We start from the raw sequence: 72089 nt of genomic DNA, 5'->3' as shown, positions 1-72089 counted from the left end.
TCCAAACCGCCAATCCGTAATATAAGTGGGAAAACTAGTAGCAAAAATCACGACGCGAGGAGATTTGGATGGAACAAGGATATTATATCAGAAAAACTTCAATCCAGTCTGTCTCGGGGACACCTCCTGTAGTTTCGAGATCGTCACTTGTGGCTCACTATTATCATCCTCTGCAAACCCTGCCACCCAGTCTACCCAACCAAAAGAAGGCTAACTCCTCCCACAAGAATGCTGATCATCCAAGCTCGTCCGCCATTCTCCGTGGAATTGTAACACCTAGTTTTGTCTTCAGTATAGCTAGTGGTATTGACACGACAGTCATGTTCAGAGATGCAACTGGTTTTCTTGATCTGTTATGGTTTGTCACTCATGGACACTTTATCCCCACAATTGAAGACTCGGAGCAGCATCCTATCGGGGTCTTGCCTATCAACTATGTTTTTTCTGTGTTAACTTATGCAGGTGCATTTATCAAGATATCTATCAGAACATTTGCCCTCAAAATAGCACAATCTGCTTTTTTTCCTCAGCTATCCCAGGTTATATTTATTGACAGAATTATTTGGGAGGAGTTTGTTAGCCCTGTGAATATGGGAATGTTCGGTATTATACTGAATGTTAACACTACCTTGATCTCTGAAACTTCACAACCTGCTGTTACTGTTCCAGACCCCTTGTCCCACACTCATATCAACACACATGCTGAATTCTCTGAATACACTTCTATTAGTGCTCCTGGTCTTCTTCAAAAATGGGTGCAATCTGAAAAACACATGTGGATACTGCAGGGCTGAGGCATAGCACCAGCTCCACCAAATATGATGGTTTCAGGGTCTGACAGATAACTGATGCTAAGAAAGTTGCCTCCAAGGTTAAACCGAGGGCAGTGCCAAGAGTGCCTGCAAAGAACACTTCTAGTGTTTTAACTACTATTCAAAAGAACGGCATGGGAATGGACTTGTCCATTCCACCTCCTACACCTATTTCCATCATCCAGAACATTGGCGCCAACATGTGTGATATTCCCCCTCAGGAGCTCAGCCCGAAGAAGTTGCTTGCTAGTCTTCAGGAAGGTTCTCCCTCTCCAAAACAGAAGCCATGACATGTGGTAGGCCATGGAAGATTCTCTGCTAGAACATATGTGGAATAAACTCGGGAGAAAAACCGTTGGCTCTTTGCAATGCCATTGAAAGCAGTGGATGTTCAGTGGTTTGCATTCATGAAACAAAAGCAATTGACTTTTGATCTAGCTTTTATTAAATCCTTCTGTCCAATTTTTTTGATAAGTTTGTTTTTGTGCCATCTTGTGGACTATCTGGAGGCATCATCACTATCTGGAGCAGTGATGTGTTCACTGTAACTACATTATTTACTGAATCCTTTACTTCTGAGCATTCAACTTCTCTTGGAATTTGATAAATTTGTATGGTCCTTGCTCTGGCCCTGAGAGGCAGGTTTACACGGATTGGTTCTTCAATCTAAATATTGATGATAATAATGACTGGCTAATCATCAGTGACTTTAATTACATCCATGCGCCAGATAATAGGAACAAGCCAGGTGGAGATGTGAATGGCATGCTTACCTTCAACAACATGATCCGTGCACAATCACTTGTCGAGCTGCCAATAAAAGGTCGATCGTATACATGGAGTAATATGTAGCAATCCCCACTGTTAGAACAACTTGATTGGTACTTCACATCCGTCAGCTGGACGTCGAAATACCCTAACACGATGGTCGTGCTGTTAGGCAAGCCGGTGTGTGACCATGTGCCATGTGTGGTTGACATAGAATCAACTGTGCCCAAATCTAACATCTTCCGCTATGAGAATTTCTGGGTTAAACACTCAGGTTTCTTTCAGACAGTCCAATCCTCTTGGCAGAAACCATGTCACGCAAAAAATTCAGCAGCCAAAATATGCAAAAAGATGAAAAACATGAGATATACTCTCAAAAACTGGAGTAAGAGAATTTCTCGGTTGCCAGTTCTGATCGACAAATCCAACTGGGCCCTGTTGCAGCTTGACGGACTTGAAGAAAGAAGAACACTTACTATTCCACAGAGGAACTTCAGATGCATCATAAAACTCATATAATTAATTTGCTTGAATATAAGGAGTACTGGAAGAAGAGATGTACGATTCGATACTTTCAGGTGGGTGATGGTAACACCAAGTTTTTCCATTTCATTGCCACTGAGTGACTTAGACATAACTCGATTGCAACTCTTCGGTTGGATGATGGCACGATTGTGAATGACCATATCGGAAAAGAGGCTACTCTGTTTCATGCATACAAGAGTAGGCTGGGCCATTCAAACGAGGTGAATATGATCTTCGACCTACCATCTATCATAAAAAATAGATGGATTAGATGAGCTCACGGCCCCGTTCATGCATGAGGATATTGACCAAGTGGTTAAAGAAATGCCACCAGATAGGGCTCTAGGCCCGGATAGTTTTAATGGTTGCTTCCTCAAGAACTGCTGGCACATCGTCAAAAAGGACTTCTATCAGTTGTGTTTTGATTTTTATGATGGAAAACTCAACCTAGAAAGTCTTACCACTGGTTATATCACCCTCATTCCAAAAATCCAATCACCCAAGGCAGCTAATGACTATAAACCCATCACGATGCTGAATTGCTGTGTCCGACTCATCACCAAAATCCTAGCAAACAGACTGAGCGAGTCATTCTGAGGATAATCCATCGAAACCAATATGGTTTTCTTAAAAATCGCTGCATCTAGGACTGCTTGGCCTTTTCGTTTGAATACATCCACCAATGTCAAGATTGTGGAAGAGAGGCCTTCGCTCTTAAACTGGACTTTGCCAAAGCGTTCAACACAATAGAACATGCACCCATGATGGAAACCATGAAGCATATAGGGTTTGATGACAGATGGTTGCGCTGGATCTCGTGCATCTTTGGCTCTGCTAAATCGACAGTGCTACTAAACGGAGTCCCGGGTCGTATGTTTTATTGCACAAAGGGTGTCTATTAGGGTGACCCTCTTTCGCCGCTGATTTTTGTAGTTGCGGCTGACCTGCTACAAGCAGCTATAAATGATGCATTTGTTAAAGGGCACATGTTATCGCCGATTCCAACTCCCTCAAACGAATACTCGGTCATACAGTATGCCGACGACATGATCGTCATGATGCCAGCCTCCCCTGAACAGGCAAGATGCATGAAGAGGATTCTGATGGACTATGCTACTTCCGTTGGCTTGAGCATTAACTTTCAGAAATCGACATTGATCCCCATTAATATGTGCTACCTCTTGAGCATTGCGTTGGTTTTCCCTTGAAGAGGAAAGGGTGATTGAGGGAGTCCTGGATTAGGGGGTGTCCGGACAGCCAGACTATAACCTTTGTCCGGACTGTTGGACTACGAAGATACAAGATTGAAGACTTCGTCCTGTGTCCGGATGGGACTTTCCTTGGCGTGGAAGGCAAGCTTGGCAATACGAATATGTAGATCTCCTCCCATTGTAACCGACTCTATGTAACCCTAGCCCCCTCCGGTGTCTATATAAACTGGAGGGTTTAGTCCATAGGATAACATACAATCATACCATAGGCTAGCTTCTAGGGTTTAGCCTCTCCGATCTCGTGGTAGATCAACTCTTGTAATACCCATATCATCAAGAATAAATCAAGCAGGACGTAGGGTTTTACCTCCATCAAGAGGGCCCGAACCTGGGTAAAACATCGTGTCCCCTGCCTCCTGTTACCATCTGCCTTAGACACACAGTTCGGGACCCCCTACCCGAGATCCGCCAGTTTTGACACTGACATTGGTGCTTTCGTTGAGAGTTCCTCTGTGTCGTCATCATCAGGCTTGATGGCTCCTTCGATCATCGTTAGTGATGCAGTCCAGGGTGAGACTTTTCTCCCCGGACAGATTTTTGTATTCGGCGGCTTTGCACTGCGGGCCAATTCGCTTGGCCATCTGGAGCAAATTGAAAGCTATGCCCCTGGCCATCAGGTCAGGTTTGGAAGCCTAAACTACACAGCCGATATCCGCGGAGACTTGATCTTCGACGGATTCGAGCCCCTACCGAGTGCGTCGCGCTGTCACGATGGGCATGATTTAGCTCTGCCATCGAACAGTATCCTGGAGGCCGCACCCGCATCCGCTCCGACCTTCAATTCAGAGCCACCTGCGCCGACCGAGGGCGGGTGGTTAGACCCCGCCACGGAGGCAGCAGCCTCAACGGAGATCGAACCGAACACCATCCTTATCCTTCGCGAGGCCTGTGACTCCGCATTGTCGGACTCTCCACCGAACTCTGAACCATCCGCGCCCCTGCCAATAGAATCCGATTGGGTGCCGATCATGGAGTTCACTGCCGCGGATATCTTTCAGCACTCGCCCTTCAGTGACATACTGAATTCACTAAGGTCTCTCTCTTTGTCAGGAGAGTCCTGGCCGGATTATGACCAGCAGGATTGGGATGCGAACGACGAAGAAATTCGACGCCCACCCACCACCCACTTCATAGCCACTGCCGATGACTTGACCGACATGCTCGACTTCGACTCCGAAGACATCGACGATATGGACGACGATGCAGGAGACGAACAGGAACCAGCGCCTATAGGGCACCGGAAAGCCACCTCGTCATATGATATATATATGGTGGACACACCCAAAGAGGGCAATGACGACAGAACAGCGGGGGATGACCCCTCCAAGAAGCAACCTAAGCGCCGGCGTCAGCGGCGCCGCTCTAAGTCCCGCCAAAGCAAAAACGGTGATACCGGCACAGGAGATAATAACACCCCGGATAGTGCCGAAGACAACTCCCTCCAGCAAGATTCAGCGCAGGAGGATGGAGAAGCCAGCCCCCCTGAGAGAGCGGCAGATAGAGAGGTAGAGGATGATAATTACATGCCTCCCTCCGAAGACGAGGCAAGCCTCAACGATGATGAATTTGTCGTGCCTGAGGATCCCGTCAAGCAAGAGCGCTTCCAGCACAGGCTCATGGCTACGACAAGTAGCCTTAAGAAAAAGCAGCAGCAGCTTAGAGCTGATCAAGACTTGCTAGCCGACAGATGGACTGAAGTCCTTGCGGCCGAGGAATACGAACTCGAACGCCCCTCCAAGAGCTACCCAAAGCACATGTTGCTACCCCGATTAGAGGAGGAAGCATCTAAATCCACATCCCCAACGACTGATCGGCCACCTCGTGGCCGCGACAGAGAGGCTTCTCGGCCCACAGTTCAAGCCACACCCCGGCGTCACTCAAAAAACTCCAAGGCACGGAGAAATGCGTTAGACCTGTGAGATATATTGGAGGACAAAGCAAGGCAAACAAGATCGATCTATGGATCGCGTGGGCGCCCCACGACACGAGACGATAACCGTCACGCCGGATACAGTAAAAGTAAATCCGGCTGGGCCGAACACAATAGACAAAACTCATTTGAGCTATGTCGTGATATAGCCCAGTACAGAGGCGCCGCACACCCTCTATGCTTCACAGATGAAGTAATGGATCATCAAATCCCAGAGGGTTTCAAACCCGTGAATATTGAATCATACGATGGTACGGCAGATCCCGCAGTATGTATTGAGGACTATCTCCTTCATATCCACATGGCCCGTGGCGACGATTTACACGCCATCAAATACCTCCCACTCAAGCTCAAAGGACCAGCTTGGCATTGGCTCAACAGCTTGCCAGCAGAATCCATTGGGTGTTGGGAAGACCTGGAAGCCCCATTCCTCGACAACTTCCAGGGCACCTATGTGCGACCACCAGACGACGATGACCTGAGCCACATAATTCAGCAGCCAGAGGAATCGGCCAGACAATTCTGGACACGGTTCCTAATCAAGAAAAATCAAATCTTCGACTGTCTGGATGCAGAGGCCCTAGCGGCTTTCAAGGATAACATCCGCGACGAGTGGCTTTCCCGGCACCTTGGACAGGAAAAGCCGAAATCCATGGCAGCCCTCACGACACTCATGACCCGCTTTTGCGCGGGAGAAGACAGCTGGCTAGCTCGCAGCAATAACATGTCAAAAAGCCCTGGTAATTCGGATACCAAGGACAGCAATGGCAGGTCACGTCGCAACAAGCACAAGCGCCGCATTAACAGCGACAATACAGAGGACACCGCAGTTAATGCCGGATTCAGAGGCTCTAAGCCCGGTCAGCGAAAAAAGCCATTCAAAAGAAGCACTCCGGGCCCATCCAGTTTGGACCATATACTCAATCGCTCGTGTCAGATACATGGCACCCCCGACAAGCCAGCCAACCACACCAATAGGGATTGTTGGGTGTTCAAGTAGGCCGGCAAATTAAATGCCGAAAACAAGGACAAGGGGCTACAGAGCGACGACGAGGAGGAGCCCCGGCCGCCGAACAACAGAGGACAGAAGGGTTTCCCCCCGCAAGTGCGGACGGTGAACATGATATATGCAACCCACATCCCCAAGAGGGAGCGGAAGCGTGCGATAAAGGATGTATACGCGTTGGAGCCAGTCGCCCCAAAGTTCAACCCATGGTCCTCCTGCCCGATCACTTTCGATCGCAGGGACCACCCCACTAGTCTCCGCCATGGCAGATTTGCCGCATTGGTTCTAGACCCAATCATTGACAGATTTCACCTCACTCGAGTCCTTATGGACGGCGGTAGCAGCCTGAACCTGCTTTATCAGGACACAATGCGCAAAATGGGCATAGATCCCTCAAGGATTAAACCCACAAAGACGACCTTTAAGGGCGTCATACCAGGTGTAGAGGCTCATTGCACAGGCTCAGTCACACTTGAAGTGGTCTTCGGATCCCCGGATAATTTCCGACGTGAGGAGTTAATCTTTGATATAGCCCCGTTCCGCAGTGGCTACCATGCACTGCTCGGGCGAACCGCGTTTGCAAAGTTCAATGCGGTGCCGCACTATGCATACCTCAAGCTCAAGATGCCAGGACCTCGAGGAGTCATTACAGTCAATGGAAACACCGAGCGCTCTCTCCGAACGGAGGAGCACACGGCGGCCCTCGCAGCGGAAGTCCAAAGTAGCCTCTCAAGGCAATTCTCCAGTCCGGCGATAAAACGTCCGAACACCGTCAAACGCGCCTGGAGTAACCTACAACAAGACCGCCTGGCACATTCCGAGCGAGCGTAGCAATACGGCCCCAACCCCAGCCCTCGTGAAACGGCGAAATCCGTGCTACGCGTACATAATTACGCTCTGAAAATACCATGGGCACAAGGGGAGGGGCACGAGCACGGCACGCCCGAAAAACGCGGCTCAACCGCACTAGGGGCTGCAGATTTTACCATTTTTTCTTACTTTCAGGACTTTACTCTTCAGAAGACCTGTACGGCAGTACAATTGCTGCACACACGATACAACAACCATGGAGGCAGAAAGCTACGTCACACTGTGGAAATCCCAGGTGGTCTCTATAACAAGCAATATACCTGTCTTAAATACTATCCCGCAGCTCGCCCCTGGAGGGGACATGTCAAATAGTCCCACCTCTTGCTTATCGCACTATTTGTATCGTTCTGCTTTAATGCACCTTTTTCGAATAAATAATGCTTAGCTTCAGTATATTATTGCATTCTCCATTCATTCCTTTTTATGTATATATGTTCAGTCATGACATTTAGCACCCGTACACTTTGGTACGACCAATACGCCAGGGGCTCAAGCACCCCATAACACGGCGTGAGAAGTCCGAACACTTCCACAAGTGCGGCACTCCGAACTTATAGCATTATATGCATCAGCTCTGAATCATGTCTTTGGTCAATAGTTGGGTTTGCCCGGCTCCCATGTTTTGGTACCTTATGTTCCGCTATATCGGCTAAGGTAGCACTGGGAGAACTACTGCGATTGTGCCCCATTTCAGCTGGGCTAAGCACCTCAGTAGAGAAAGCTAAAACTGACTGTGATGATAGGGCGAGAGCTGGTCACTGTTCGAGAGGTTTCGAGTCCCTAAAGACTTATGCCGCTTAGGGCGAGGAGTCGGCTTTGTCCGGCCTAGGCGTGTATAGCGCCGCGAATTAGGTCTTCCGGACACTAGGGGCTTCGCTGAAATTTAAAATTATAGAATTCTCTCGCTAAGTGAGAGTGATAATGCATTATAGTCCGATTGCCTTGTTCGTTGTGCCGAGCACCTCCCTCGAAGGACCCAAGAATGGGAAAAAGAGTGCTTAGGTTTATCCCGAACATCCCAGCACTCGTGGCACAGGGGCAGAAGCCGACGACTCGCCATCTCTCAGATCTAATAAACGGCCGCATAGAAGGTAATATTTTAAATTCAAACAAGCGTTGCATAGCGCATATGAAAAAGTTTTCAGTGTACAGGATCACAAATGCGAGTTCACTCAAAAATTACATCCTTGGAACATTCATCCGCCACAAGGCAGGCACCCTTCAGGATGCCCTCATAGTACATCTCGGGGTTGCGATGCTCCTTGCCCTGCAGTGGCCCATCCTTCACCAGCTTCTCAGCATCCATATTGCCCCAGTGTACTTTAACATGGGCAAGCACCCTGCGGGCGCCCTCGATGCAGATGGAGCGCTTGATGACTTCAAGCCACGGACAGGCATCCACCAGCCGCCTCACCAGCCCAAAGTAGCTCCCAGGCATGGCCTCTCCAGGCCACAGCCGGACTATAAGACCCTTCATGGCCTATTCGGCCACCTTATGGAGCTCGACCAACTGCTTCAGCTGGTCGCTCAAGGGCACCGGGTGTCCGGCCTCAGCATACTGAGACCAGAACACCTTCTCCGTCGAGCTCCCTTCCTCGGCCCGGTAGTAGGTGGCGGCATCTGACACACTGCGGGGCAAATCTGCGAACGCTCTTGGAGAGCTCCAGACTCGGGTAAGTAACAAGTAATTCACTTTCACGTGCTTGCTTTGCATCATGAATGCCTTACCCGCCGCTATCTTCTTCATCGCCTCAATTTCCTGGAGGGCTTTTTGGGCTTCGGCTTTGGCAGACTTGGCGCCTTTAAGGCTCGCCGCGAGCTCGGACTCTCGCGTCTTCGAGTCAAGCTCCAAACTCTCATGTTTTTTCACGAGAGCCTGGAGCTCTTGCTGCACCTCCTCCACCCGCGCTTCCTATTTCCCTCGCTTGGTGCGCTCCGTGGCCGCTTTGTTTTCGGCCTCGGATAGCACTTGCTTCAGGGCCGCCACCTCGTTCGTGGCCCCTGCCATAGCCACAATGATCCTATCATTTTTTGCAACTGCATCTTTTTTACATACTCATATAGACAAGGCATTACTTACCTTGGCTCTCCTCGAGCTGCTTCTTGGCAAGGCCGAGCTCTTCCTCGGACCGCTCGAGGTTCTGCTTCAGCGCCATCAACCTCCGCAGTCAGTGCTGCAGAGGCCAGCAGCGAAGCCTGCATACGCATATCGACATAATTATGTTAGACTCCTGCGAATATTATTAGATCCTCTATTCGGCTTTTCTTTCTGAACACCAAACAGAGCATCAGGGGCTACTGTCTATGCGGTAATATTTCCATATATTTTTTACATACCTCAAAGCCTGTTAGAAGGCTGGCACAGGCTTCAGTCAGCCCGCTTTTGGCAAACTGAACTTTCTGGATCACCACACTCATAATAGTGCGGTGCTCCTCGTCGATGGAGGCGCCGTTAAGCACCTCCAGCAAGTTATCCGGTGCCTCCGGTTGGACGGAGGTCACCGGCGCGGTAGGCTTGCCCTTCTTAGTGGGGGGCCGCATGCCGGAGTCCGGAACCACTGAAGGTTCCGGTGCGGTGTTCGGCCCAGGGCCGGACTTGGAGCCCTTGGGAGCCTTGCTCCCTTTTCACCTGCAGTCCGGAAGGTTGCCTTGCGGCGCCTCCAGGACCACCTCCCCTTGGCTTGGAACCTTTTGGGACAACACCTCGGCGTTGTCCGTAGGGCGAGGGGTGGAAGCAGTCGGAAGTGAAAAGCTATTCACATCCGACGAATCCAAGAAACCACTCGACGATATGTCGACTTGGGCTCGGGGCGGACTGCATGATTATATTTGGCATTAGGAGAAGCTGTGCAATAAAGGAACGCTACGAGTCACCCTGGTGTCCGAATACTTACGACTTTGCCAGGGGCTTGGCCCTGGGCAGCCACTCCTCTTTGCTGTTGGCGGCGTTGGTGGAGTAGTTCGGAGGAAGGGTCCTTCCCTTCTTGGACCCTCCGGCCTCCGCAGTTGGGGTGGCCTTCCTTTTATTTTCTCCCCCTGCTGGAGGGGAAGAAGCCTCTTTTTCCTCCTCCTCATCTTCGTGGGAGGAGTGCGCCTCGGAGTCATCGGATGATGAGTCCGACACCACCGGGCGTCGGGAGCTCTTTCGGGTTCCCGTGGCCTTCTTCTTGGCCTTCTTCTCCGGCACCACATAAGGTGCCGGAACCAGCAGCGCCGCCAAGCGGGCACCTGCTGGGCCTTCGGGCAAAGGAGCCGGACAGTCGATCTGTCCGGCCGTCTCCTGCCAGTCCTGTCAAAGGTACGTGAGCGTAGATCCTGCATAGAGTCAAACTATGAAAAACAAGTATCCTGTAAGAGGTAAAACAGCTTACCGCACTGGCTTGGCGCTTCGCCCAGAATCCGCGATCCTCGGTAGTGGGAGGGGGAACCTCGGCACCCTTGAATAGCACCTTTCAGGCATCCTCGTGTGTTGTGTCGAAGAGCCTGTTCAGAGTTTGGTGCTGGGCCGGGTCGAACTCCCACAAGTTGAAAGCCCGTTGTTGACACGGGAGGATCCGGCGGATGAGCATGACCTGGACTACGTTGACGAGTTTGAGCTTCTTGCTCACCATGTTTTGGATACATGTTTGGAGTCTGGTCAGCTCTCCCGAACTACCCCAGGACAGGCCCTTCTCTTTCTAGGAGGTGAGCCGCGTGGGGATGCCAGATCGGAGCTCGAGGCCGCTGCCAATTCAGGGTCACGCGGCTCGGTGATGTAGAACTACCCCGATTGCCACCCCTTTATGGTCTCCACGAAGGAGCCCTCGAGCCATGTGACGTTGGGCATCTTGCCCACCATGGTGCCTCCGCACTCCGCCTGGCGGCCGCTCACTACCTTCGGCTTGACATTGAAGGTCTTCAGCCATAAGCTGAAGTGGGGCTTGATGCGGAGGAAGGCCTCGCACACGACGATAAACGCCGAGATGTTGAGGATGAAGTTCGGGGCCAGATCGTGGAAATCTAGGCCGTAGTAGAACATGAGCCCCCGGACGAATGGGTGGAGAGGGAATCCCAGTCCGCGGAGGAAATGGGTAAGGAACACTACCCTCTCGTGGGGCCTGGGGGTGGGGATGAGATGCCCCTCATCTGGGAGCCGGTGCGCGATGTCGTCGGGAAGGTATCCGGCTCTCCTCAGCTTCTTGATGTGTCCCTCCGTGACGGAGGAGACCATCCACCTGCCTCCCGCTTCGGACATGGTTGGAGAAGGTTGAGGTGGGAAATGCGGACTTGGGCGCTGGAGCTCGAGTGTGCGAAAATGGATGAGCAAAGGAGGAAGAAGGCGTGGATGAAAAGGTGAATCCTTGTCCCTTTATATGGGCAGACGAAACTATGCGTCCCCACCAGCCTGGTAAAACTTGCTTATCCCCCAAGCGCCGTAATCAATGGCACGGTTGGGTTACCCACGTCCGTATTGATGAGAATCCCGTGATAAGGGGACACGATCTCTGCTTCGACAAGACGTGCCAAGGAAACCGCCTCGCAAAACGCGCTGAGGTGGGACAGTAAAAAACGATTCGAATGAAGGCTTGGCGGTGGTGTGATGCCACGCTATAGAATACGTCAGCAGATTAGATTTGTGAAAATGTTACTCTCTCTACAATGGTATGTGGAACTTGTTTTGCAGAGCCGGACACGATCCTCGTGTTCAAAATCTTCTATGAAGTATTCGGAGGAGGAACCCGCCTTGCAATGCCGAAGACAATCTGCGCGTCGGACTCGTCGTCATTGAAGCCTGGTTCAGGGGCTACTGAGGGAGTCCTGGATTAGGGGGCGTCCGAACAGCCGGACTATAACCTTTGTCCGGACTATTGGACTATGAAGATACAAGATTGAAGACTTCGTCCTGTGTCCGGATGGGACTTTACTTGGCGTGGAAGGCAAGCTTGGCAATACGGATATATAGATCTCCTCCCATTGTAACCGACTCTATGTAACCCTAGCCCCCTCCGGTGTCTATATAAACCGGAGGGTTTAGTCCGTAGGATAACATACAACCATACCATAGGCTAGCTTCTAGGGTTTAGCCTCTCCGATCTCGTGGTAGATCAACTCTTGTAATACCCATATCATCAAGAATAAATCAAGCAGGACGTAGGGTTTTACCTCCATCAAGAGGGCCCGAACCTGGGTAAAACATCATGTCCCCTGCCTCCTGTTACCATCCGCCTTAGACGCACAGTTCGGGACCCCCTACCCGAGATCCGCCGGTTTTGACACCGACAGTGATGCAGCAAAGCAGCATAAGTTTTTCGCTCAGTTTTTGAGAACCAAGGTATCAATCCAGTAGGAGACCACACGCAAGTCGCCTCGTACCTACACAAACAAATAAGAACCTCGCAACCAACACGATAAAGGGGTTGTCAATACCTTCATGACCACTTGCAAGAGTGAGATCTGATAGAGATAATAATAATAAGATACATATTTTTAGTATTTTTATAATATAGATTGAAAGTAAAGATTGCAAAATAAAATAGATTGGAAACTTATATGATGGAAAATAGACCCAGGGGCCATAGGTTTCACTAGTGGCTTCTCTCAAGATAGCATAAGTATTATGGTGGGTGAACAAATTACTGTCGAGCAATTGATAGAAAAGCAAATAATTATGAGAATATCTAGGTATGATCATGTATATAGGCATCACGCCCATGACAAGTAGACCGACTCCTGCCTGCATCTACTACTATTACTCCACACATCGACCGCTATCCAGCATGCATCTAGAGTATTAAGTTCATAAGAACAGAGTGACGCCTTAAGCAAGATGACATGATGTAGAGGGATAAACTCATGCAATATGATATAAACCCCATCTTTTTATCCTCGATGGCAACAATACAATACGTGTCGTTTCCCTTTCTGTCACTGGGATCGAGCACCGCAAGATTGAACCCAAAGCTAAGCACTCCTCCCATTGCAAGAAAGATCAATCTAGTAGGCCAAACCAAACTGATAATTCAAAGAGACTTGCAAAGATAAACCAATCATACATAAAAGAATTCAGAGAAGATCCAAATATTGTTCATAGATAAACTTGATCATAAACCAACAATTCATCGGATCTCGACAAACACACCGCAAAAGAAGATTACATCGAATAGATCTCCAAGAGAATCGAGGAGAACTTTGTATTGAGATCTAAAGAGAGAGAAGAAGCCATCTAGCTAATAACTATGGACCCGAAGGTTTGAGGTAAACTACTCACACATCATCAGAGGGGCCATGGAGTTGATGTAGAGGCCCTCTGTGGTCAATGCCCCCTTCGGCGGAGCTCCGGAAAGGCCCCAAGATGGGATCTCTTGGGTACAGAAGGTTGCGGCGGTGGAAATAGGGTTTCGTGATGCTACTAGATGCTTTCGGGGTATATGAATATATATAGGAGGAAGAAGTAGGTCGGTGGAGCAACAAGGGGCCCACGAGGGTGGAGGGCACGCCCAGGGGGTAGGCGCCCCCCTGCCTCGTGGCCTCCTCGATTGTTTCTTAACGTCCACTCCAAGTCCCCTGGATCACGTTTGTTCCAAAAATCACGCTCCCGAAGGTTTCATTCTGTTTGGACTCCGTTTGATATTCCTTTTCTGCGAAACACTAAAATAGGCAAAAAAGCAGCAATTTGGGCTGGGCCTCCGTTTAATAGGTTAGTCCCCAAAATAATATAAATGTATAAAATAAAGCCCATTAACATCCAAGACAGATAATATAATAGCATGGAACAATAAAAAATTATAGATACGTTGGAGACGTATCAAGAATCCCCAAGCTTAATTCTTGCTCGTCCTCGAGTAGGTAAATGATAAAAACATAATTTTTGATGTGAATGCTTCCTAACATATTTCTGAATGTAATTTTTCTTTATTGTGGCATGAGTGTTCAGATCCGAAAGATTCAAGATAAAAGTTTAATACTTCAAGCATACTAACTAAGCAATCATGTCTTCTCCAAATAACATGGCAAAAGAAAGTTATCCCTACAAAATCATATAGTCTGTCTATGCTCTATATTCATCACACAAAATATTAAATCATGCACAACCCCGATGACAAGCCAAGCAATTGTTTCATACTTTTCATGTTCTCAATTTTTTTCAATTTTCACGCAATACATGAGTGTGAGCCATGGACATAGCACTATAGGTGGAATAGAATGGTGGTTGTGGAGAAGACAAAAAGGAGAAGATAGTCTCACATCAACTAGGCGTATCAATGGGCTATGGAGATGCCCATCAATAGATATCAATGTGACTGAGTAGGGATTTCCATGCAACGGATGCACTAGAGCTATAAGTGTATGAAAGCTCAACAAAAGAAAATAAGTGGGTGTGCATCCAACTTGCTTGCTCATGAAGACCTTGGGCAATTTGAGGAGGCCCATCATTGGAATATACAAGCCAAGTTCTATAATGTAAAGTTCCCACTAGTTTAAGAAAGTTACAACATAGGAGACTCTCTATCATGAAGATCATGGTGCTACTGTGAAGCACAAGTGTGGAAAAAGGATAGTAACATTGTCCCTTCTCTCTTTTTCTCTCATTTTTTTATTTGGGCCTTCTCTCATTTTGTTCTTTTGGCCTCTTTTCTCCCCTTCTTTTTATTTTTTGTCCGGAGTCTCATCCCGACTTGTGGGGGAATCATAGTCTCCATCATCCTTTCCTCACTGGGACAATGCTCTAATAATGATGATCGTCACACTTCTTTTTACTTACAACTCAAGAATTACAACTCAATACTTAGAACAAAATATGACTCTATGTGAATGCCTCCGACGGTGTACCGGGACATGCAATGAATCAAGAGTGACATGTATGAAGAAGTTATGAATGGTGGCTTTGCCACAAATATGATGTCAACTACATGATCATGCATGGCAATATGACAATGATGAAGCATGTCATAACAAATGGAATGGTGGAAAGTTGCATGGCAATATATCTCGGAATGGCTATGGAAATGCCATAATAGGTAGGTATGGTGGCTGTTTTGAGGAAGGTATATGGTGGGTGTATGATACCGACGAAAGGTGCACGGTAATAGAGAGGCTAGCAAATGTGGAAGGGTGAGGGTGCATATAATCCATGGACTCAACATTAGTCATAAAGAACTCACATACTTATTGCAAAAATCTATTAGTTATCAGACAAAGTACTACGCGCATGCTCCTAGGGGGATAAATTGGTAGGAAAAGACCATCGCTCGTCCCCGACCGCCACTCATAAGGAAGGCAATCAATAAATAAATCATGCTCCGACTTCATCACATAACGGTTCACCATACATGCATGCTACGGGAATCACAAACTTCAACACAAGTATTTCTCAAATTCACAACTACTCAACTAGCATGACTCTAATATCACCATCTCCATATCTCAAAACAATTATCAAGTATCAAACTTCTTGTTGTATTCAATGCACTTATATGAAAATTTTTATTATTCCTAAAAGGAAATTACCGTGCTGTTTTAAAGGACTCTCAATAATATAAGTGAAGCATGAGTGATCAATTATTTATATAAAATAAAACCATCACTGTTCTCTAAAAGATATAAGTGAAGCACTAGAGCAAAAACTATATAGCTCAAAAGATATAAGTGAAGCACATAGAGTATTCTAATAAATTCCGATTCATGTGTGTCTCTCTCAAAAGGTGTGTACAGCAAGGATGATTGTGGTAAACTAAAAAGCAAAGTCTCAAATCATATAAGACGCTCCAAGCAAAACACATATCATGTGGTGAATAAAAATATAGCTCCAAGTAAAGTTACCGATGAACGAAGGTAAAAGAGGGGATGCCTTCCGGGGCATCCCCAAGCTTAGGATTTTTGGTGTCCTTGGATTTACCTTGGGCTTCCTTGGGCATCCTCAAGCTTAGGCTCGTGCCACTCCTTGTTCCATAATCCATCAAATCTTTACCCAAAACTTGAAAACTTCACAACACAAAACTTAACAGAAAATCTCGTGAGCTCCGTTAGCGAAAGAAAACAAAACACCACTTCAAGGTACTGTAATGAACTCATTATTTATTTATATTGGTGTTAAACCTACCGTATTCCAACTTCTCTATGGTTTATAAACTCCATTACTAGCCATAGGTTCATCAAAATAAGCAAACAACACACGAAAAACAGAATCTGTCAAAAACAGAACAGTCTGTAGTAATATGTAACTAATGCAAACTTATGGAACCCCAAAAATTCTAAAATAAATTGCTGGACGTGAGGAATTTATATATTAATCATATGAAAAAATAATTATCTAAATATCACTCTCCAATAAAAAGTGGAAGCAATTCTCGTGAGGGCTAAAGTTTCTGTTTTTTACAGCAAGATCAAAAAGACTTTCCCCAAGTCTTCCCAACGGTTCTACTTTGCACAAACACTAATTAAACACAAAAAGCACAAAAAAAATAGGCTAGTTAAATTATTTATTACTAAACAGGAGCAAAAAGAAAGGAATAAAAATAAAATCGGGTTGCCTCCCAACAAGCGCTATCGTTTAACGCCCCTAGCTAGGCAGGAAAGCAAGGATAGATCTAGGTATTGCCATCTTTGGTAGGCAATCCATAGGTGGATCTCATAATAGAATCATATGGTAATTTAATTTTCTTTCTAGGGAAGTGTTCCATGCCTTTCCTTACCGGAAATTGGAATCTAATATTCCCTTCCTTCATATCAATAATTGCACCAAACGTTCTAAGGAAAGGTCTACCAAGAATAATAGGACATGAATGATTGCAATCTATATCAAGAAAAATGAAATCTACGGGCACATAATTCCTATTTGCAACAATAAGAACATCATTAATTTTTCCCATAGGTTCTTAATAGTGGAATCCGCAAGGTGCAAGTTTAAAGAACAATCATCAAATTCACGGAAACCTAGCAAATTACACAAAGTTTTTGGGATCGTGGAAACACTAGCACCCAAATCACGCAAAGCATAGCATTCACGATCTTTAATTTTAATTTTAATTGTAGGTTTCCACTCATCATAAAGTTTTCTAGGGGATATAAACTTCCAACTCAAGTTTTTCTTCATAAGATTGCATCAAAGCATCAACGATATGTTTAGTAAAAGCTTTATTTTGACTATAAGCATGAGGAGAATTTAGCACGGATTGCAACAAGGAAATAAAATCTATCAAATAGCAATTATCATAATTAAATTCCTTGAAATCCAAGAAAGTGGGTTCGTTGCTATCTAAAGTTTTAATCTCTTCAATCCCACTTTTATCAATTTTTGCATCAAGATCTAAAAACTCCAAATTTTTGGGACGCCTTCTAACTAAAGTTGACTCATCTCTAGTCCCATCATTATCAAGATTCATATTGCAAAACAAGGATTTAATAGGGGACACATCAATCACTTTTAGATCTGCATCCTTATTATCATGAAAACTAGAAGAACACACTTTTATGAAGCAATCCTTTTTAGCACGCATCCTAGCGGTTCTTTCTTTGCACTCATCAATGGAAATTCTAATGGCTTTGAGAGACTCATTGATATAATGCTTAGGTGGAATGGATCTAAGTTTCAAAGAATCAACATCAAGGGAAATTCTATCCACGTTCCTAGCCAACTCATCAATCTTAAGCAATTTTTCTTCAATAAAAGCATTGAAACTCTTTTGCGAACTAATAAATTCTTTAATACTAGAATAAAAATCAGAGGGCATATTATTATAATTTCCATAAGAATTGTTGTAGGAATTACTAGGAAATGGCCTAGAATTAAAATTACCTCTATACGCGTTGTTACCAAAATTGTTCCTACCAACAAAATTCACATCCATAGATTCATTATTACTAGTTGACCCATTGCGCCAAATGGCGCAGAGACCCGCTAAAGACATGTTGTCGATGAAAAGAGTTTCATGCTGCAAGAATCTTGAACTGAACCATAGTTTGGGAAAAGGGAAATCTTGCATAATATGAACATGTTTAATCTGAAAAAATGGCCACTATGATGAGGTAGTAAAGTTGGCGCCTTTGTAAATTTTTAGCAAGTTCGAAATGATGGTTATCATGATGAAAATTTTGTGCATGCATATATTTTTTGGGATGATGGGAGAGTAAAGTTGGCTTGGCTGCATTTTTTCAGCAAGTTTGAAAACATGCAGTATGATGAGAAAGCAAAGTTGGCTTGGTTGTTTTTTTAGCAAGTTTGAAAACATGGTTATCATGATGAAAAAGTTGGGCATGCATATATTTCTTGGAAAGAAAAGAGGTGAAAAGATAAGAAACCTAAGGGAAGAAGATATAATATAGTCGGTTTATCTTAAAATAGTTGATTTATTTTAATAGCATAGAGTGAAAGCCGAAATAAAAAAATATTCGTTGGTATGAAAAATGAAGATAGAAGTGTTTTGAAATGTTGTCTCTCTTGATAAAAATCGGCTATACCAATTACTGAGGCATATATGAATATAATTGGTTTATTTTAATATACTTGGTTTACTTTAATAGCATAGAGTCAGAGTTGAAACAAAAAAACAGCCATTGCTATGAAAATTAAATTAGAAGTGTTTTGAAAAGGTTGTGTCTCTCAATAAAAAACGGTTGTACCAATTAGTGAGGCATATGCATGTATTATGTGGACTAAAAGTTATGTGCATGTTTCTCCTAAAAAAAGAGCTATGTGTCTGTTTTCTTTTAGAAGCACATCTAATATTATTTACAGAGTATTTAAGGTTTACTGGGCTGGCCTGCTTGTTGTTTGGCCCACGGGCAATTTTTCTGCCTGGCCCACTCACCGTAGAATATCAAGTGGCAGGCATCGGTCCCCTGCTATTCCTCTTCATCGGCATCTCTGTCTGGTGGTCGAACCCTTCCTTGAGAGACGAACCCTAGCGTTTGCGTGCTCGTGAGATTTCTTCCCCTTTTTGACTGGCTGGGGCTTATTTGAAACATGGATCTGGTCCGCATTCATTTGGATTTGGCAACTCCTTTCGTTTTCAGCTGACTCCTACTCCATTGCTATCTTTTTTCAGCATGATGTTTTCTGCCTGTTTCCACATAGTTTGTGCCGATTGAAAATCTTTGCTATTTTGGTTTGAAGGCATGAGGGGAGACCGCATCAACAATCTTGTGAACATTAGCTCTGATGAGAGCGCGGACAGCAGCTCTGATGAAGCTGTGGACACGAGCTTTGATGAACTCGCGTACACCAGCTTTGATGAAGGTGTGGACATGAGCTCTGATGAACGGGCGTATAGCAGCTCTGATGATGGCGTGGACACAAGCTCTGATGAAGGTATTTTTAGTAATGGTAAACATCAGACATTTAACCTAATGAAATGTTGTCATGATTTGTACTTTAGTCATTTGTGCTTATGGGCTATTTGTTTGTTGAATTATTGAGGCATGTGCTACCGTATGAAGAAAAAGAAGCTTCAGAAGACATGCAAGGATGTGTGTGACTGCCCTAGAGAGTACTCAGTTGGTAAGGACTAATGCTAGATAATCCAGAGTGTTTCTTTCTGTAGATAGGAAATTAATTATTTTACTTTTATTGTTAGGATATGATCCTAATTCTGAAGCCGACTGGATGTATTCAAAGAAATTTAGGATGTCAAAGTGTGCTCGAAAGCGTCTTAGCTGCTATGTTCGTTCTGTTAAGCCTGCTATTAGGCACTATGTGTGTGAGATGAACACGACTTTTACCAAAGCTGGGCAGAGAATGGTGAGAAGCGAATTTATTTGCCTATATGTGTATTTTGCCTACTGTCGGCGTTCTGGGAACGGGGGTCCCCAGACTTGCCTGCCTGCGGCCTGCAGCGTGGCTCGAGGAGGGGCCCAACACGGCCCATCTTCATCAACACAGACCCAAGGCCCTCGCGAGGGGTCAAGCCTCGCGGGGCGGACGGCACGGAGCTTCCTCAGGCACGGCCTCATCAGGCTGGCTCGCGAGGAGGCGGAGAGATCAAGGCGGGGTACCTCACGAGGTGCCCGTGACGCAAGCCATGACGACCAAGGGTGCCAGGCGGGCGCCAGCCCGCGCAGTGTCCTCCTTTCCTCTTTGGTGCAAAGGGAGCAAGCACAGGTGAGAGCATGAAGCAAAGGCACTCGTTTCGGTGCAACGAGACCAAGACCAGTCCAACGGCATGGAGGAAGTCATTGTGGAGCCCAAGCCAGCGTCACCACCAGAGCCTTTGGCAGGCGAGGACCAACTTTAGTCAGGATAAGTGTACCAGATGTTCCCCTTCAAAATGGCCAATTGTTGGCGCCCTTCCCGCTCAATATTTGGGAAGAGGCCCAGGGCCTTTGCCTATAAATAGGACTAGCCACCCACAGGGTAGAGGGATCGAAATGGGAGAGAGAATCGAGAAGAGAGAGAGAGAGAAGGGTGACTGAACTCCTCCTAGCAGTTCATCCCCTCAGCCAAGAACAGACCCTCGCGAGGCTGTTCTTCCTTGTATTGCTCATCATCATCAGCCCAAGAGGCAATCCACCACACCACACACTGGAGTAGGGTATTACACCACAACGGTGGCCCGAACCAGTATAAACCCTGTGTCTCTCATGCTGTTCTTTCCATAGCTTAGATCTTAGCGAGGCGGAGGGGTGCAGGTAGGTAGAAGGCGAAATCTCTGCGCGCACCCCAGTGTTCAAACCTCAAGGGTCTGCCGGAACCCGAAATCCGACATTTGGCGCTCCAGGTTGGGGTGCGCCGGAATTCGTCTTCCACCACCCCGTTCTCCTCCGACCATCGCGTCCATGTCTGACGCTCGTCAGGCCCGCGCCGAGCGCCAGGCCGCTCTCGCTTCCCGCGTCGCCCAGACGGCTCCTGTCGGCGGGCGTCCTCGCCGTTCCCCGTCACCTGCCGTCAACGCCGCCACCGGCCCGGCGGGGAACGAGCAAAAAGCGTCGTCTCAGCATCCGTCCGTGCGGCAAGACGGCCGCACCGCTACTCCCTCGCTCACCCCAGCTGGTTCTTCGTCCCGCGCGCTCCGCGCACCCATGGAGGCTCGAGCTGCGCTCATCGCAGCAAACGAGCTCCTGCGCTACCGTCCTGTCGACGACATCTACGAAGAATGGCTCGACCGTGTCGCCGAGCTCGTCCGCGCCGCAGGGGGCTCTCCTGCGCCGTCCGTTCCGCTGCACCGCACCCCGCCCCGCGCGGGTGACGAAGCTCCGGGGGCGCCCCAGCCGCCTCCTCCTCAAGAAGGCGCCATGGCTCCAAGGCGCGTGGCCCCTGGGCGGAACCCGCTCCGTCAGGTGCCAGCGCGGCAAGAGCAGAGCTGCCAAGAAGTCCCTCTCCCGCAAGAAGCTACCCGGGCGCTCCCTGCTCCAGCACGTCGCGACCATGCTCCTGCTCCCGCACGTCAAGACCCCGCGCTGCTCCCAGCTGCCCCGCGTGGGGACATGCAAGACCAAGCTCTCCGTCACCCAAGGCCTCCCGTGGCCATGGCAGGCTGCCGTGCCTTCACCACCGAGCTACGCAGCGTCGCGTGGCCCGGCAAGTTCAAGCCAGACCTGCCTCCTCGTTACGACGGCACGACCGACCCTGCGGAGTTCCTCCAGCTCTATGAGCTGGGCATCGAAGCTGCCAACAGAGGCGAGAAGGTCATGGCGAACTGGTTTCCCATGGCGCTCAAGGACGGGGCTCGCACCTGGCTCCTGAACCTGGCTCCAGGCACGATTTCCTCCTGGGACGAGATGCGCACCCGCTTCATCGCCAACTTCCAAGGTACTCGCGACCGGCCACCCGCCGTGAGCGACATGCGCCGCATCAAGCAACAACCCGGAGCGACCCTGCAGAAGTACATCCAGCGCTTCAACAACGCACGCCTCAAGATTCCCAAGGTGACCGAGGAGGCCATCATCTCAGCCTTCTCCGACGGCGTGCGTGATGTCAAGATGAAGGAGGAGCTGGCGATACATGAAGACCTGTGCACTTCCTTGGAGTTGTTCAACTTGGCAACCAAGTGCGCCAGGGCTGAGGAAGGGCGTTTCTCCCTCCTCGAGCTGCCTGCAGCAGACCCAGAAGAGAAGAAGCCCAAGGCCAAGGATGTGAAGCGCAAGGGGGCTTCCATGCTCGCGGCAGAACCAGACACCAAGAGGGGCAGAGATCAGCCTGAATCTTCCAAGGGCAGTCGGTACTGTGTGTACCACGACCTCCACACCCACAACACCAACGAATGTCAAGAGCTCCGAGCCGTGCGAGAAGGAAGGATCGACCGTCGCCCCGACCACGGTGACCGAGGCTACGGTCGAGGAGGAGAAAGGAACGCAGGATGCTGGGAAGACCGCTGCCCGCGCCAAGGGTGGCGTGATCGACCTCGCGAGGATCGCTGGCAAGACCCGCCTCATGAGGGAGACTGGAGGGATCAGCCTCGCGAGGATCGCCCGCAAGGCAACGCAGGCCTCCCTCCGCTGCCGCCGCAGCCAAGGAGAAACGAGGACCGCCATCAGGACGAGGGGGCTGGGGGCTTCCAGGAGCCGTGCGCGATCGCCTGCATCCTGGGCGGGGCTCAAGCCCCAGCCTCTCAGCGCATCTTCAAGCAGTTCGCCCGCGAAGTGAATGCAGTCCTCCCCAAGCTCGAAGCCACGCGCCCTCTCAGGTGGTCGGCGTGCGCCATCACGTTCAGCTCAGCAGATCAGCTCAAGTGTGCGGCCACAGCCGGAGTCCTCCCGATGCTTTGTTCCCCAATCATCAGCAATGTGGTGGTCACCAGGACCCTCATCGATGGCAGGGCAGGACTCAACGTCCTGTCCGTGGAAACATTCAACAATCTCCAAGTGCCCTACAGCCAGCTTCAGCCAACCAAGCCTTTCTCCGGAGTCACCGATGGCTCCACGGTCCCGATTGGGCAGGTCCGCCTCCCTGTCACCTTCGGGGCACGCGACAACTACCGCACCGAGCTCATCGACTTCGACGTCGCTCACATTCGCCTGCCGTACAACGCCATCCTTGGGTACCCAGCGCTGGCCAAGTTCATGGCCGTAACTCACCACGGCTACAACGTCCTCAAGATTCCAGGAAGTGGCGGAGTCATCACGGTGCCCTGTGAAGAGAAGGACGCGGTGTGTTCCCTGGAGCGAGCCTTTCAGGCCGCACTGGAAGACCCGGATCGCGGAAGCAGGAGGCTTCCCGAGACCGCCCCCAAGAAGAAGAAGACATCGTCTGGCCCAGCCCCTCAGGGCCCGCGCCTGCCCAGGGGGAACCTCCTTCCATCGCATGGGAAAGCGCGCCCGGCGCCCTCCTCAGGCAGGGCTGGGGGGCTCTCTCCTGGAGGGCCACCGACCTGGCTAAGGTCACGAGGGAGGCGCTTGGGCACCACATGGAGGCGTGTTTCGAAGCACGTTTCCCTCAAGAAGGAGTAATGCAAGGAGGGCCAGACCCTCAGGAGTTCGTCAGCAAGGCCATTCAGGAGCTACAGGAGTCAAGAGTCATGAAAGGCGGCCGCCGCCTACCAGCTGTGGCTCCCCATCCAGGCGAGGATGGTGGGCTGCGCGTCTGCATCGACATACCAGGGCTCAATCGAGTCGCCTCTCTGGAGCGCCTCTGGCCCTCGCGAGTGGGGCGCTGCGAACGTCCACCCCACAGCTACGTTCGCATGCCTTACGGCTTGCCGAACGTGGCTGCCGCGTACCAGCGCCTCATGAGGGGCATCATGGAGGCTCAAGAGGCCAGGCGTTCCGCAGCCCTGGCGGAGATGGAGATGGTCCGCGAGGAGCCACCAGCGCCTCCGAAGCCTCCCGAGGCCCCTGGGCCTGGGGGCTCGTGAGGATCGGCTTCCGCAGCCCACCGAGTCTGCTACACCAACACTCCTTCGTCCTCAACATCATCAGGTGACATCTTTCAAGTTTCATTTCCAGCTGGGAGTGCCCCCCAGGGCTGCATTATTCCCAGGCCGCGTGGGTCCGTCCCTGCGGCATGTATCCCTTTTATTTCATGTTGTTAGCTTACTTTGTTGGGGGCGCCCCACGGGCTGCATCATCCCCAAGTCGCTCGGGCCTGACCCAGTGATGTCCGCCTTCCCAGCATCTATTTGAATGAATCCACTCCTTCGCGGCTAATGTGTTTGACCTAGTTGCCCGCTCAACTGACGCCAACTGACGGGGCTGCTCCCAAACAGCACGACGCTGGCGCATGGGTCTGTCCCTGCAACGCCGACAAACCTGAATGGCTGAGCTCTGGCCGCGGCAGCCCCGCATGGCGCCACCTCGTCAAGCCTTCAGTGCCTCATCCCCCCTCAAAAGCAACCAACGGCCGACTGTGAAGATTATTTTGGAAAAGGCCCAGAGCCTGTGAAGAAGGCGAATGCCTGTGAAGATTATCCTTTTTGGAAAAGGCCCAGAGCCTGTGAAGAAGGCGAATGCCTGTGAAGCTGTCGCATTTTGGAAAAGGCCCAGAGCCTGTGAAGAAGGCGAATGCCTGTGAAGCTGTCGCGTTTTGGAAAGGGCCCGGAGCCCGTGAAGAGGGCAAATGCCCGTGAAGCCTGCTTCCCCCAAGAAAGGCCCGGAGCCTGTGAAGAAGGCCAACGCCTGTGAAGCTCGCCGCCCGTGACACTCTCACGTAATACTGAGTTGGGGCTGTACACGCCCCGGAGTCTCAGGAGCGCCGGCCTTAGGCCCTGGGGCTCCCTCCCACGCCCAGTGGCAGCACTTAGCTCCGCGTTGGTGAGAAGACGTCGAAGACTAGATTAGGTGTCGGACGCGGCTTTTTCATTTGCTTTCCGCAGTTGGCTTGTTCATTCTCATTTGAAGTTTTGTTGAAGTTGTTGCCGTCTTTGGCTTGTGGTTCTTCGACTTTTCACTCTCCTGCCTTGATTTCTCTTATGCAAGTCCTCGCGAGGGGGGCAGCCGAGCGCCCTCACGAGTGTTCCTGTCCTAGTCGTTCAAAGGTTTCGCGACCTGGGTCCATTACAGGAGCACCCCTCCAGTCCGTGCCCCACGGGCACCGCGACACGAACACATGGCCTGGGTCGGTCGCCCCCCACGGCTGGGGCCGGGAACTATCCACGCGCGGGCACGTAGCCGGAAGGCACGATAACGGAAGCAAAGCGATGATTAACAGCAATAACCCAAACACGCCCCCGCGGGGCTCCACGCTACTGTCTTTTTACTCAGGAAAAAGGAAAAGAAAGAACAAATAAGGCACAACTCGCCTCACACTGGCCTGTAGGGAAGACTCGAGCTGCCTCCGGGGCTCAGGAAGACTCCCTCTCGCGCTTCACCGAGGCGCGACGGTGGGCAGACACGCTACCACCTCCCAAGCAGGTATGACGGCATGGAGGCTGACCGTGGACACCGCTAGAAGAGTCGCCGCCTGAAGAAGAACCGGTGAAGCTTGGGGAACCCTGAGCGCCGCCAATCACGCGAGCTCTGTCCTCTCCATCATCGCCGGGGCTGGGTTCCCGGCCGCGGTCGTCGTCCTCAGGGCAGCACCCTACGCGGTGACCATCTTCCCCAAACACCCTCACGTAGAGGGTGGCATCACCGTCAAACTTGAAGTGCAGGGTGCACTGACGGCTCAGGCCACGCGCGCGGGCAAACGTCTGCCAACCGCGGGTCAAGGCCAGGCTCCCGGCTGCAGAGACCTCCAGTGAAGCCCATGAGGCCCAGCTGCAGCAGCCGTCTGCCTGAAGCCAGAGGCCACCCGGGGCGCCGGCCGGGAGCTCGCCGAGGAGGAAGCAAGGAAGTTGAAGCCGGGTGCTAGCCGGCTCCGCCGACCACACAACGAACTCCGGCAGCACCTCTGCAGTGTGAAAGCGCGGCCTAGGGGAACGCGCGACCGAAGCGCGCCCCCCGGCCGCAGTAGTCCGCCCGTCACCGTGCTGGAAATCGTCTCCACGGCCGCGGGGAGCTGCCGTGGTGGCCACAGGATGTTTGCGGGGGCGCCCTCGGCCGCGCTTGGGCGGGGGAGAGGCAGGCTCAACCTGGCGAGCCTTCCCCTTCTCTGCGGCCGAGAACCTCCTCGACGGGGCCATGAAGAAGAAGGAGAAGCAAGGGGGGATGAACTGGAAGGGCGCGCGCCGATCTGTACTTATAGCCGGCGAGGGCCAACCGTCGGCCCCCACGATCGCAGGTAATCATGACCCGCTTTGCATGCAGGGACTTGTCCAATCCGTGCAGTTGCCGAGGCACCGTGGGGAAGTGGAGATGCCCACGTCCAATCAACCGCCACACGGCGCCCAAGGCCGCAGGCTGTTAGGGCCCGCGGTGCTTCGCTCTTGCCCTTTCGCCTCCCTGCACGGCCAAGTCCGGGCGTGCCTTGAGCCCAGGGGCTACTGTCGGCGTTCTGGGAACGGGGGTCCCCAGACTTGCCTGCCTGCGGCATGGCTCGAGGAGGGGCCCAGCATGGCCCATCTTCATCAACACAGACCCAAGACCCTCGCGAGGGGTCAAGCCTCGTGGGGCGGACGACACGGAGCTTCCTCAGGCACGACCCCATCAGGCTGGCTCGCGAGGAGGCGGAGAGATCAAGGCGGAGTACCTCACGAGGTGCCCGTGACGCAAGCCATGACGACCAAGGGTGCCACGCGGGTGCCAGGCGGGCGCCAGCCCGCGCAGTGTCCTCCTTTCCTCTTTGGTGCAAAGGGAGCAAGCGCAGGCGAGAGCATCAAGCAAAGGCACCCGTTTCGGTGCAACGAGACCAAGACCAGTCCAACGGCAGGGAGGAAGTCATTATGGAGCCCAAGCCAGCGTCACCACCCGAGCCTTTGGCAGGCGAGGACCAACTTTAGTCAGGATAAGTGTACCAGATGTTCCCCTTCAAAATGGCCAATTGTTGGCGCCCTTCCCGCTCAATATTTGGGAAGAGGCCCAGGGCCTTTGCCTATAAATAGGACTAGCCACCCACAGGGTAGAGGGATCGAAATGGGAGAGAGAATCGAGAAGAGAGAGAGAGAGAAGGGTGACTGAACTCCTCCTAGCAGTTCATCCCCTCAGCCAAGAACAGACCCTCGCGAGGCTGTTCTTCCTTGTATTGCTCATCATCATCAGCCCAAGAGGCAATCCACCACACCACACACTGGAGTAGGGTATTACACCACAACGGTGGCCCGAACCAGTATAAACCCTGTGTCTCTCATGCTGTTCTTTCCATAGCTTAGATCTTAGCGAGGCGGAGGGGTGCAGGTAGGTAGAAGGCGAAATCTCCGCGCGCACCCCAGTGTTCAAACCTCAAGGGTCTGCCGGAACCCGAAATCCGACACCTACTCTATCAATCATAGTGTATAACTATAAGTCTGTAGAATGCTTGTAGTACTTCTCTAATTTGTTCACTGAGAAGCACCTCATGAAGTTTCTCTCCAGTCCGGTTGATCGAATGCGGATTAAGCTTTCATTGGGCGTTGTTTAACCTATGTTCGACTGATGAAAGGGGTTGACAAGAGGGCTGCTATAACACATAACTAGAGCCGCTTCGTGGAAAGAGCGAAGCTGAAAGAACGGGAAATCTGTGTCTTTTCTCTCCGACATTGCAAGGGGATGCCAGTGTTCACTGTGCACAAAATCTGAAGAGGTTGGTGTATGAAACATAATTTTATTTCTGAAAGAAATATTTAGTTTATTTCCTGGTCTAAGTAAGTATGGGTTTTTGTAGGTTTCTATGATGCAGTTTGGAAGTAGGAAGATGGGAAGGTGTTCTGCAAGGACATGTAGGTATGTTCTCTAGTATGATGGTATGCCTATGTTTAGTAATGTTCAGTCATTTGATAGACTATGGTCGGGTTTGTTGGGCCAAGGGAGCCAGGATGCTTTTCTTTTGGCAATAATGTATCCTCTATGCTATCTATGTAATGCAATGATGATGAAGACTCAAACTATTAGTGAGCTATATGCTTTTGCCTAACATTGTAATTCCATTTGCCTGAAGTAATTAAGCGTACGCACATAGATATAGCATAGTCAGTACATGGGATTTCATAAGATAGGATTAAAGTTTCGGCTGCATGAAAAATACTCCGCACGAAGGATAATAAGTTTTGGTAATGCCTTTGAGCTAGCTTTCAAAAGTATCCTGGTCGACGTTGTTGCTTGGGTTTACAGCTCATTGCCATGGTCGAACAACGCTCTTTTTGCACTTCTTTTTGCAGCCACCCTGCACACAGTGCTTTGTTGGTTGGTCAAAGAGGAAGATAGTTGATTTAGTAGTTTTTTCTTGTGAGTGTTTTACCTAGTGGTTCCGTTGCCTGCGATTTCTGGGTCCAGCTTGCTGGTGGCAGGAAAGAGGTTAGAGATCACTTCAGCTGGCGGTATGTTCGTTGCACTGCCATTGAACTGTGGTTCTGCTTCAGGTGTTGGAACCAATTCATCATCGGGTTCCTGAAACTTGTTATGCGATATAAATGGTCTATTTTTTGTATGTGTAAAACTGGTACACAAACTAAGACAAAAGTATATCTAATATACCTCAAGAAGCGATGTATTTGGACTATCGTCATCGGATGAAAGCAGCAATGTTAATGGTCGCACCCTATCTCTTTCCATGGCTTCGACTTGTTTTTTAAGCTGCATAGTAGATTGCTCAAAACCCCATGACTAGGATGTTGCTTGTAGAAGTTCTCTTCTGCATTTCTTTAGGGGTTGTAGGTTTGCATCATCAAATACTACTATGTTGTTTTCTTGTAGATAGCTTATTGCAGCTACATTAGTTGATTCAGCATCTTCGAGGGATGTAGTTTTGAAATCCCATAATTTTTTTGGTTATGTGGCTGCCCAGCCTCTATGAGGTGGTAAATTGATTGAAAGAGAGGCAATTAGGCCATGCTCTCCCATGTCAAGTATGTCATGGTCAGTTATTTGCAGCTTAAGAGTGTTCGTGGCTTGTTGAAGAATGTAACGTTTGCTTATGATGACATGGGTTGGCGACATCTGCAAGTTGTAAATCAGGCATGCATCACGCAAATGGACAAAGATGTCATTGCATAAATGCTTTAATCGACTATATAAACAGGAAGTAAATAACCCAATTGTCTTGAGGCACGTATCTGTGGAAGGCCCCTGACCATGAGTTCTTCGTCCAATGGAGAATCCGGATTCTCGCCCACCATATCCTTGCACTGGATGCGTGGTTTATAGAGTTGGAAGATAGAGGCGGCTCGGGGGGTGGTAGATCGAACTGGAAATGGATGCGGCTGATAGAAACCCTAGAATCTGTGAGTTGGAGCCAGTGTGCTTGTTGTATATGGACTGTTGTGGGCTTGGCAAGTGTTTTCAGTGCGGCCTGATATGGACACCAGGCCCAAGGCTTTATTCATTTTTTAGCGCATGTATTTTAGAATATGAGCCCACTCTCACAGCCGTGCGATCGGATTTTCACAGGCAGATAGAAACGAGCTATTTTGCACTGCATTAGCGAATTTAGTTTTGCTATCTATAGAAACAAGAATTGTATACGCAATAGGAATCCTGTAGTATATTGATGGCCTTGGCTATGCCAGTTATAGAGACATAAATGGCACTAAAAATTAAATAAAAAGTCACACAGACATAAACGGTACAAGCAACAGAGTCTTAACAGGGCCATCATTACTTCTTACACAGTCTTCGCAAGTCTTACACAAAGAGAGAAATATAATTATACATTACGGTTAATCTATGCGGTTAAACAAAAGGATCAAAATAGACTACAATTCTAAAAGGTCTGGTTTAGGATCCATTCTTGTAGAAGAGAACTCTAGAAACCTCTCCTGATGCTTTTTAGTTGCTTTTTTGATTTGAGCACCCTGCACTTGAGTCTTTCTGCTATCTTCTCAATGTTGTTAAGAGGTTCGTTCATAAGCTGATCCATGGGTTCTTTAACAGGTGATCTGTTGAGCGCTGTCACATTGCATATATGATCAGATAATCCATGCATGTATCTTGTAAGAACGAACTAGCCCATAGCATTTTTCTTGTTCTTATACCTAGCCATCATTAATTTGTTCTTGATGGATTTGTTCTTCGCCTTTGTTTTTTGCTTGTTATACCTCGCCACTGCTAGCTCATGCTTTAGAGACTGATTTTCCTCATCCAGTTTCTTCATGTTGCTATAATTGTAGTCTCTTAGTTTAGTCTTAACCATGCATTTTATGTATCCAATTGCCTCCATGACAGCTGTGTCCTCTGACATTGCATGATCGATACATTGTACCCCGGGAATAGCCATACGACTGCCATGATCTTCAACATATGATGTGGGCATATGGAAAAAAACAGTGACACATACTCTACCGCCGTCACATGCTTTGCTTCGATATTTAGCTGCTGGAAGTTCTAAAGTCTGTAAAAGAACATCCAACATCATCCTGTAAGGGATTTTGATCATCGGTGGTATGGCCTATGATTTTAAACGGATGTCATTAGGCGCGAGGGCATGAATCATATTTCGGCAGGTAAAAGCTTTTAGAAGGGAAAGTGTGCTTTGAATAACCCAAGCAGAACCAACACCATATTAGTTTTTGCCATGGTAACAGCTGAATGAAGATAACTAATTTATCCTGAACAACTTTATGCACAAGAGCATAAGCTATGCATCGACGGTGTAGACCACAACATTCACTACTTGGTAGGTTCTAATTATCACAAGCATGAACTAATGACTATCACAAGTGTGAATTGAATCCTGAATGCAATGTATAAACAGGAGTATTGCGCCTGTAAAACAAAAAGACACACATCCAACACTGAAATAATGCAGGAAGTGGTGTCAACACAGGCGTATCTTTTAGCCTGCTTAAAACTTCATGACATTAAGAAATAGTTTTCATAATAAGCCCATGAAGCTTAAACTATGAATCTTGTTGAGAAGAAATAGGCATAGAAAAAGTATCCACAACAGATGACTAAAGTATCAGTTGTTTTCTACTATATAACCACCAACCTCACAGCGGGGCTGCGAATTCTCATACTGAGTGTTGGCCTCTTCCATGCCTGCCATCTCCTCCTGCATCAAAAATTGGAACAACTTCAGTGCATACCAAGTAAAATCATTCTGGTCAAAGGAATGATTTTTTATTTTTCTGAAAGGAAGCCACCTCAAGCAGCTGGCCTTCAGATTGGTTATTGTTGGAGTATTCTCCGGAGAAAACCTGGAATGCATCTCCTCTGCATCCAGCGGCATCTCCTGTGAAATCAGGTAGATAGATTAAGCGCCGACCACATCTGCAAGCTTAATCAGAAAGAGGGCACATAGATCTGTGGCTACATCACTGAATCATAAGGGTAGTTACCTGTGGTCCTACTGAGGAGTTCTCCGGGCATCCAGATGCTGAAACACATGGAGAAACAGCGGTTAGTAATATTGACTGTGCTCGCGCCGGTGTGGTCATTGTTTGGGAGCGAGGCACTGAACGTGCGGGAGAGAACTCTCTGCCGATCTAGGGTTTCATCTGGCTGCCTTCATAGCAATATATGATATGTCTATATGGGCCTTTTGGCTGGGCTATTGTCTCTGGGCCCATACACCACAACTTTCAAGGGCCTACATAGTAGTAGTTGGAAAGGAAAAATGCAAATAGAAAGGTACACAGAGGGCCACTGTAATTGTTGATCGCAAGTAATAGAAAAGAGAAGTAGGTAATATAGGTCTTAAACCGGTGTTACAGTTTGAAAATAAAAATACACTGGTGGCATAATAAGGTTGCTTGCTAATAAGACATTTGTAATAGGTCGTTGAATTTTTCGATCTTCTCCCCTATTTGATGTATAGCAGTTTGCTCAGAGAGCAGAATACATCAACTTTTGTAGGCTTCATCATAGCAATATTCCTGTGAGAAATGAAGAAATAAGTTAACTGTTATATCATAGGACCTTGTCAGTATGTGTACATAAACCGACTCACACATATAGCATATCTTAGTTTTCCAGCATAGTTGGAGATCGAACCGTTATCTTTGCCTGCGGCGTGTACAGCGGCATGCAATGATGTCCTGTATGCATATAGTCTGGTTCGCATCCACGTGACGTTATGTAGATGGTAATATAATATGGGATATCAATCACACTGTCAACCCAGCCAAAACAGTCATATCTAAGTGTATTTATGAAGCCCTGTCCAGGCAAACCATTCTTTTCAACCAAGACAAACGGGCTCAATAGCTGGCTTGCTATTTCGTGTCGGAGGATTCCAGCCGGAAGTTCACTTATACTCACACGAATAAATCGGGTAAGTGAAATTTGTTGGCCACCATAAGAAGAACACCAAGGAATAGCCTTGAAGATGTGGCCGCCTAGCTCAATGTGTCCCCTTGCCAGAACAGTTGATCTGAATGCTGCAAATGTAGCATACTGAACATCCCCTTGATAGTATACAAGGAAAGCAACAAAGCTAATTGGCTTCACCATGACGTATCTTGACGCTGGTATATACTGAATGACCGCAGAAAATATTTCCTTTGTGTCTATGGGTTCAACACCATCTTCTCGTTTGAGGATTATAGAATGTGATAGCTCTTGGAATCTATCGGGGTCGACCTCCGTGTCTTGAAGAAAACAGTGTGGGGCAGTACCATCGACGGTGATGTCCCGAGCATTTGGCACAGGTGGTAATGGCTCAATGGGCCTCATTATCTTGCTGAAAGGGTTGTTAAGCACACTAATAAGCACAGTGAACATGTCCAGGTGGATCCCTATTGCTGTGTTTGCTCGATCCCTAAACCTACGTCTGATCTTGATATTCATCCGCAATGGCACATTTTCTGGCGCGTCTGTCCAATAGATGCACCGGAACGCGAGTAGATCATTGTAGGTGATTGTGTTAGGGTAAAGCTCAGAGACGACACAATATGTATGCAGCATAAAATCCACTGTCTTGAATGTCCAAAGATGCAACGAGAGGTTTGTTATTTCAACTAAAACCTGGGATCCACCATGGTTATCATTGAAATCATAGGCTCGTGTGCCACAAAATGTTGAGTTTTCATCTGCATAGAGGGTGGTAAAGTATATATTACCCAGGTTAAGCCTCTGTTCGGACTGAAGGAACTCGACTGCTTGTTTGTTCTACTGCTTGTTCGGGATGCTAATTAAGAACTCCTGGTCAGGAGTATCAATAGTAACAATTTCATCGCACTTAAGCTGAAAAGCTTTAGCCAATGCATCATCAAAGTGCCTTCGTGCAGTTCTACTATCAGGAGAGAAAATGATTTGGAAATGGTAGTGTGTCCGGATCTCTGGGCATTTTGTTTCACCATAAGAAAGAAAAGCTCTTGTAATATTTCTTCTGGAACAGACAGGCGAGGATGAAATACCTAGCAAGATTATAAAATAGTTTAGACTATCTGCCAGCTTAGGCACCGAGAAAGGACGACTGGATCTAAGAATACAGGGGCAGCGGCTGAGTTTAGAGGAGCAGGGAAAGAATGGAATCTACCTTGAACTAAAATGGCAGTATAGGATGCAGCTTCATCGGTTGAAGAAGATGCCATAAGCCCAGGGCACCAAGAGATGTAGCGAGGGAAGAAACCCTAATGGATGCGCGGAGAGTGTGACGGCGGGATTGGTGGGGTGGAGTAAGAGAGCGTGCAGGTTATGGGGGACAACACATAGGCCACTCTTCAGCCACACAACCCACACCTTGTCTGGATATGAGGCACAACCAAGAATGGGCCTACTGGGCCGAAGTAAAAACATGAATGGGCCAGAGCCTTAAAGGCTATGAAAAAAGGAGGAGATGACCAGAGTCTAAAACAGAGGGGAGACAAAATCATCTATGAAAAGAAGAAATCATCTGCAGACTATGGGGCAGCATACCACACATAAAAAGGCAAATGATAATCGAACAGCACACACATAATAGGCTAGAGTTCACTTGATTATATAGAGGAGTTTTTTGTTTTGTCGTGCTTTGACACTAGTACTTGAGCAGCCAAAGACTTTTTAGCACACAGACATATAAATAGAGAAGTTTTAGACATGCTTCGTAAGAAGCATACAACCACACCAAGGTCTATGCAAGAAGCATACACGACAACGGACTCTGCTTGTAGCTGGTCAAAGAGCATTGTGATGGAGCGTTGTCGAGAGCGAAGCCAGATGCATAAACCGCCATCTTTCTCCTTCGATCTTGCTAAGGAGAAGCTAATGTACATAGGATAGATAACCTACAGCAGAATGCAAAGTTTCAGAAATCAGTTCCAAGTATGAGAATGGAAAAACAAGTCCAAGAACAGTAGTATATAGGGAAATTGTGGTGTACCTATAGATATTTTAAGGTTGCATAGGCAGGGCAAAGGAGTCACTGCTGCTTTGTTTTCTTCCCTCCTCCAACTCCTTTTCCAGCAACGGGGTTCCTTTATTTCAAGGTGTGTTAGTCAAAAATAAATAAGCGGAATGCTATACATAGGTTTGGAAACCAGCTATATTAATGGAATGTAAGAAGCAGTACTTACTTCTTTTTTTTCTGAAGTGGACTCTTATCATCTTTTGCATGAGCAGCACCAGAAGGATCTTCAGCCTTTTCATCATCCTTCACCTGGAGCACCCAACATATACATAAGCTTGATAATAGAGAGATATAGCATATTGATATTGGATGGTTATTAGGTTATACAATAGTAAGATTTTGCCTTGACACCTGTGTATGAATGCGTGACTATGCTGCTCAGTTACTGAACATATATCGTGCATTTATAGTATTTTTGCGTTAGTTAGCACATGTGTGTTAACAGGTATCTCAGGCAGAGCAGAGAAATATTCACCGCGGCTATTTCGTCACACTTCTTTGGAGGATCTTGTGCCAGAGGGAGCTTCTTGTCATTGCCGATAAATAAAGCACGCCTGGTCCTATTGGGTGGGCATGGTGATTTGCTAGAAAAGAAAATACGATCATAAGTGTAAGCAAGTATTAGAAAATACTGCAGTAGTCCTTTCTAAAGAGGCATACCCTGGAGATGCAGATGAAAGGAGACCAACACTGAGCTTTGAAGTTGGTGTCTGCGTTTGAGTGTAAAAAAAGGAAATGAGAAGAACTGAATTAGTTTGTGGGCATCTTGATTGAATAAATCGAAAGAGAGATGGTAGACTAAGAAAACAACACACCACGCCTGTAGGTGATGGAAAAGTTATAGCAGGGCTCCCTGAGGAGCTGCCAGGCTGGGCTTGCTTGATGCTTGGGGTACTGGGTGTAAACATCTCAGATGGTACTGGACTATCAGTGAGGGAAGCAGAGGATGATGCTCCAGATGATCCAGGGACACAATCAAAGGCAGATGAGCTTAACTCAGGCTTGTAGGTTTCCATAATTTTCACAACTTGAAATGATAACTGTGTGCTTGTGGTTGCAAAGCTTCTCTTTGCAATGGACACAAGAAGTTTATACTTCTGCCCAATAATCTGGGTAATCTCTGGTGGAGCAATTTTATCAACCATCGGTACACGAGCTATCTCTTGTATGGTTGGAAGTCCTGGGTTTCTAAACTTTAGTAAATTGAGGAGTGGTTTTCCAACAGCTGCTTTTCCAACTTTATCAAACATGGTGAACTCAGCCTCACCTACATCATCACTCGCAAATACCGAAATACAGTACCTGCACATGGCACGAATAGAATGAGGATTGTAGTAAAGGACTAATAAAACATAGAAGAGGCATGTCTAAATAAATGAGGCAGGAAGCCTGAGGATACAAACAAGACAAAACAAAAGAAACAGGAGACAAAGGTCTTGGAAGGCACATACGTTTCCTGTGCTGCTATGGATGAGCAGTTAGGATTGGCGCATCGGTAGTTCGATGCGACTATAGTAGAGGTCTTGTTGCAGGAGGAGCAAGAGAAGAACCACCAGCGCTGATCAGGATTGAGCCTCTGGACAGTAACGGTACATATGAACCGTTTTTCCTGTCGAAGTAACATAACTTGCAGTTGAGCACATGACCAGGAAAAATTGGGAACAACATATAGAGGAAAAGACAGCGAGGATACCTCGTCTTCGTAAGGGTTCAGGCGTAGGAGCTCTGACACGGTCTTTTCAACAGGATCAACGTAGATACGGGTAGTAAATGCACCCTCGGTCAAAGCAGCATTGTTATCAATGGGTTTGAAATTAGTCCCCAACCTATTTTAATATGCAACATGGGAGATAGTTAGCAGCGTGACAAAGAAAACAACACTGTCTTCATATTCATGGTTAAAGCAAGAGAAGACAATTAGAAGGCATATAGAAATCACCTGTTGCGGAAGTCATTTATCACTGGGAGATCCTCGTCAATGTACCAACGGCAAGCAGAACTACCACTAAGTCCTTGAACACCTGCATAGTTATTGAACAACATAGAGGGGTAAGAGGCTGCATTGAACATAGAATGAAAATGTTGTACAATATAGAATGCATAAATGTATAAGATGCAATAGGTTGACCACCTTGATTTATTTTAGGTAGTGTTCCTACAAAAATTGCAATCACAGCTTCCTTTTCGCCTCTTGCCCACACTGCTTCTTCTTCGAATTCAATCGCTCGATCACCCCAGAGGACAAGCCTTAGCTCCTTACCCCTATAGGTTTCATATGATGAACAAATCAGTAAACAAACGAACGAGCAGGTGGCCTAGAATGGTGCATGCATAATAATAAGCAAATGCCACTTACTGTAAGTCAGTTAGGATTATTGTCCTTGTGTTTGATGGCTCTGGCTGATGCATTGATTGGATAGTGACCACATCAGAAAAAACAGTTATTCTTCCAATGACATCTTCAAAACCATAGAATTTGCAAGAGCATCAGACTCCAGATATTTGACAAGTGGTTTTTAATGTACTTAGGCGTGCAGTGACACAACTTACCAAGGAAACGAGGCGGTGGCCCACATGGCCTGGGGATGTCCTGAAATGGGATCAAATTGTAGGTGCAGAACAGGTAATCTGCTTCCAAGCCCGGGCGTAAAACAACGTTGCTAAACCCGGTGAACTGAATCATGAAGCGACTCTCAACAGGTCTATAACTTGTCTTTGTTTCAACGCAGTTGAAGTTGCTCATCATGTAGACCTTTCCTTCCTGCAGCTCATTCTTCAGTTCTTCTGCTCGGTGAGGAGGTATCTGCACATACATATGGTTGCCCTGCCAACAAAAACAACAATTAGAAAGGTATCCTAGGCCAAATATGGACAGTTGGCGTTGAGCTAGCTATGTAGAGACAAACCTGGCTATCAAGAACAACTAAGTCCATGTGCTGGATAGGCCCATTGTCAGTCCCCCACGATAAAACCACAGGCGCGAGACAAGGACAGATACAACCCACTTCCTGCTGTGCTTGTGTATCTCAGAGAGCATCTGATGCGCCATCTAGAAACATAAAGACACTTTTGCTTAGGAAGGTAAAAATACACAAAGAAGCAACATATTAGGTTTTGCAATATGATGGCATACCTAATCGAAGTCAAGTGAACAGACATACTAAGCGAACTACCAAAATACCTTTAACACGTACATAGATGCACAAAAAAGAATAGTATTCGCTATCTTAGATAATGAGCAGCAACAGATAAAACAACATTTACAAACTCAAATCTTATTGAAAAGGGAGCAGACAATAGAAATATTTCACCAAATGAGGAAGCATATAATAATAGAGACTAAGAGGCAGCAAGTAGTAGTGAGACCAAAAGCAGCTCGCAAAATAAAGCACGACGTAGGTACTATTCCAAAGACCCAAAGATCTCAGAGAAAACTATGTTTCTAGTCTGAGATCCAAGTGTGCCATCTTCATTCTCGATAAGTATTTTCAAGTTTTTCTTGGAAGTCACACGTGAAACCGCCACGTAAAGCTGGCCATGAGTGAAAACAGGGCTTTTCAGGTATAATCCAACAGCTGAGAGAGTCTGTCCCTGGCTCTTATTGATAGTCATGGCATAACAAACCCTAACCGGAAACTGGCGACGATGTAAAGTAAATGGCCATTTAGGATCCTTGGCAGTGAGGCAAATCCTTGGAATGTACACAACATCCCCAATATTAGAACCAGTCATGATAATAGCCTCAATGACTTTCTCACCAAGTTTAGAGACAACAAGACGAGTACCATTACAAAGACCAGTTGCCTGACTCAAATTTCTAAGGAGCATAATCGACACACCTTTTTTCAATAGCAACTTGTGATGTGGGAAATTGTTAATTTTAATTGTATTGAGGTACTCGATAGGATAAAACACATCCATATTACACATTGAGTCAGCAGCATTTCCTATATAATCATAGCTTAAGTACTCTCTCTCAGCAGAAGGCATTAAGGCTAGCACATGGTCATTAACTTCCTGAGCTAAATCATTTGTTGTTGTTAAGATAGCCCTTTGGCACAAGTACTTTTGATTAGAACATTTTTTTAGCAAAGTTTGTATATACAGCATTAACAATAGCGCCTATTCTATTTTCCTCAGAATGGATCAACATATCATCAGGAATTGTTACCCAACTTGGCTCACACTCCCCTTGTCTAGTAACACAAGGCGCTGTACCATCACCAATACTCAAGATCCAACCAGCAAAAGAAGCTATCTCAGCTTGTAAAACAGGATCTGTTGTTTGCACAGCCAAACACATGTTCACTTTAAGATGTAGAACCTCTATAAAACACCATAGTGGTGAATTTGTTATAGCAGCATTTATAACCTGTGAGCGAGCCCCAACCTCAATGACTGGTAAAATCTGTCTCAAATCGCCACCCAAAACCATAACCTTACCACAAAAAGGCATGTCAGCTATAGAAGGATCGTCGGCAGACAGAATATCATGCAAGCTACGATCCAAAGCCTCAAAACATTTACGATGCGTCATTAAAGCCTCATCCCATATTATTAGGGAGGCTGATTCGATCATCTCTGCTAATTTGCTAGATCTTTTTATATCACATGTTCCATTGTCATCTAGACTGATTGGTATTTTAAACCTAGAATGAGCAGTCCTACCGCCAGGTAAAAGAAGTGCTGCAACCCCAGAAGATGCAACTGTGAGAACAATCACTTCTTTACCTCTAAGATAAGCAATTATGGAACTCCAGAGAAAAGTTTTCCCAGTTCCACCATACCCAAAAACAAAGAAGAAGCCAGGTTTTCCAGACACAACTCGGCCGATAATATTCTTATAAGCTAGGAGTTGATCTGGATTTAATTTGGTTGTACATGGTTTCTGCCTTTAGTAGTTCACTTTTAGGATCAGCAGATAGTTCATCAGTTATCATTTCATTGTCATCAGAGTTATCATCATATGTAGTCTTTAATGGCAGCTTGTGGTCTAGAATATCAGAACCATTTTTACTAAATAGAACTGTCAACTTATCAAGCAAGATGTCTCTCAGCTCATCAGGAGGTACAACATGATTATCATCACGAAAAGAGCGCTTGATATTGCACTGAATATCCTCAGCTAAGTGTGACCAATATTTTTCGAAGAAAGCATTTTCATCATTAACACCACAATGAACAAGGATTGTAACAAAAAGCCTGCGCAGCTGATCTCCCATACCCCAAGTCAAAGCCTCATCACACACTATACCATTCAAGATCATCTCCAAGTAAGCCCCTAGCAGCACATGCCTCCTTACAGGTTTCATACACAATCTCATTATAAGTTCTAACATCTGTATAAGACATGGCACCTTTGACAACCATCAATTGCAAGATAGAAAAGTTCTCCAGTTGTAGGGTGAACAGAATAAATTCTACCAATCCTATAACTCGAGGTCTTAGGAATCCATTGTTTTTTGCTTGCTAGCCAAGTCCATTTGGTTGGGAAGTCACAATAAGTAAGAGACCTAGAATTTGCATGGCATCTATTAGCTACAAACCACTCGGTTAACATTGTTCTCTGTAGCCACTCATCATCAGCAACTGACTTCAGGTTTGCTTTAACATTGAAACGCACCATGTGTTTATTTAATAAATGAACAGGCAATCTTTCAACAGAAGGCATCTTACTGTGTATATCAAAACCATATATCCTCCATCAACCATCTTTATCACATATGTAACGACATTGTCTATATTCCATGATCTCATCAATCTCAATACCATGCTTGTTTTTTATGCTTTCAAACAAAGTTTTTGAAAAATCAAGACCCTTTGTAACATACTTATAAAGATACTTGATGACATGGGTTTTATTGCACCACTCAACGTTAATATGCGCTTGGTATTTTTTTAGCATAAGCATATTATAAGGAACAACATGCCTATTATCAAGCCTGACCTTTTTTTAATTATAAAACGGCCGTTGTCTGGGCGACTATACACAGGGAATCCACTATCATCTAGAGAGGTCTCGAGCTGAAATGACTTAGGAATTTTTTTTGAACACAATCCCTCTTTCATGCAAGGACATTTAACACCATCGTCCCCGCAAGGGCCGTGCATCATGTGTTCAGAAACAAGAACTTATCCAAGAGGATCCACAACAGGATCAGGGATAGAAGCCGATATAAAAGAGTCAATTAAAGCAGGACTAACCTCCCGTTTTTTCCTATCAAGCCAGATCAGGATATGGGCATGAGGAAGCCCTCTTTTTTGGAACTCCACAGTGTGCAGTACTGTGAACAAAGGGATAAAAAATATCACGAGCCGAGGTGGAAAATAACAGGCAAAAAGAGATCAGAGGAATCACAAAGCACGTTTTACCCGCTACGACAGGACCAAAGGCCTCCCCACTCTTAATATCATGAATATAGTCATTGAGCTTCATGTGATAAACCCTGACCGGAAGATCCGCCCTGTTTGAAGGCATCTGGCTAGGTTCAGAAGACAGGGCTTCTGTTATCTCAGGCCACTTGGGATTGCAGGTAAAGGTGGTGAAAAGGTCTGGTGGGCCAAAGACACGTGAAATAGCCACCGCGTCCTGGAAGTTCTCAATCATATAACGCCGGCCACCGGTAAAAGAGGATGGAAGTATTTTTTTTGCCAACAGAACTTGCATCTGTTTGCCCTTTTCCAACAGCATCAGTGACTCCTTGCAAGTTCTCTGCTCTAAGATCATTATTAGCCTTCATAATGAAATGCAGCCTCCACTCGTCTATGCAAGCGCGTGCATCTACAATGGCCTGTTAGGAAAGCAAACCACAACAAAGGTATGTATTATGCTGCTCTGGTCTATAGCGAAGAGAATAGGAATAGTAGTCCTACATAGTGAGCCTGGTTCTTTTGCTAGTATCTAAAGGGTCTGAACCAATATATTTAAGCCCGAGCTAAAACCCACGTTCTGCATAGGGGAAGAGAAGAGTATACTGCAAAGGCATATATGATGTTTGCAAAGAAGATATTTGCTGCAGATTGTCATCTCTACCGTGTATTATTATGTCACGACAAGAAGCCTCCACCGTGAACTCAACAAACATTAAAGATGCTAGCTCATCAGTTGTAGGAAGGCTAAATTGTAGGCCATCGGATTCTCCAGGGGCAACTAAATGAATGGCTATCTCGGCATGCCTATTGGCTGCTAGTATTTCTCTAGCTGATCTAAACATTTTGACATAAGAATTGTGTGTATCAAGCATATGCATCAAGCCTTCAACAATAGATTCATCTAAACCACCATCGCTCTTTTCACCCTTTTCTAAAGCCTGAATCCTGTTTTGCACCTCATTTTGGGTATCATATATATAGAGTTCGGCATACTTAGGGGTATTTCCTTCCTTAGGCATAAGAGATCCCATTCGATGACAAACCTGCCCGTTTATTTTGTATATATTTGGACCATTACCATCATTTACAGAACGGTTAACAGTAGTTCCCATGGAAGTAAATGCAAAGAGGCAGTTGTACTGACGAATTTTTTTTATAAACTCTCTACCACGCGAGGGACCATTGTATCTCAACAACTCAGAGAGAAGCAAGGGCGGCTTTTTAAAAGGTGTAATATACACCTTACCACCCTTGCAACATTTGTTGTAAACCACCTGCCTTAGCGTAATAGCGGATTCCGATCTCACCCTCTCCTCGAACCAGAAGACTGCACCACAGTTGGTACATTTGTAGTCTGGGCCACCATAGAAAGATCTCTTTCGGTACCCAGCTACAAATTTATCTTGACTCAGTAACAATGGTAAATCAGCATTGCATCATACAATAGTTTCTAGGCATATCGGCACTCAACATACCTTTCAGCATCTTAGACTCCTCAGCCGTGAATCCAACCCAGTCAGCACTTAAGGGCGATCCAATGGCCGGCCCCTTCCCCCTAAGTCTATCAACAACCACCCTGCATCTCTTTCTATTACGAGACGTAATTTCCGGACTAAGAACGGGGAAGAAACCATCATCTAAAAAAACAAAGGGCCTGTCACAGGTACGAAGAGGAATCGAGAGAGTGCAGGAGGCACACCTATAAAGGAAAAGGACTTATTTTAAAAGGGCACCCCATACATTTTCTTTTAGGTAGGCCTGAGGATATGTAGGGCAACGGTGAGTCACAGAAAGACAGCCTTCATCGAACAACACGGCGCAGAGGTGGTTGACTGGTGCTTGAACTGGCCTTACAACGAACAGAACGGTGCTGAGGCATGACTAACAGGAACGACATGAAGAACATAACAACCACAACACACTGCAACAGGAATGTAACACAAAGAAAGGCAATCTAATCAGGCGCATTAAACAGCAAAAAGGCATACACCTAGACCCAGGAACAGAATCCAAAAGACAAGGTTCTATAAAGGGCATGGAACATTTTTTTAAACGAAAGGGAGAGGCATCCCAAAAATAAACTGTAAGCCTTTTTAAAAATACACAGGCAGAAGGAAAAGGCAATCAAACAAATCCGAGCGGCGAAAAAACAAGAGAGAGAGAGAGAGCAAGTACACGAGACACCTTCCCAAGAGCCCATGGGAAACTATAAGCCCAAACAAACAAGATTCTCTAAAGTTCGTGGCCCAAGAAATACCTTCCCAAAAGCCCATGAAGAACCAGAAGCCCAAAAGGAACAGGGTCCTCTAAAGCCCGTGCTAGTTTTTTCTCTATAAGAGAAGGGGGCGGTCCAAAGACCAAAGACCCAACCGAGGAAGAATCAATAAACAAGTAACATATTTATTATTTGGGCACGTGGGAAGAGCATTGAATCCAAAGAAGAAGACTATTATTATTTGGGCACGTGGGAAGAGTATTGAATCCGAAGAAGAAGACTATTCTTTTCAGTCTTGAAAAACACAGAAAGAAAACACTGTAAGAGCCATATAGAAAGCCCAAGGACTTTATTGCATCAGAGCAATGAACCAATTCAGTACAAAGCAGGCACACAGGCCCAAATAGGAAGCCCAGAAAAGATAGCTAAAGAGATAGAAGAGAGGAAAGCATCTGAGAGCACAGTAGACCCTAGTCAAACTAGACCAGAATAGGGCTAACATTTGGATTTATCTCCGTCTCCGCAGACGTACGGCGCAAGCGCAATAGCTCTCTCTCCAAGTGACCAACACGCTGAATGGCAGAGTCTGCAACGGTTATGGAAGAACAAAGGGAGCTCCTATAGGCCATCATACAGTCATAATTATAGTCTCGAACGACAAACCCATAAAGACGCTGCAAAAAACTTATAGCCTGGAGGGCAGCCTGTTCATAAGCATGGACAAAACCACACTAGGCCGAGCTCCAAAAAAATTCTCGTCGCGGAACCAGAGCAGAACTATCCCCTGGAAGCTCCAGTTCTACCCCAGCAAGAACGGACCCATCCTTCGTGACCTCACACAGATACAAAAGTGCCGGCAAAGAAAACCAAGCCACCACGGCTTCCAAAATGGGTATAACAGTTGAAATAAGAGCACACATCCTGCTCACACACAACGAAATTATAAAAAAAACTAAAAAATAACACGACCCCCGGAGCAGATCCGGAATAGCGAGATTATCAGTACATCAACAACCATGATAACATGCACAAACAAGTAAATACATTTGAACCCAAAGGTAGCCGACATCCAATGGAAAAGGAGAGCAAACCTTGAGGAGCAGCAACAATTCACATATTCAAAAACAGATCAGCCTTTCCAATCTACAAAATAAATGCAGATAGAACCATTAGAACACAGCAAGTCACAGAGCACACACATATATATATATATATTCTATCAAAGGTACTAAATAAGTGCAGAGCCACACAACGGCACCAGAACAATTCTTCTTTTAACCAAAGGCAACAACATCACTTAGCATGACAAAACACCATCCACTACATCTATAGCAACTTTTAATTACTGAGCAATTAAACTGTATACATGTGGGAAGCGAAAGACCATCAATCAACTTCAACCACCGTGTTTTTTCAAGGAAAGTAAAAACACAAGAAGTATAAACCTTCAGGGCCACTGCAGAGGCAGCAGCCAACCAAAACGGACTAAGCACGACATCTTCTCGGACCTAGTCTTTCGGGCTATTACTAAGCAATGCATCTCTCGACAATCCAAAAATAGAGACAAACAGGCAAAAGAGAAGAACATTACCAGAATGACGAAGCACAACCGGAAGAGCAGCCAACAAGCGGACGTGGACGAACAGCCGACCAACCTGAAAACAACCTAAAACACAAACCATACTATATTAGTCGCCGACGAACAACATGAAGCATGCACATGCAGAAATCACGGAACGCGAAAATGGCAAAGCAGAGCACACGGTAGCAGGAAACCATCCTATCGATCAGCACCCAACCATTTCAACAAACACCTCAAAGACATATGTCCACACAGAGGCAGAAGAGACAAGCACTAACCTGAACAGCAAGAACGTAATGGCGCACGCTCCCACGTAAGAGCCAACGGGAAAATCGGCAGCAAACTGCGCACCAATGGAGCAAAGACAAGCAAACCAAGTCAGTAAGCAGGAGAAGGAACGACAGACACAAACAAGGAAAGGATAAGAAGATGAACCTCAACCAACACCACCCATGGAGGAGCGTGTGGCCATGGCGAGAACAGCAACGTAAGCTGGCCGAACTGGATGAAGGCAGGCGAACATGAGAGGACGCGGCGGCCTGGAAGCGTGGACGAAAGCGAGCGAACGAAGCGGCGTGGAGGAAATGAGGGATAGAAGGAGGAAAGGGGGAAACCGGAGAGAAAAGTCCCCGGCCACCGCAATGGCAGAGGCAATTCTCACAGAGGCGTATGGGAACCCACCACACATCCATCGACACCCGGTCTGCCTACCGGGCCCAGGGGTTCTAGAGCCCACTGTCGTAGGCTGCCACGACCCCACAGAGGGCACCCGCCAGAATGCGCACTGCCGACGCACATGCCGGTCACGCGGGGCGTCACGCGTACCCACGCTGCACCGCACACACGTCCATTGGCCCCGCCCACGCGGAGGGAACAGTAGCAGGCCACCAGCAGTACAACCCAGAAACAACGCGGCATGGCACTGCCATTCCACGAGACGAGACCGCTCGCCCACTCCGCTCGCCCACTCTCCATGCGCTGGGCCGGCCGAATCATGAGGTCAGCAGGCCAAACAGGCAACGCGCACAGGAGTAAAAGACACCAGGAAGCTGACGCATGGGGCCATGCGTCAGCGAGGGCCACTTGCAGCCATAGCACCAGCCACCAGCCGGGTGCACATGCGGCAGCCCACCCTGTGCCCACCCTGCGTTGGACGGGCCCTCCGGGACGCACGCCACGGATCGCCCGCCAAGCCCATCCCGCACGCCGCACGAACGCCCGGTCCAACCATCCTGTGAGGAGCCTAGCCAGGGCAGCAGACGAGCGGGGCCAGGAGTAGCACGGGACCACGTGTCATCACAAGGAGAAAGGCCAAACCGGGTGCGCATGCGTCAGCCAGCCTTCTCACAACGCACGACGCGCACAGCGCATCCCCACGACGGACGATGCCAGCAGCGCCCTGAACGTGCGGCGCGTGAGGACTCGCTCGTTCTCACCCGGCAGCGATTCACCCAGGCAATAGATCGGCCACATGAGCCCACCAGCCATGGACTCGGAGGAAAAAACGGCACGGTGAAAACAAGAGTCAGCGAGACGCAGCGATCGGACGACCAAAGGCAGGCACTGACCGGAAACGGTTCGATCGGAGGGCCAACGAGCAACGCGGTCGGGGGAGCATTCTCAGAGCGACTTCCCCAGCTTCTACTTTGTTTTAAATTCTCAATCAAAGTAGACAAAGTCATATCATTGGAATCAGTAGGAGCACTCTTATTAGCAAAAAAATTCATAAGTTCATCCATCTTTCCACTCAAAACATTAATCTCTTCAATTGCATGCAGCTTTTACTAGTAGATATTTCAGTGTGCCATTGAGAATAATTAACCATAATAGTATCTAGGAGTTTGGTAGCTTCTCCTAAAGTGATTTCCATAAAAGTGCCTCCTGCTGCCGAATCTAAAGGATTTCTAGAAGCAAAATTCAATCAGGCATAAAGATTTTGTATAATCATCCATAAATTCAAACCATGTGTAGGGCAATTACGTATCATTAATTTCATCCTCTCCCAAGATTGTGCAACATGCTCATGATCAAGTTGCTTAAAATTCATAATATCGTTTCTAAGAGAGATGATCTTAGCGGGAGGAAAATACTTAGAGATAAAAGCATCTTTGCACTTATTCCATGAATCAATACTATTTCTAGGCAAAGACGAAAACCAAGCTTTAACACGATCTCTAAGCGAAAACGGAAATAGCTTAAGTTTAACAATATCATTATCCACATATTTCTTCTTTTGCATATCACACAAATCAACAAACTTGTTTAGATGGGTAGCGGCATCTTCACTAGGAAGGCCAGAAAACGGATTTTTCATGACAAGATTCAGCAAAGCAGTATTAATTTCACAAGATTCAGCATCGGTAAGAGGTGCAATCGGAGTGCTAATAAAATCATTATTGTTGGTATTGGCAAAGTCACACAATTTAGTATTATGTTGATCCACTGTGACAAGCAAGCAATCGAACACACAAGCAAACAAGCAAAGAAGCAAAAGAGGCAAACTGAAAAAGAGAAGGGGAACGGAAAAAGAGGGCGAATAAAACGGAAAGGGTGAAGTGGGGGAGAGGAAAACGAGAGGCAAATGGCAAATAATGTAATACGAAGGATAAGAGTTGTGATGGGTACTTGGTATGTCTTGACTTGGCGTAGATCTCCCCGGTAATGACGCTAGAAATCCTTCTTGCTACCTCTTGAGCACTGCGTTGGTTTTCCCTTGAAGAGGAAAGGGTGATGCAGCAAAGCAGCGTAAGTATTTCCCTCAGTTTTTGAGAACCAAGGTATCAATCCAGTAGGAGACCACGCACAAGTCGCCTCGTACCTACACAAACAAATAAGAACCTCGCAACCAATGCGATAAAGGGGTTGTCAATCCCTTCACGGCCACTTGCAAGAGTGAGATCTGATAGAGATAATAATAATAAGATAAATATTTTTGGTATTTTTATGATATAGATTGAAAGTAAAGATTGCAAAATAAAATAGATTGGAAACTTATATGATGGAAAATAGACCCAGGGGCCATAGGTTTCACTAGTGGCTTCTCTCAAGATAGCATAAGTATTATGGTGGGTGAACAAATTATTGTCAAGCAATTGATAGAACATAGAATACTTATGAGAATATCTAGGTATGATCATGTATATAGGCATCACGTCCGTGACAAGTAGACTGACTCCTTCCTGCATCAACTACTATTACTCCACACATCGACCGCTATCCAGCATGCATCTAGAGTATTAAGTTCATAAGAACAGAGTAACGCCTTAAGCAAGATGACATGATGTAGAGGGATAAACTCATGCAATATGATATAAACCCCATCTTTTTATCCTCGATGGCAACAATACAATACGTGTCATTTCCCTTTCTGTCACTGGGATTGAGCACCGCAAGATTGAACCCAAAGCTAAGCACTTCTCCCATTGCAAGAAAGATCAATCTAGTAGGCCAAACCAAACTGATAATTCAAAGAGACTTGCAAAGATAACCAATCATACATAAAAGAATTCAGAGAAGATTCAAATATTGTTCATAGTTAAACTTGATCATAAACCCACAATTCATCGGATCTCGACAAACACACCGCAAAACAAGATTACATCGAATAGATCTCCAAGAGAATCGAGGAGAACTTTGTATTGAGATCCAAAGAGAGAGAAGAAGCAATCTAGCTAATAACTATGGACCCGAAGGTCTGAGGTAAACTACTCACACATCATCGGAGGGGCCATGGAGTTGATGTAGAGGCCCTCCGTGATCAATGCCCCCCCCGGCGGAGCTCCGGAAAGGCCCCATGATGGGATCTCTTGGGTACAAAAGGTTGCGGTGGTGGAAACAGGGTTTCGTGGTGCTCCTAGATGTTTTCGGGGTATATGAATATATATAGGAGGAAGAAGTAGGTCGGTGGAGCAACGAGGGGCCCACAAGGATGGAGAGCGCGCCCAGGGGGGTAGGCGCGCCCCCCTGCCTTGTGGCCTCCTCGATTGTTTCTTGACGTCCACTCCAAGTCCCATGGATCACGTTTGTTCCAAAAATCACGCTCGCGAAGGTTTCATTCCGTTTGGACTCCGTTTGATATTCCTTTTCTGCAAAACACTAAAATAGGCAAAAAAAGCAGTTTGGGCTGGGCCTCCAGTTAATAGGTTAGTCCAAAAATAATATAAAAGTGTAAAATAAAGCCCATTAACATCCAAAACAAATAATATAATAGCAATCAAAAATTATAGATACGTTGGAGACGTATCAAGCATCCCCAATCTTAATTCCTGCTCGTCCCCGAGTAGGTAAATGATAAAAACAATTTTTTTGATGTGGAATGCTTCCTAACATATTTCTCAATGTAATTTTTCTTTATTGTGGCATGAATGTTCAGATCCGAAAGATTCAAGATAAAAGTTTAATATTGACATAGAAATAATAATACTTCAAGCATACTAACTAAGCAATCATGTCTTCTCAAAATAGCATGGCCAAAGAAAGTTATCCCTACAAAATCATATAGTATGGCTATGCTCTATCTTCATCACACAAAATATTAAATCATGCACAACCCCGATGACAAGCCAAGCAATTGTTTCATACTTTTGATGTTCTCAATTTTTTTCAATTTTCACGCAATACATGAGTGTGAGCCATGGACATAGCACTATAGGTGGAATAGAATGGTGGTTGTGGAGAAGACAAAAAGGAGAAGATAGTCTCACATCAACTAGGCGTATCAATGGTCTATGGAGATGCCCATCAATAGATATAAATGTGAGTGAGTAGGGATTGCCATGCAACGGATGCACTAGAGCTATAAGTGTATGAAAGCTCAACAAAAGAAACTAAGTGGGTGTGCATACAACTTGCTTGCTCACGAAGACCTAGGGTAATTTGAGGAAGCCCGTCATTGGAATATACAAGCCAAGTTCTATAATATAAAATTTCCTGGGTTGAATTGATTTGGTCGACATGTTGATAAAGTGCCACATGCTAGTGATCCGTGCGGATCATTCTGGTGGATTGATGTGGCCCAACTATCTGATGTTTACAGGGGGATCACAACTGTTTCGGTTGGAGATGGCAGCACTGTACTTATCTGGAAAGACTTGTGGCTGGAAAGATTGTTGTCTGATTCTCACCCAGGGCCTTTTCCTTTGTCAAGCATGAAGACCTCTCGGTTAAGTATTTTCTGACAACAAATTCCTTGTCTGAGCTATTTCACTTGCCATTGTCACCATAGGCCAGGGGGTGAGGTCGGAGAGATGCAAGTAATGACCGAGATCATAGACCCCGGTGGGGAGGTGAAAGACACTTGGGTTTGTGCCTGGGGTGAGACACAGTTTAAAGCATCATGATTTTATGAGTTTTGCTTCAGACAGGTCGAAGTTGATGAGGCTTTTCGATCCATCTGGAGGACCAAGTGCAACAACAAATGGAAAGTTCTCTCCTGGCTGCTGCTAGTGGATCGACTAAACACTAGGAACCTGCTGAAAAGGAGGCATTACATGGTGGCAAATAATGACTATTTGTGCATGCCATCTGACTCTCCCCGGAAGAGACATTGGTTCACCTTTTTTTCAAGTGCCCTTTTAGTAAATTATGTTGGGACTCAGTTGGTATCCAGTGGCCTCACACAAGTTGTAGGTTTGAACTGCTGCGTGCTGCTAAGCTTGCATGGGACAAGCCTATGTTCATGGAGGTCTTTGTGGTTGCTGCATGGGGGATTTGGAAGGAGAGGAAAAACAAATATTTCAGAAATATTAACCACTCCCATGCATCCTGGAGGGCCAGATTCACGGAGGACTTTGCCATGCTTGTGTATAGGGCCAAAGAGAGCTTGAGAACCTTCATAATCTCCTTTGCTGCTTCCACTAATCGTAGTACCCCTCTGCTAGTATGTAGATCACACACCTCTTGTGTGTCTCCCCTAATGCAAAAATATGTAACCACCCCACCTCTTGTACATACTCCTTTTATTTTATAAAAAGTGACACTAGGAGCTTCTCCCAGTGTCTTCAGAGCTAAAAAATGTCACTTTATATTGCGCCTTGTGATAGCAACCTTTATTATGCAGTCCGTCCGTTTTATTTCTTTAGCATCGCAAGATCGTACAAAGCTTATTTTCCCTTAAAATAAAAGATCATACATATCTAGGAGCAATTTTTATTGCTTTATGAACCCATGACAACTTACTTGAAGGATCTTATTCAATCCATACGTAGATATAGTGGAATCTCATGGCATGAAACTAGGTTAAGGGTTTTGGATGCACAAGTAGTATCTCTACTTGGTGCAGATTTTTGGCTAGCAAAGATATTGAGCAGTGAATATAAGCAAACATAACTCAATACATTGTATTCCTTGTCCAACATTAATAATTTGAAAAAGAATATTTAATTGGGGCTAACAATCAAAAAAGATGTCCAAGATAGTATATTTATATTTCAATCTTCTCTTCCATTATTAATTGTAGCGATCCAACCTCAAACGCTCGAATCTCTGTGCATAAGTGTCATCCCTGGATCGGTAATGGTGACACACACAGTACTTGAAGGATTTATTGCAGAGTTCAATCACACACACTTATTACATCGAATATCTAAAAGAGAGTACTTATTACAATAATATGGCCAAAGGCCATCTAATGAATATAACAACGAAAGGCTTCAAAGGCAAAAATGAGTCCATCAACTCCAACGACATAGCTGAATGCAAGACAACGACCTAGCGCACCTTACTCTTTGTCTGAAAAGTCTTCAACATAATACATTGCAGCCCAAAACGGGTCAGCACATGGAATATGCTGGCTAAATAACACTGTAGAGCAATGAATAAGTAGCAGGTATAACTATATGCATATTTGGCTGGTGGAGGCTCTATGGTTATCATGTTTGCATAAAGCCAATTTTTCCCTACTGCAAAGGAAAAAAAATTAACTATTAAGTTGGTTGAAAAAAAATATTGAGAATGTTCCTCCAACTCAATCCTAAATTAAGTAATCATAAACCCAACAATTTAATTAATAAACTGATGAGATCAAATCAATAATTCAGGCACCAGATACTCAAGATGTCCATAACTGGGGACACGGCTAACCATGATTAGTTTGTACACTCTGCAGAGGTTTGCGCACTTTTCCCCACAAGACTCGATCTCCTCCGTTGGATTTCTCGCACTACATGATGTTTGAGAAACGGATGACCGAGACACAGTCTTTCCGAAGAGGTCCTCTTAACCGATAGATAGGCCGGTACACCTACAATCCCCTACATCTGCTAGCCCATCATGGAAAGGTTTCCCACAACTTACTCAATTATGCTAGAGCCCATAATTGCTTGTGGCTGCACACAGAAGTTTCTAGCATGAAGAATCTTTTGATCCCTTTGAGCCTGGATGGCAAACCAGAGGATGATCACACGGGTACTCCGGGATATCCCAAGACAGCTCTGGATTGCTCCAGGTGCCTAGACAACCATTGGGTGCTCCAGGGTGCCTCAACGAATCCATGCAGATGTGTATTAAAGTAGCCACCTTAAGTTAACCATTATTTAACAACTCTCACATCTGTCATGGATACACTCAACCAAACCACGTCTACGAGCATAGCATAGCAGTATAAGCATAACGAAGAAGTAACTCCCAAGGTTTGAATAAAAGGACAATAGGTCTACCTCATCAACTACTTCCCAATACCCACATGTTATCAAGTCCTAACCATGCAATGTTTGAGGGTTGAAACTAATGCATAAAACGGGGTAATAAAGGGATATGATGAAAGTGTTACTTGCCTTGCCGACGATCTGGAAACCCTAGTGACTCCTAGTAGCACGCTTCGCACTCCGGAAACTTTATCGCAAACAAACAATATCATACATAACCACTCAAGCAATATATGCAAGGCTAAAACTCAAAAGAAAGGATCCAAATCAAAAGTACAAGAGAAGATCTTCGATTTGCAAAAAGAAACAATCAAATCGGAGCTACGAAACTCAAATGCGGTCAAAAGAACTTCAAAATCAAATCTGCTTTCAACCAAATTTTAAATTTTCAAAATCATGTTCAAGTTGATTAACTGGGAAGAGGGGTTCGAGATGAAGGTTTTGGCGCTGGTTTCACTGGATTTGGACAAATGGTTAAAAAGTTGCGAGCGTTTGAAGATCAGGGGCTAATCTGCGATAAAAATAATCGCAGATAGATCCCTGGCTGAAAAATAAAAGAAAAAGAAAAGACTATCGAACGAACATTCGCTAACAGGGACGAATGAACGAACGCGTTCGTGAACAGAGGTGTTCGGGTGAACGTTCGCTAAATAGACCCGACCAGAAAAACTGAGAAAACCCTAACCCTAAAATAAAACCGATCTAGAACGAAAACCAAAAAGAAAAAAATAGGTGGCGGTTTTTACCGGTTCACGACGAAAACCGGGGTCGGCAGTGAGGTGGGATTCCGGCGAGGTGAACGGCGGCGCGGGCGGCTCTGGTGCGGCGGCATCGGCGGTAAGCGCTGGTGCGGCAGGCGGTGGCGGCAGAAGCGGCGGCAGCGGTGGCGCGGCTCTGGTGGTGGTGGCGGTGGGGGCCTCGGCCCTATATAAGAGGCCGGGGGGCGGTGGCTTGGGAGGAGGCCGGCCCGGGCTGGAGTCCGGCTCGGACTCCTCCTTGGCGTCCGTGCCAGGCATGGCGGCGGCGGGAGGAAGGCGGCGCGCGGAAGTGGGCCGGCTGGGTTTGGGCCCAGTCGGTCCGGGATTTTTTTAAAATAAATTCTGCAGAATAAAAATCCTAATAAAATAAAAAAAATCTAAAAATGCCAAAAATAATTTTCACCGTCTAAATAAAATATTTAGAACAAATTGAACATTTTTCTGACCTAAAAATGCAATTTTCAAAAATGCATATTTTTCTAGTTCAAATAAAATCTGAATAATATTATATATTTTATTTTAAAATTTTACCTCCAATATTCCTCTCTTTTTTAAGAAGTCATATTATCTTCCCTCTTTTATTTTTAATATTAGAAATAATTGGACAGAAAAATATTAAAATCAAATTGCTCCCTCTTTTCAAATTTGAGAAAAAAAATCAAATATGAAAATAAACGAAATCCCCAACTCTCTCCTTGGGTCCTTGAGTTTCTTAAGATTTCTAGGATCACAAACAAAATGCAATTAAAATATGATATGCATATGATAACCTATGTATAACATCCAAATTGAAAATTGGGATGTTACAAACCAACCCCCCTTAAGATGAATCTCGCCCTCGAGATTCGGGTTGGCTAGAAAATAGGTGTGGGTGGTCTTTCTGTAGGTCTTCCTCCCGCTCCCAGGTGGCTTCATCCTCGGTATGGTGGCTCCACTGAACTTTGCAAAACTTGATAATCTTGTTGCATGTAACTCGGCTGGCACACTCAAGAATCTTTACGGGTTTCTCCTCATAGGTCAAATCACCCTCCAACTGAATTGCTTCTAGGGGCACTATATCTCTTAGAGGAATATCGACCATCTCTGCATGGCACTTCTTCAACTGGGTAACGTGAAATACATCATGAACTGCTAACAATCCTTCGGGTAACTCCAACTTGTAAGCAACCTCTCCCATATGTTATAGAACTCGGTATGGTCCTACAAATCTCGGGGCTAACTTTCCTTTAACTCCAAACCGTTTAACTCCTCGCAGTGGTGACACACGAAGATATGCTCAATCTCCAATCTCATAGACTACCTCCTTACGTTTAGTATCTACATAGCTCTTTTGCCTGGACTGAGCTATCTTCAGTCTATCTCAAATCAACTTGATCTTCTCTTCGGACTCCTTAATTAAATCTGGTCCAAATAACTGACGGTCTCCAACTTCATCCCACATTAACGGTGTCCTGCATCTCCTTCCATACAAGGCTTCAAAAGGTGCCATCTTCAAACTAGCCTGGTAACTATTGTTGTATGAGAACTCTGCGTAAGGTAAATTGTCATCCCAACTAGTTCCATAATCTAGCGCACAAGCTCTCAACATGTCCTCCAGAATCTGATTGACTCTCTCTGTCTGTCCATCGGTCTGCGGATGAAAGGCTGTACTGAACTCTAGCCTGGTACCAAAAGTCTGGTGCAGCTGATTCCAAAACTTCGAGGTAAACTATATCCCTCTATCTGATACGATGGTCCTCGGAACTCCATGCAGACATACGATCCTGTTCATATATATCTTGGCCAGTTTCGCGCTTGTATAGGTGGTTTCACTGGGATAAAGTGAGCTACCTTGATCAAGCGATCAACTACTACCCAAATTGAATCATATCCTGATCTGGTCCTGGGTAATCCGGTGATAAAATCCATGCCAAGCTTGTCCCACTTCCATTCAGGTATCGGCGTAGGTTGAAGCAATCATGCAGGCTTCTGATGTTCTGCCTTCACTCTCTGACATACATCCCATACTGCTACATACTTGGCAATATCCTGCTTCATACTTGTCCACCAGAAACGCTCCTTCAAATCCAAATACATCTTGGTGTTTCCGGGGTGAATCGAGTATGGCGAGTCATGAGCTTCCTGAAGTATTAATTTCCTGATCTCCGCATTATTGGGCACATATATACGATCCTCAAACCATAAAGTCTCGTGCTCATCTTCACGAAAACCTTTGGCTTTTGCTTTGCTCATCTTCTCCTTTATCTCCTCAATTTCCTTATCATCCTTTTGAGCTTCTCGAATCTTTCCCAATAATGTAGACTGAACCTCCATTGTTGCAACAAAACCTGTTGGAACTATCTCCAAACGAAGTTCCTTGAGATCGTCAACTAACTCCTATGGTAATCCTCCGCTTACGAGGGCATTGGCATAACTCTTTCGGCTCAAAGCGTCTGCTACGACATTGGCCTTTCCTGGGTGATAGTGCAACTTCATATCATAATCCTTTATAAGCTCCAACCATCTCCTTTGCCTGAGATTCAGCTCCTTCTGCATGAAAATGTACTTCAAACTCTTGTGATCCGTGTACACATCACATCTGTTTCCAATCAGAAAATGGCTCCAGGTCTTGAGTGCATGCACTACGGCCGCTAACTCCAGATCATGGGTGGCATAATTCAACTCATGAGGTCGAAGCTGTCGTGAGGCGTATGAAACAACTCTTCCGTCCTGCATCAGTACTCCTCCAAGTCCTAAGCAAGAAGCATCGCAATACACTTGGAAATCCTTGCGTATATCTGGAAGAATCAGCACTGGGGCTGTAACCAAACGTTTCTTCAACTCCTGAAAATTGTCCTCACAATCTTCAGTCCATTTGAACTTGGTGTCCTTCTTCAACAACTCTGTCATGGGTTTCACAATCTTGGAGAAATTCTCAATGAACCTCCAGTAATATCCTGTGAGTCCCAGAAAACTGCGGATCTCTCCAACTGAGGTGGGTGCCAACCACTCAGTGACAGACTGAACCTTCGTGGGGTCTACCGTTATACCTTCTCCTGATATAACATGTCCAAGAAATCCAACTTCCTTCAACCAAAACTCACACTTGCAAAACTTGGCATACAACTGATGTTCCCTGAGCTTCTTGAGAACTACGCACAAGTGTTCCTTGTGTTCCTCTTCATTCTTCGAGTATACCAAAATATCATCAATGAATACCACAACAAACTTATCCAAAAACTCCATGAATACCTTGTTCATCATACTCATAAAATAGGCAGGGGCATTGGTCAATCCAAATGACATAACCGTGTACTCATATAGCCCATACCTTGTGGTGAAAGCTGTCTTAGGTATATCCTGTTCTCGGATCTTCAGCTGGTGGTATCCTGATCACATATCGATGTTGGAGAATACTTTAGCTCCTTGCAGCTGGTCAAACAAATCATTGATCATCGGTAGTGGGTATTTGTTCTTGATTGTCACTTCATTCGATGCTCGATAACCAACAACCATTCTCAAAGATCCATCCTTCTTCTCAACCAAGAGCGTTGGGGCTCCGCACGGTGATGAACTTGGTCGAATGTAACCTTTATCCAGTAACTCCTTAATCTGCTTCTTAATCTCCTCCAGATCATTTGCGGGCATCCGGTATGGCCTCTTCGATATTGGTCCGGTGCCTGGCAATAGCTCTATCAAAAACTCTATGTCTCAATCTGGCGGCATGCCTAGTAGTTCCTCTGGAAATACATCCGGGTAATCCTTCACAATAGGCACTTCTTCCTGAACAACTCCCAAGAGAGAATTTACTTGGGTCCTTGGCGCATGCCTAGACACATACTTGATCCCTTCTCCCTCCGGGGTGGTGGGTAAATTTGACTTACTAGCACAATCAATGTTTCCTCCATACTTCGATAACCAATCCATGCCCAGTATCACATGCAATCCTTGTGACTCCAATATTATTAGGTCTGAGGGGAAAACATGTCTACCTATGGTCAATGGCATCTGAAAACATCCACTGCTTTCCATATACTCAGCTCCTGGCGATCTTACTAACATAGGTGTCTTAAGAATTTTGGTGGACAACTTATACTTATCCACAAACCCCCTCGAAATGTATGAATGTGATGCACCAGTATCAAAAATAATGATTGCAGTAAATGACTCAATCAAAAACTTACCTATAACTGCATTAGGCTGCTCTTCAACCTCCTCCACGTTAACGTGGTTCTCCTGTCCCCTGTTGAAAGGGTTGGGCTTCTTCCCATAGCTTCCATTGCCGTTTCCAGTCTTCCAGCACTTGAAACAAGTAATGTGACTTAAATCCTTCCTGGCAGGTGTTGCCGGGTTGAAACGGTTCTGTCCGTTGCTTTCTACATTCCCATTCCCATTCTTGGGGCCACTGTGGTTATGCGAACTCCCTCCTTTGTGGGTATGGCCTCCATGATTATGGGTATATCCTCCCGAGTTCGGGGTAAAACAAGGCTTCTGCTGAGCTCCAGAATTGTACTTCCCTTGTCCGTACTTCCTTTTGCCACTCTCTATTTGTTGCTGCTTGCCATCAATCATAAGGGCCCTATCTACCAAATCCTGGTAGTTTGTAAATGTTGCCACCATCAACTGCATATTCATCTCATCATTCAGCCCTTCCATAAACTTCTCCTGCTTCGCGGCATGTGTGGCCACATCGTCTGGGGCATAGCGGGCTAACTTGCTGAATTCATCCATGTGCTGCCCCACAGTACGATTTTCCTAGCATAAGTTGCGAAACTCACGCTTCTTCATGCTCATTGCTCCCGTTGAGACATGTGCAGTGCGGAATGCTTGCTGAAACTGATCCCAAGTGACATTGTCTATGGGGAAAGTGGCTGTGTAATTCTCCCACCATGAGGCTGCGGGTCCATCCAATTGAAGTGCGGCAAAGCGCGCCTTTTCAGCATCTATGCAACCTGCGGTGGTCAGCTCCCTTCCAATCCTGTAAAGCCAGTCATCAGCAACAATCGGCTCAGTGCTACTAGAAAACACCGGCGGATTCAACCTTAGAAAACAAGCTAAGTTGTCAACTGGAGGTGGTGGTGGCGTGTTGTTGTTGTTGTTAGCTGCATCAAGGCATTCTGCTGCTGGATCAACTGAGTGAGCTCCGGTGGGAAGACAAATCCGGGGTCACGTCTCGGAGGCATCTGATGGGTTTAGAGGGAATAGATTAGAATAGAGTGGGGTTTAAGGAGAAAATCACCACCCATATGCACATGACACAAACACATTCATATCACACCACTCAATTCAAACAAGGGCATACAATCGATCTAGCTACCGTTACAAAATACTCGGGCTATTCTATATACATGGGGGAAATACTACAGATAATATGGTGGTCGACTAGAAATTTTGATCGGAAGAAGATTCCTTGTAATCCGCTCCAGCTTCGTCTTCATAGTCATCATCACTGTCTGGGTCAGAGTCGGTGTCGTCGATGATGATGTAGTCTTCGGGATGGTCGTCACCTCCTGGCGCAGGGTCTTCCATAAATACTCCTAGCTTCTTCTTCAGATCTTCATTCTTCTCTAGTATAACTGCAATTTCCTCTTCATATCCATCGCGTGTAGACTTGAGTTCCTCTTGTAGCTCCATGTTCCTGGTCATCACCTTCTTCAGGTCTACCATGTTGGCGCACATCTGGTTCTCCTGACGACGAATGTGTTGGTTTAACTCCTGGATGTAGGCTGCAATGGACTTGTCCCTCCGGGTGCTGATCATCTCCCATTGCTGATCTCGGCGCCCACATATCTAGTAGTTGGTGTCCTTAAGATCCTTGCGGTAAACTTCGCCGATGCGTCCCATGGCGATGTGAGCTGCCATGCTCTTTCCTAGACTCCAGGTTCGTGCATCAAAGGAAAACTCTATGGGCTCAGTAACTGGTATGAATGTCCTTCCTGGAACATGTACTCGAATTGTCCGACGCTCCTCTTATGGTAAAGTGGCGGTGTAGGTCCCCGTGAAGCTTGGTATTCCGATGTTTAGGTACCTAGTGACTTCCTTCAGGTGTCATCCGAAAGGGGTGTCTTCATTCGGTTGAGGAAACTTGTTCCTTGAATCCGCCATCTATAGAGTGGAAAGTGGAGAAGAGTCAGAAATGAGTAGAGAAGAGTGACATATGGCTTATCTTAGTGGTCACGTCCTACAGTCAATGTGTGCTCTGATACCATCTTGTAGCGATCCAACCTCAAACGGTCGAATCTCTGTGAATAAGTGTCATCCCTGGATCGGTAATGTAGACACACACAATACTTGAAGGATTTATAACAGAGTTCAATCACACACACTTATTACATCAAATATCTCAAAGAGAGTACTTATTACAATAATATGGCTGAAGGCCATCTAACGAATATAACAGCGGAAGGCTTCGAAGGCAAAAATGAGTCCATCAACTCCAACGACATGGCTGAGTGCAAGACAATGACCTGGGGCACCTTACTCTTCGTCTGAAAATACTGCAACATAATACGTTGTAGCCCGAAACGGGTCAGCACATGGAATATGCTGGCAAAATAACACTATAGAGCAATGAACAAGTAGCAGTTATAACTATATGCATATTTGGCTGGTGGAGGATCTATGGTTATCATGTTTGTGTAAAGCCATTTTTTCCCTACTTCAAAGGAATAAATTTTATTTAACTATCAAGTTGGTTGAACAAAAAATATTGAGAAGGTTCCTGCAACTCAATCCCAAATTAAGTAATCATCAACCCAGCAATTTAATTAATAAATTGACGAGATCAAATCAATAATTCAAGTACCAGATACTCAAGATGTCCATGACCGGGGACACGGCTAACCATGATTAGTTTGTACACTCTGTAGAGGTTTGCACATTTTTCCCCGCAAGACTCGATCTCCTTTGTTGGATTTCTCGCACTACATGTTGTTTGAGAAATGGATGACCGAGACATAGTCTTTCCGAAGAGGTCGCCTTAACCAATAGATAGGCCGGTACACCTACAATCCCCTACATCTGCTAGCCCATCATGGAAAGGTTTCCCACAACTTACTCAACTATGTCAGAGCCCATAATGTCTTGTGGCTACACACGGAAGTTTCTAGAATGAAGAATGTAAAGATCCCTTTGAGCTTGGGTGGCGAACCATAGGATGATCACAAGGGTACTAAGGGATATCCTAGGATAGCTCTGGATTGCTCCAGGTGCCCAGACAACCACTGGGTGCTCCAGGGTGCCTCAACCAATCCACCCAGATGTGTATTAAAGTAGCCACCTTAAGTTAACCATTATTTAACAACTCTCACATCTGTCATGGATACACTCAACCAAACCACGTCTACGAGCATAGCATAGCAGTATAAGCATAACGAAGAAGTATCTCCCAGGGTTTGAATAAAAGGACACTAGGTTCTACCTCATCAACTACTTCTCAATACCCACATGTTATCAAGTCCTAACCATGCAATGTTTGAGGGTTGAAACTAATGCATAAAAACTGGGTAATAAAGGTATATGATCAAAGTGTTACTTGCCTTGATGACGATATGAAAACCCTAGTGACTCGTAGTAGAATGCTTCGCACTCTGGAAACTCTATCGCAAACAAACAATAGCATACATAAGCACTCAAGAAATAGATGCAAGGGTAAAACTCAAAAGAAAGGATCAAAATCGAAAGTACGAGAGAAGATCTTCGATTTGCAAAAAGAAACAATCAAATCGGAGCTACGAAACTCAAACTGCGGTCAAAAGAACTTCAGAATCAAATCTGCTTGCAACCAAATTTTCAATTGTCAAAATCATGTTCAAGTTGATTAACTAGGAAGAGGGGTTCGAGATGAATATTTTGGCGCTGGTTTCACTGGATTTGGACAAACGGTTATAAAGTTGCGAGCGTTTGAAGATCAGGGGCTAACCTACGATAAAAATAATCATGGATAGATTCCTAGCCGAAAAATAAAATAAAAAGGAAAGACTAACAAACGAACATTCGCTAACAGGGACTAACGGACGAACGTGTTCGCGAACAGAGGCGTTCGGGTGAATGTTAGCTAAATAGATCCTACCAAAAAAACCAAGAAAACCCTAACCCTAAAATAAAACCGATCTAGAACGAAAACCGAAAAAACCGGTGGTGGTTTTTACCGGTTCATGACGAAAACTGGGGTCGGCGGCGAGGTGGGATTCTGGTGAGGCAAACAGCGGCGCGGGACGGCTCCAGTGCGGTGGCGGTGGGGCGGCGGCGTGGGCTTGAGGCGGCGGTCGTTGCGTGGCTGGGGTGGTGGTGGAGGCGGGGGCCTCGGCCCTATATAAGAGGCTGGGGGAGGGGCGGCACTGGCTTCGGAAGGGGGCTGGCCCGGGGTGGAGTCCGGCTCGGACTCCTCCTCGGCGTCTGTGCCAGGCACGGCGGCGGCGGGAGGAAGGTGGTGCACGGAAGTGGGCTGATACGTCCATTTTGCATGTTTTATATCAATATTTATTGCATTATGGGCTGTTATTACACATTATTTCACAATACTTATGCCTATTCTCTCTTATTTTACAAGGTTTACATAAAGAGGGAGAATGCCGGCAGCTGGGATTTTGGGCTGGAAAAGGAGCAAATATTAGAGACCTATTCTGCACAGCTCCAAAAGTACTGAAACTTCACGGATGATGTTTTTCAAATATATAAAAATACTGAGCGCAAGAACTTCACCAGGGGGCCACACCCTGTCCATCAGGGTGGGGGCACGCCGCCCTACTTCGTGGGCCCCCTGGTGGCCCTTCGGTGACCATCTTCCGCTATATGGACTCTTTTGATGGAAAAATAATCATAAGCCATCTTCTCGGACGAAACTCCGCCGCCATGAGGCGGAACCTTGGCGGAACCAATCTAGGGTTCTGGCGGGGCTGTTCTGCCGAGGAAACTTCCCTCCCGGAGGGGCAAATCATCGCCATCTTCATCACCAACGCTCCTCTCATCGGGAGGGGGCAATCTCCATCAACATCTTCATCAGCACCATCTCATCTCAAAACCCTAGTTCATCTCTTGTATCCAATTCTTGTCTCCAAGTCCGGGATTGGTGCTAGTAGGTTGCTAGTAGTGTTAATTACTCCTTGTAGTTGATGCTAGTTGGTTTAATTGGTGGAAGATCATATGTTCAGATCCTATATGCACATTAATACCCCTCTGATTATGAACATGTTTATGCTTTGTGAGTAGTTACTTTTTTTCCTGAGGAAATGGGAGAAGTCTTGCTATTAGTAGTCATGTGAATTTGGTATCCGTTTGATATTTTCATGAGATGTATGTTGTCTCTCCTCTAGTGGTGTTATGTGAATGTCGACTACATGACACTTCACCATTCTTTGGGCATAGAGGAAGGCATTGGGAAGTAATAAGTAGATGATGGGTTGCTAGAGTGACAGAAGCTTAAACCCTAGTTTATGCGTTGCTTCGTAAGGGGCTGATTTGGATCCATATGTTTCATGCTATGGTTATGTAATGCCCTCGATGCGGCTATATCTCCCATGTGTCGGAGCACGACTTAGAGGCATAACCGCATTGAAAGCAATGTCGCAAGTGAGGTAATCTTCACACAACCCATGTAATACATAAGGGAAAGAGATACATAGTTGGCTTACACTCGCCACTTCACACAATTACATGAATAAAGCATTACATCATCCAAATACAATCAAGGTCCGACTACGGAACCAAAATAAAAGAAGAACCCCAAATGCGACAAGGTCCCCGATCGACCCCAACTGGGCTCCACTACTGATCAACTAGAACGAAACAACACAAAGGACAAGATCTTCATCGAGCTCCTCCTTGAGCTTGGTTGCGTCATCTGCACGGACTCATCGGCACCTGCAAGCTGGTTTTGGAAGTATCTGTGAGTCATGGGGACTCAGCAATCTTGCACCCTCGTGATCAAGACTATTTAAGCTTATGGGTAAGGTAAAAGGTATGAGGTGGAGCTGCAGCAAGCGACTAGCATATATGGTGGCTAACATACGCAATTGAGAGCGAGAAGAGAAGGCAAAGCACGTTCGAGAAATCTATGATCAAGAAGTGATCCTAAAACAACCTACGTCAAGCATAACTCCAACACCGTGTTCACTTCCCGGACTCCGCCGGAAAGAGACCATCACGGTTACACATGCGGTTGATGCATTTTAATTAAGGTCAACTTTAGGTTTTCTACAACCGAACATTAACAAATTCCCATCTGCCCATAACCGCGGGCACGACTTTCAAAAGTTCAAATCCCTGCAGGGGAGTCCCAACTTAGCCCATGACAAGCTCTCACGGTCAACGAAGGAATAGACCTCCTCCTGAGACGTTCCGATCAGACTCGGTATCTCGGTTCTTCAAGACACTTCGACAGGTTAAAACAAATCCAGCAACACCGCCCGAATGTGCCGACAAATCCCGATAGGAGCTGCACATATCTCTTTCTCAGAGCACACTCAGATTGTCTTAGGTACGGGTAGGCCAGCCCAGAGTTGCCCCTGGTGGCCACCGGCAGCTGACAGGTGGACCAACACTCAGAGGAGCACTGGCCCGAGGGGGGTTAAAATAATGATGACCCTCAGGAGCGCGACTCCCAAGGGAAAATAAAAGGGTAGGTGGCAAATGGTAAAACCAAGGTTGGGCATTGCTGGAAAAGCTTTAATCAAGGCGAACTATCAAGGGGTTCCCATTATAACCCAACCGCGTAAGGTACGCAAAATCCGGGAACATAACACCGATATGACGGAAACTAGGGCGGCAAGAGTGGAACAAAACACCAGGCATAAGGCCGAGCCTTCCACCCTTTACCAAGTATATAGATGCATTAATTAAATAAGAGATATTGTGATATCCCAACAAGTAAACATGTTCCAACAAGGAACAACATCTCCATGTTCCAACAAGGAACAAACTTCAATCTTCACCTGCAACTAACAACGCTATAAGAGGGGCTGAGCAAAGCGGTAACATAGCCAAACAACGGTTTGCTAGGACAAGGTGGGTTAGAGGCTTGGTTCAACAATATGGGAGGCATGATAAGCAAGTGGTAGGTATCGCAGCATAGGCATAGCAAAAGAGCGAGCAACTAGCAAGCAAAGATAGAAGTGATTTCGAGGGTATGATCATCTTGCCTGAGATCCCGCAAGGAAGAAGAACGAGTCCATGAAGAAGACAAACGGACATAGTCAAACGGGTCCTCACACACATGACGTTATCGGAACCAACCCGAAGAAGCAACACCGGAAAGAAGCAAACAACATAGTAAACAACCAACACATCAACATGGCATGATGCACAAACGAGTATGATGCATGTCCGGTTTAATGAAGCATGGCATGGCAAAGTGCACAAACAATACTACAAATTAAGTGGAGCTCAATTGACGAAACACCACATTCAAGTTATTTAGTTCGATCTTGTTTATGTACCCAACAATATTAAATGTTGTTAAACATGGCAAGAGGGTGAAGCAAAGTAAAACTACCTATCTAGTCATGTTTAAATGAGGCCGGAAACAACGAACAACACTTCCGGTAAATCCCCATATGCATATTATAGATTTGGTACTGTTCTGCCGTAAACACACTTTTAGGGTTGTTAAACATGCAAAACAAGTACACCATGTCAAACTAGGCATTTTTCTACCCCATTTACATATAAAGATTATTTAATTCGGAGTTACGGTTATTTAGTTATGAATTAAACCGTTTAGCAAGTTATTTAAGCAAATTTAAACAAACAACATTTTAAACATTTTAAACATGGATGAAAGTGACATATTATTAAACTAGATGAAAAACTAAGCAAGTTTCAAATACAAAGTTTTTACATGTGATGCTTAGTTTGTGAGTTAAAATATGCATGAAGTTCAAGGGTGTTTCTGCAAAACTGCAAATCCCTGGAAATTAGCTAAATTCGTCCCGAGGAAAAAACACTATTTGGGCCGAAAATGGCTAGCCCAACAGGAGAAAAAGAAAAAAAACAAGAGGAGCGCTAGGGCAGCTCACCCATGGTCCAAGCCCAGTTTGCGGGGAGGAAGAGGCCAAGGCAGGCCGGGCGTCGCTGGGCTGGCTGGATCGACGAGGAGGTGGAAGGAGGCGCAGTCAATGCGAGCGGTGGCTGCGTGCGTTCGCTGTTCGTACTCTGCTCGACAGAGACAAAGCAGCGGCGACGGCAGGGACTTGACGAACGCAACGGCGAGGAGAAGACTCCGGCGAGGGACTTGGCACGATGCTGGAGAGGAGGCCGGCTGTGGTCGTGGCAGATCCGGGCGGTCGAGCGGGTCAACGCGAGCGGGCGAGGCGTTCATCCTCTGCCTGGACTATTGCCGTTCGACGCAGCGGAAGCAGAGGAGCAGCGACGGCGGGCTATCGACGGAACGGGGCCGGAGAAGGTCGTGGGGGTCAGGAAAAAAGGCGCGGCGGCGGGACTTGACACGGTTCTCGCGGCTCCAGGCGATGGAGGACGAGGCAGACTCAGGCGACGGCAGGATCGGCGGCTCTGCTCAGAGAAGTGGCCGGCGACATTGCACCATTGAGGGGGGTCCTGGTGACCTTGGCCACTGGCGACGTGACTGACGAGGAGGCAGGGGACCGGCTCGAGATGATCGTGCTCTCGGTCAACGGGCGAATGGGAGAAGCCGAGGAGCACGACAGGGCCAGCAGGCACGGCGGCACGACGCAGAGTAGTGCACGAGCTCCGGCGAGCGGGCAAGGCAGAGGGAGAAGGGCGGCTCAGGCCGGCCATCGCTTGAGGCGGATCCTTATGGCGTGCACCGACGAGGCGAAGAGGAGGCCGGGGGCCATCGGGAGGCTTCCATGGCACTGGTCTCCTGTTCAGGTACAGAGAGATGAGGGATTAGGAAGAGAGATTCGCAGGGACGAGGGAACGGAAAAAGACGGTCACGAGGATCTGGCCTGGTGGTTCCGGTAGAACTCCGGCGAGGTCCCCGGCCGGTGGTGGCGCGCAGGGTCGAGCGAGGCTCTCGGGCCGAAGCAGTTGGATGGATTGGTGGAGGCTTGATGGGGATCGAGAAGGTGGAGCCTTGGCTGTGCGTGGATGGACGATGAGATCTGGGAGGATTCCGAGGACAAGTGGCGGCGGCGAAGGGATGGGACAAACCTCCTAGGTTTTAGGGTTTGTCCAAAATAGTCTAGGAGTGGACTATATATATGCAAAAGAGGGAAGTTTAGGGGCTAATCCGTCCCTCCAATTAAAATCGAGAGGTCGAGAATAAAACACTAGGAAGTCCAAATAAGAAAAAGGTGATGTTTTGTAGACGTTTGGGGATGATCCAAACACAATGGTGACGACTGCTCGGGTCGGGTCCGGGACAATCTCGGACGCGCACGTGAGGGGTTCGATGCACTGTGCAGAGAGGGTTTCGGACCGTGCGGTCGCATCGGACAACTCCGGAAGCGAAGAGGGGAAGGAGGATGGACTAGGTGGGTTGTGGCGATACTGCGAGGGGGAGAAGAGAGAGAGAGGGCCCGGCATCTGTTTCCGGGGACCGAAAACGTCCAACGTTAGACCGGCTATAATGCCGCTATAGTTATCCGTTGGGGCGTCAAACGAACTTCGAATGCAATGAAATTTGACAGGCGGTCTAACTACACCATAATAAGACCGCACGCCAAATTTCAACCATATCTGAGAACATTTTCCGGCCACTTATAAAATAATATTTCGGACATGCCGCGGGCGCGTGCAAGTGTATCTGGGCTCATAACGGACAACAAAGAGAACGAGGAGGCCGGGACGGATGCAAGTTTCAGAAACATGATGATGCAATGCACATGATGGCATGATGAAAAGCACCACGCAAGAAAATGACATGGCAACGCCAGCGAATAACTGGAGGACACCTGGCACATCGGTCTCGACGCGTTACAGGTTAGGTTTACCTTAATACTTTTGTTGTATTTGCAGATGCTTGCAATAGAGGTTAATCATAAGTGGGATGCTTGTCCAAGTAAGGGCAGCACCCAAGCACCGGTCCACCCACATACCAAATTATCAAAGTACCGAACACGAATCATATGAACGTGATGAAAACTAGCTTGACGATATTCCCATGTGTCCTCAGGAGCGCTTTACATCATATAAGAGTTTGTCCAGGCTTGTCCTTTGCTACAAAAAGGATTGGGCCACCTTGCTGCACCTTATTTACCTTTGTCACTTGTTGCTCATTACAAATTATCTTATCACAAAACTATCCGTTACCACTTGTTTCAGTACTTGCAGAGAATACCTTGTTGGAAACCGCTTATCATTTCCTTCTTCTCCTCGTTGGGTTCGACACTCTTACTTATCGAAAGGACTACGATAGATCCCCTATACTTGTGGGTCACCAAGACTCTTATCTTGCGCCGTTGTCGGGGAGTGAAGCGCCTTTGGTAGGTGGAATTTGGTAAGGAAAAACTATAGTGTGCTGAAATTTATTGTCACTTGTTACTATGGAAAGTAATCCTCTGAGGGGCTTGTTCGGGGTATCTTCACCCCGACCAGTAGAGCAAAGAGTTGCTCCTCAACCTACTGAACCTACTGAAAATGAAAATGCTTGCTTTGAAATTCCTTTGGGTATGGTAGAAAAACTGCTAGCTAATCCTTTTTAGGAGATGGAACAAAACATCCTGATGAGCATCTAATATATGTGGATGAAGTTTGTGGATTATTTAAGCTTGCAGGTGTACCCGGAGATGTTGTTAAGAAGAAGGTCTTCCTTTATCTTTCAGGGGAGATGCATCGACATGGTATAGGCTATGTGATGATATGGAGTCTTGGAACTACAAACGATTGAAATTGGAATTTCATCAAAAGTTTTATCCTATGCATCTTGTTCATCGTGATCGCAATTATATATATAATTTTTGGCCTCGCGAAGGAGAAAGCATCGCTCAAGCTTGGGGGAGGCTTAAATCAATGTTATATTCATGCCCCAATCATGAGCTCTCAAGAGAAATGATTATTCAAAATTTTTATGCTCGGCTTTCTGGTAACAATCGCACCATGCTTGATACTTCTTGTGCTGGCTCTTTTATGATGAAGACTATTGAATTCAAATGGGATTTATTGGAAAGAATTAAACGCAACTCCGAAGATTGGGACCTCGATAATGGTAAGGAGTCAGGTATGACACCTAGTTTTGATTGTGTTAAATCTTTTATGGATACCGATATTTTCTGTAAATTTAGCACTAAATATGGACTTGACTCTGAGATACTAGCTTCTTTCTATAAATCTTTTGCTGCTTATGTTGATCTCCCCAAGGAGAAGTGGTTTAAATATCGTCCTCCCATAGAAGTAAAAGTAGCTGCACCTACTAAAGTTGAAGAAAAGACTATTACTTATAATGATCCTATTGTTCCTACTTCTTATGTTGAGAAACCACCTTTCCCTGTTAGGATAAAGGATCATGCTAAAGCTTCAACTGTGGTTCGTAAAAGAAATATTAAAACATATACACCTCCTGAGCAAGTTAAAGTTGAACCTAATATTGCTATTGTTAAAGATCTCTTGTCTGATAATATAGATGGGCATGTTATTTATTTCTGTAATGAAACTGCTATAATTGCTAAACCCTGTGATACAGATAAACCTAGACCTGTGGTAGGCATGCCTGTTATTTCGGTTAAAATAGGAGATCATTGTTATCATGGCTTATGTGATATGGGTGCTAGTGCTAGTGCAATACCTTATTCTTTATACCAAGAAGTTATGCATGATATTGCACCTGCTGAGATGGAAGATATTGATGTTACAATTAAACTTGCTAATAGAGATACTATTTCACCAATGGAATTGTTAGAGATGTTGAAGTCTTGTGTGGGAAAAATAAATATCCTGCTGATTTTCTTGTTCTTGGTTCCCCACAAGATAGTTTTTGTCCCATTATATTTGGTAGACCCTTCTTAAATACTGTTAATGCTACCATAGATTGCAAAAGGGATGTTGTTTCTGACGGTTTAGATGATATGACTCATGAATTTAATTTTTCTAAATTTAGTAGACAACACCGTGAAGAAGAATTACCTAGTAAGGATGAAATTATTGGTCTTGCTTCTATTGCCATACCTCCTAGTGATCCTTTAGAACAATATTTGCTATACCATGAAAATGATATGTTTATGAATGAAAGAAGGGAATTAGATGAAGTATTATTTAAACATGAACCTATTCTGAAAAACAATTTACCTGTTGAAATCCTAGGGGATCCTCCTCCACCCAAGGGTGATCCTGTGTTTGAGCTTAAACCGTTACCTCATACTCTTAAATATGCTTATCTTGATGAGAAAAGGATATACCCTGTTATTATTAGTTCTAACCTTCCAGAACATGAAGAAGAGAGATTATTGAAAACTCTGAAGAAGCATCGTGCTGCTATTGGGTATACTCTTGATGATCTTAAGGGCATTAGTTCCACTCTATGTCAACATAAAATTAATTTGGAAAAAGATGCTAAACTAGTTCATGATCATCAACGCCGTCTGAATCCTAAAATGAAAGAAGTGGTAAGAAAGGAGATACTAAAGCTCCTTGAGGCAGGTATAATTTATCCCGTTGCTGATAGTAAGTGGGTAAGTCCTGTCCATTATGTCCCTAAGAAGGGAGGTATTACTGTTGTTCCTAATGGTAAAGATGAATTGATTCCTCAAAGAATTATTACTGGTTATAGGATGGTAATTGATTTCCACAAATTAAATAAGGCTACTAAAAAAGATCATTACCCCTTACCTTTTATCGATCAAATGCTAGAAAGATTATCCAAACATACACATTTTTGCTTTCTAGATGGTTATTCTGGTTTCTCTCAAATACCTGTGTCAGCCAAAGATCAACCAAAGACTACTTTTACATGCCCTTTTAGTACTTTTGCTTATAGACATATGCCTTTTGGTTTATGTAATGCACCTGCTACCTTTCAAAGATGCATGATGGCTATATTCTCTGACTTTTGTGAAAAGATTTGTGAGGTTTTCTTGGACGACTTTTCCGTCTATGGATCTTCTTTTGATGATTGCTTGAGCAACCTTGATCGAGTTTTGCAGAGATGTGAAGAAACTAATCTTGTCTTGAATTGGGAAAAGTGCCACTTTATGGTTAATGAAGGTATTGTCTTGGGGCATAAAGTTTCTGAAAGAGATATTGAAGTTGATAAAGCCAAGGTTGATGCTATTGAAAAGATGCCATGTCCCAAGGACATCAAAGGTATAAGAAGATTCCTTGGTCATGCCGGTTTTTATAGGAGGTTCATCAAGGACTTCTCAAAAATCTCTCGGCCTCTGACTAATTTATTACAAAAAGATATACCATTTGTCTTTGATAATGATTGTGTAGAAGCATTTGAAATACTTAAGAAAGCATTGATCTCTGCACCTATTGTTCAGCCACCTGATTGGAATTTACCCTTTGAAATTATGTGCGATGCTAGTGATTATGCTGTAGGTGCTGTTCTAGGACAAAGAGTTGATAAGAAACTAAATGTTATTCAATATGCTAGTAAAACTATAGACAATGCTCAAAGAAATTATGCTACTACTAAAAAAGAATTCTTAGCAGTTGTATTTGCCTGTGATAAGTTTAGACCTTATATTGTTGATTCTAAAGTAACTATTCACATTGATCATGCTGCTATTAAATATCTTATGCAAAAGAAAGATGTTAAACCTAGACTTATTAGATGGGTTCTCTTGTTACAAGAATTTGATTTACATATTGTTGATAGAAAGGGAGCTGAGAACCCCGTTGCAGACAACTTGTCTAGGTTAGAAAATGTGCCTGATGACCCACTACCTATTGATGATAGCTTTCCTGATGAGCAATTAAATGCCATAAATACTTCTCATACTGCTCCATGGTATGCTAATTATGCTAATTACATTGTTGCTAAGTTTATACCACCTAGTTTCACATACCAGCAAAAGAAAAGGTTCTTTTATGATTTGAGGCATTACTTTTGGGATGACCCACATCTTTATAAAGAAGGAGTAGATGGTGTTATTATACGTTGTGTACCTGAGCATGAACAGGAACAAATCCTACGCAAGTGTCACTCCGAAGATTACGGAGGACACCATGCTGGAGATAGAACTGCACATAAGGTACTGCAATCTGGTTTTTTATTGGCCTACTCTCTTCAAGGATGCCCGTAAGTTTGTCTTATCATGTGATGAATGTCAAAGAATTGGTAATATTAGTAGACGTCAAGAAATTCCTATGAATTATTCACTTGTTATTGAACCATTTGATGTTTGGGGCTTTGACTATATGGGACCTTTTCCTTCCTCTAATGGTTATACACATATTTTAGTTGCTGTTGATTACGTTACTAAGTGGGTAGAAGCTATTCCAACTAGTAGTGCTGATCATAACACTTCTATTAAAATTCTTAAAGAAGTTATTTTTCCAAGGTTTGGAGTCCCTAGATATTTAATGACTGATGGTGGCTCACATTTTATTCATGGTGCTTTCCGTAAAATGCTTGCTAAATATGATGTTAATCATAGAATTGCATCCCCTTATCACCCTCAGTCTAGTGGTCAAGTAGAATTGAGTAATAGAGAACTCAAATTAATTTTTCAAAAGACTGTCAATAGGTCTAGAAAGAATTGGTCCAAGAAACTAGATGATGCATTACGGGCCTATAGAACTGCATATAAAAATCGTATGGGTATGTCTCCGTATAAAATGGTCTATGGAAAAGCATGTCACTTACCTCTTGAACTAGAACACAAGGCTTATTGGGCTATTAAAGAACTTAATTATGATTTTAAACTTGCCGGTGAGAAGAGGTTATTTGATATTAGCTCACTTGATGAATGGAGAACCCAAGCCTACGAAAATGCCAAGTTGTTTAAAGAAAAAGTTAAAAGATGGCATGACAAAAGGATACAAAAGCGTGAGTTTAATTGTAGGTGATTATGTATTGCTATACAACTCTCGTTTAAGATTTTTTTTAGGAAAACTTCTCTCTAAATGGGAAGTCCCTTACGTTATCGAGGAGGTCTACCGTTCCGATGCCATAAAAATCAACAACTTCGAAGGCAAAAATCCGAAGGTGGTGAACGGTCAAAGAATCAAACACTATATCTCAGGTAATCCCATAAATGTTGAAACCAATGTTATTGAAACCGTAACCCCGGAGGAATACATAAAGGACATTTTC

General features: G+C 45.7%; 1 protein-coding gene and 3 pseudogenes across 1 annotated transcript; all 4 read right to left on the bottom strand.

The window, feature by feature from the left end:
• Positions 1-29842: 29842 nt before the first annotated feature.
• LOC147979739 (uncharacterized) lies at positions 29843-32826 on the bottom strand (annotated as a pseudogene).
• A 1555-nt stretch (positions 32827-34381) lies between these two features.
• Positions 34382-53197, bottom strand: LOC147979736 (uncharacterized; annotated as a pseudogene).
• LOC147979738 (uncharacterized) lies at positions 37772-38359 on the bottom strand. The gene has a single exon (XM_087545757.1). The coding sequence runs from the start codon at positions 38357-38359 to the stop codon at positions 37772-37774; it is 588 nt and encodes a 195-aa protein (XP_087401883.1).
• Positions 39211-41853, bottom strand: LOC147979737 (uncharacterized; annotated as a pseudogene).
• Positions 53198-72089: the final 18892 nt, after the last annotated feature.

Source organism: Triticum urartu, chromosome 3A (genome assembly GCF_056163025.1).
Source record: "Triticum urartu cultivar PI428250 chromosome 3A, HENAU_Tu73, whole genome shotgun sequence".
Taxonomy (NCBI): Eukaryota; Viridiplantae; Streptophyta; class Magnoliopsida; order Poales; family Poaceae; genus Triticum; species Triticum urartu.
Note: the sequence above shows the minus strand (reverse complement) of the source record. Positions and strands in the feature narration are given on the sequence as shown.

Coding starts and splice junctions, on each gene's coding strand:
- LOC147979738 (XM_087545757.1), bottom strand. CDS start 38,359: ATGCCTTCTGCTGAGAGAGAGTACTTAAGCTATGATTATATAGGAAAT.